The sequence below is a fragment of the Lissotriton vulgaris genome, chromosome 11 (genome assembly GCF_964263255.1).
Source record: "Lissotriton vulgaris chromosome 11, aLisVul1.2, whole genome shotgun sequence".
Classification (NCBI taxonomy): Eukaryota; Metazoa; Chordata; class Amphibia; order Caudata; family Salamandridae; genus Lissotriton; species Lissotriton vulgaris.
Window position 1 is genome coordinate 790387317 of NC_141699.1, and position 72089 is coordinate 790459405.

A 72089-nucleotide genomic window follows, 5' to 3' on the forward strand; every position below is an offset into this window, starting at 1 on the left:
TACATCTGTGAGTATTGTGGGAAGAGGTGAAGTTTTATTTAATTAGATGCGTTCACTTGGTAAAGATACATGGTATTTGCACTCCCCTTGACCACATAGAGTAGATTTTTGATATCTGGTTTGTGGTATAAGTCTGGTTGTATAGTTGTATATATGTATATATGTTTATAGACACTGTACATAGTTCCCCACTTTTTAGGCACCATATCCGGTGTGGGCAGACGGTACACAGCATACATTAAGGAGATTACTGATTATATAATATGTTATTTTACTATAGATTCATGGTGCAACGTTTGTCCTGATGATGGTCGAGGTTAATTGCGAAGTGTGAGACCGAAAAGTCAACGAATTGACACTGTTTTGCTAATAACATCATTAGACTATGTATTGTATAAATGTATATAGTTGTTAAATAATGTATATATGGCATAAATTGTATATATTGTCCATATAATTTGCAAAAGTGTCAATCATTACTGCTCATATGAAGAATTTAAGTAGCAGTTTAGTTTGTTTTTTCAGTTCCCACTCATGAATTGTCATACGGATGGTTACCTATGCTGAACAAATAGGATATATTTTTGTATATATCTTCTGTCATTATATAAAATTCACTGATCATACAAGTATAATCTCCTGTTGTTTATCAAATGATGTTCATTTTTATGACATATACACAAATTGCTAAATAATATGAAATAATTCCTTCAGGAACCTTTTGTCTAAGTTATTGATTATACCCAGTTCCGTGGGAATATTGGGTTGCCCTATTCTGTTATTGTAGTTACTTAAACAGACAAAATATGGACATTGCCTTGTTACAGGAAATGCATCTACCACAACTGTGTAGTAAGAGACTGCTTGGGAACAGTAATTCAGCAGGGTTTACTTCGCATGCTAGGGGAGTACTGACCTAGATTAACCCCAAAACACCCTTTAAAATCACACAGCTGCACGCAGATGTAGAAGGTCGTTACGTAATATCTAATTGTCAAGGTCGGGGTTTAGACCTAATCATCGTTAGCGTGTATGGCCCCAACTACGACAGCTCTGAGTTTTTTAAGTCATTAGCTAATGTAACCAAAAGCTATCGGAATGCACAGTTTCTGTGGGGAGGTGACCTAAATTTGGTATGCAACCCAGACCTCGATAGATCGGCTTTTCCTTCTAGAAAGCCGGTGGCAGCGGCGAGAATCTTTGACAGCATTATGGCCCGCATGGACCTTTACGATCTGTGGCGAGTCCGCAACAGAGACAGGGGTGGCTTTACACACTACTCTGCCTAAAACAACATACACACGCGTATAGACTATTGGCTGGCCTCCTCCTTGTTTATTATTCAGATCCGACACTGTGTGATACTGCCGTGCAAACTCTCTGACCATTCCCCACTTCTTCTGGTCCTGACCACACCGAAGAAGACCATGCCGCAGTTCACGTGGCGTTTTCCCCCTTACTCCCTGCAAGACCCGCAATTTAAGGAGGAACTGGCAGAGGCCATAGAAACGTTTTTCCCCACAAATATAGGTTCAGTAGACAGCTTCCAGACAGTATGGGAAACATTTAAGATGTATATACGAGGCATCGTGATGTCTAAGCACTCCGTCGTGCTGAGGGCCATCTGGAAGAGGTTGTCAGACCTGGAACAAAAACTGAAAGACCCGGAACAACAACAGGTTGCCGTGGCGGGTGTAGAAATAGAAAAAAGATCAAAACCCTGATAGATGAATACCATAACACTGCAGACAGCGAAGTGAAGCATATGGGCAAGTACGCAACAGCTCGCTCCTATGGAGAGGGAGAAAGGCGGGTACAGTATTGGACCGATGATGAATGCGAGGCGTAGTAAGACACAGATCTCGGAGATTAGAGCAGTGGATGGGGAACTATTAACAGATGAAGGGGCGATTGCGGAACGCTTTAAACAATTTTACTCAGACTTGTACACTTCACGTTTGGAGGGGGTTGACGAGCAAATTTTGGATTACTTGGAACACATTAGATTACCATTCCTCTCAGACACACACACAGAGTTCCTAATGCAACCTATGGAAAAGGACAAAATCTCGACGCCCTAGCGGGAATGAGAGCCAGTAGTGCCCCCGGGACGGATAGCCTAACGGTCACCTTCTATAAAGCCTTTATAGACCTGCTGCTCCCACACCTAGCTATTTTATTTGATGACATGTGTGTCACTGGCACCATGCCAGAGATGATGAGGGAGGCCCTCTTGGTTGCCATCCCCAAACCAGAGAAACCTCTGTAAGAGTGCGGCTCGTACCGCCCCCTCCCACTACTCAACGTGGATACCAAGATATTCGCTAAAATATTAGCTAACAGACTTGCCCTTGTGTCCAATATTCTGGTAGCCCCAGAGCAGGCTGGATTCATACCGAATTGGAACCTTACATATAATATACGCACGGTGTTCGATACCATGCATCATGTGAGACAGGATTACAAGGCAATAGCAGTTTTCCTGGATGTAGTAAAGCCTTCGACTCGGTGGAGTGGGTGTTTCTGAGGCAGGTGCTGATGAGAATGGGACTGGGGACGGTCTTTTTACAGTTGATAGGAATATTATGTTTTAGGCTCATGGCGCTTATTCGCTTGGGCGACATGACTACCGACCCATTCCCCATCTCTAGGGGGACAAGGCAGGGTTGCCCCCTGTCACCACGGTTATAAGCCCTGGTGGCTGAACCGTTGGCATGTGCACTGCGGAATACCATGGCAACGAGGGAGTTGGATTTCCGACATACAGAATTGTGGTGTTGACCTACATGGATGACATGCTGCTATACGTTCGGGACCCTAAAAATAACTTGTCCTCAGTCATCAGTGAAGTTGTAATCTTTAGAGAGCTGTCAGGGCTGAAGGTTAACTGGGCGAAGTCGATAGTGTTCCCTCTCACCCAGCTATGGTGGAATTTGATATGGAGTACCCATTGCAATGGTCCACTGACTCTATTAGATATTTAGGTATTAAGTTGCATTCCAATTCAGAGATAGTTTTTAGGGAAAACTACGGCACGGCCATAGATAAACTTGAGGATGATGTAAAGCTGTGGTCCAGTCTCCCTTTATCACTAATAGGACGAATCTCGATTATGAAGATGGTGGTCCTGCCCAGGCTGCTTTTTTATTCACGAATATCCCAATAGTCTTGCTGCGTTCCTTCTTCCATAGACTTCACCAGTCCATGATAAAATTAGCCTCGGCGGGTAAACAGGTGAGAGTACAGTGGAAAGTCCTTACACTACCTTACCAAATGGGAGGACTAGGGGCGCCGGATTTCGAATTACATTATAGGGCAGGGCAGGGAGCTCAACTGCATGCCTGGATGCACGGTGAGGCGGACATTCCATTTCTCCGCATGGAGAGACTGTTTGCTGAACCTATTGCCCTTCCTGCCATGATATTTGAACCTGTAGACCGCAGAACTGGCATCTTAGACTCCATTAACTCGACCCAACATGCCTGGAATAGTATATTACAGAAGCAAGCTGGGGCAATATTATATTCCCCAGATATGCGACTTGAATGGATGCAATGGCTGGGACCATGTAGAGACAAGGGTGTGGTGCAAACGCTACGCACACTGACAACAGAAGTGACTGGGGACCTCTTTCTAGATGGAGTGGTGAAGACCTGTGAACAAGATGAGGGAGCAGCAAGCGTAAGCAACATGTTAAGCAGATTCCAGTACTGCAGGGTGCGTAGGGCTTTGCGCGAAATGCTGGGTGATGTCTTAGCAGAACCCCCAGAAGTACAGGAGCTGTCCCATGTGATAAAGACTAAATCTCCTCGCAAGATGATAACAACCATATACAAAATAGCCATGGCTCACAGGGAAAACAGATACACTGCAGCTAGGCTTGCTTGGCAACGGGATCTACAGATAACGCTAGATGACTCTATGTGGGCCTACTCCTGTATGAACAATAAAAAGATCTTGCTTCATGGCAGGCATAGGCTCATCAACTTTAAGTACATTAATAGGACCTACTACAATCCAGAGAGGATTTGCACGTATGGCCTTTGGGAAGTGGCGACTTGCGAGAGATGTCACGCACCGACAGCGGATGTTTTGCATTTAGCATGGAAATGTCCTGGAATATATGCTTATTGGGTGGACATATTCAGAGAGCTTGGGGGAGTGGTTGTTGTGTTTCTATCTAGGACCCTAATTCGATATTCCTGATTTATGCACTTATGTGGTTATAACAAACTATATCCTTATAAAGGCATAAGAATCATATCCATATTTAGTAATAGCCCATGCGGTTCAAACACGGCAAGGCTACTCCCCTAGACTCCTAGAAAGTACATTGCGTTCTTTAAACAAACCAAGCCTCCAGCAGCCCGGGAAATCCCCCCCTGCTTTTGTTTTGATTTGAACGAGAACTCCTGGAGTCCAGAAAGAACTGTTAGTTCTTTGTGACGTCTTATGTCCAACTCAACGTCACACCCGGCACCTTTCAGGTATAAATATACCAACAGTTGCCTTAAGCAAACACACGGTGGTTTGGAGCGGAGCGGCTATCTACTTGCCCGAGAGCCCAGCTGATGCGAGAGCCCACGGGAGCCGCCCCTCCCGTTTGACGCACTGAAAGAGACGCTGTCTTTTTCTCCAGCCGAGAAAATCCAGCTCCGGTGTTTCCAGCCACCCTTGCGGGTTGCTGTGAGATAGAGTCCTGAAGAAAGAGATGCCAGACCTCCCACATTCTATTACCAAGGTACGGAACTGACTAAACCCTTAAGAGAATTCTTGATTCACATTCTTGGAAAAACCAACTTAACCAACTTAACAGTTTCAGTTTTTAACGTCTTTATTTCGAATTTTTTCTTCATAAAAGACAAGCATAATAAATACATACACAAAGCACACAACAAATATGTACAAATTTAAACAAACAAATAAAATTATCATGAAACTTGTTTTTTTAAAAAAAAAACAATTAAATGTACATAGAAAGACGTCCATATTAAGATTAGTACAAGTATAAAAAAGCATTTCAGGAATACTGCCCAAGAAGAATAGGTTCAGTCCAGCATATTTGACTTTCAACTTATGGCACTTCGAACACACCTTATTCTGATTAGCCAGGCCCACCCAAGGAATTTTGCCACCCCTATAGACAGCCATTCGGCTGTGTTGTATCTCAGGATTGACAATGCTTCACTGCTCACCCGGGTGTTTAGTCTTTTACATATTGACTTTAGCCACTTATGGCGCGGTTCACGATAAGCTGGGCATGCAAATAGAAAATGTCCTAAGGATTCTTTGCTCTCATGACAACAGGGGCAAGATATGGACTCTGGGTTCTGCCATCCACTAGTAAATTCCCTTAGTGGCAAAGTTCCTACACGAAACTGATGATAGAGTTTCCTATCGGAACTTTTAAGAATAGTGTTCCAATAGGTCTCAGTATGTGGGACTACTTTGTGGATCAAAAACATGCCTATCAGGTTAGATTTCTCAGAAAGCGTATCATATTCTTCTTTAACTATGGACCAGAAAAGAAGTTTAAAATCTTTCTTTGACGGGAAGATGTGATTTCCCGGCTCAGTCCAGAGCGAGTGGAGACCCATTCTAATAAGAGTATTCTTAATAGATTTAAACCAGGGTATGTCCTCTGCCCCTTGTTGTGCTCTTACATCCTGTATCTCATGGGCAAACATGATTAGTTCCGGGGTAGACCAGATGCGTCTCCATAACGCCACCATCCCATATTGGGCATGATGTTTAATAGAATGAAAGCCCATATCTAGCATGAGTGGTAATGATGGTGTCGAAGGAGGGAGACTAACTAAATTACGAAAGAATTTATTCTGGATCTTATCCAGAACAGCCAGATCCACACTTCCCCAAAGGTCAGCCCCATGAAGTATGGCAGTACTAATTTTGGCGCTATACATTTTAAGCGCCGGTAGAACTCTTTTGGTCAGGGAGCAACGTTGTTCTTTCACAAGGCACCCTGATAGTCGTGCAAATTTTAGACTAAGTGCCTCAATTTGTTCTTTCCAGCATAGCCTATAGTCAATTACAACTCCTAAGTATGCCATAACCTCTACTTGTTCTAGGCTAGACCCATTCATCGTTACATGGCCCCTCAGAGGTTTATTCTTTGTCAGGACCATAAACTTAGTCTTAGAAACATTAATTTCGAGGTCATTTTCGCTACAGAAGTCCACAAACTTATTTATAGCTAACTGAAGACCCATGTGTGTTTTAGCTAAAATTAGGGTGTCATCAGCAAAAATTAAAAGGGGAAATTTGGTCCCACCCAGTGTTGGTGCATCTGTCGGAGTTGCTGAGAGGAACTTGACCACCTGGTTGATAAAAAGTATGAATAGGGTGGGGGCCAGGACACAGCCCTGTCTCACACCGCGGGTCACAGGGAAAGAGTCGGTCACCTGTCCCTGGCGACCCCACCTTACTCTGGTGAAATTTTCCTCGCGCATCCTGATTGTAAGCTCGAGAAGGGCAGATGGTACACCCATTCTCCTTAAGGCTGCCCACATCTTTCCTCTGGGGACCAAATCAAACGCAGATTTGAGATCCACAAATGCTGCGTATATTGTACCTCCTCTCAGAAACACAGTCTTCCAGTAGATCATAACAAATCTGAGTACTTGGTCAACTGTGCTTATGTTGGCCCTGAAGCCAGCCTGCAATGGAGACAGGATGTTTACGTCTGTCATCCAAATGCTGGATTCTGCCTAGCAGCATTCTGGCGATTACCTTCTGCAGGGCATCGATAAGACTGAAGGGGCGATAATTTCCCGCATCAGTCCTATCCCCTTTTTTATACACAGGTAGGATCTCTGCCCCTTTCCACGAGTCCGGGATTCTGACCCCTCTAGCTATGACGTTCGCTAAATTGGTTATGTAGGGGACCCAAGTTCTTGTTCATACTTAAAAAGGTCAGCTGGGACACAGTCCATTCCGGGAGCTTTCCCATTCTGCACTAGTTTTAGAGCTTTGACAGCCTCCAGTTCTGTGAAGACAATCTGGTCATGTGAAGGAACTGCAGTCGGAGCACTGGTAGTCTCCCCTAGGTTTAGGGAGATCCGATCTGTGTTACTAAACTGCGCCGAGAAATGCTTAACCCATGTCTCGGCTGGGACATAATTAACAGGAGTTTGCTGGTCCCCAGTCCCTCCCCATTTCACTACTTCCCAGAATTTTTGCTGGTTGGTGGAAGTACTGGCCTTATACAAATCGAACCAACGTTGCTCATCCCAGTTTATTTTTGCCTGCTTGAGCACCTTCTTATAGTTTGCCCTTTCTCGCTTAATATCCATAGCAGATCTAATTTTAATAGCGGCTATCAAGGAGCTATGGGCAAGACGGCAAGTCTTATCATACCATTTCGCTCCTGTTTGAACCGAGCCAGTTTTCCTTCTTTTAACTGGTTCAATAAAAAAAGTTTTAATTTTATTAAAAAGGGACTCGTGAATCACCCCAATTTGTTCCAATGTGCTCCCTTCATCTAATATAGGCACCATCAATTTGGTTGCTGCTGTTACCTCCTTTGAAACCTTATCTATAATGGTAGGATCTTCCAGAAGCCTAGCCCAACGTACCCTTCTACTATCGTTCGTAAGAAGAGCCTCAGCAGTAATTAAGTCAGTTACGCTGGTTGTCTGTGAGTCACCATTTATTAATACGTTTATTACTAGGGGATTATGATCACTTTCTGACCTTGTGACTATTTCCATATCCTCTAGTAAACTCCAGAACTCCATCTTGATTAAGAAGTAATCTATACAACTTGAATAATGGGAATTGTCAAAAGTAGCATTTCCCATCCGGTCAGATTTTGTCCTCTCATTCGCTGCTCGTAGATCCCATTCTAGGCAAAGACCTAGCCACTGCATAACAGCCTCTGTTACTTTTTTGACAGGTGGAATGGTTAAGTGGGGAATGTTCCAAATTTGATCAGCTTCCCCATAACACCCATTATCCAGATTGGGGACGGGTTCAAAAGAACAATTGAGGTCCCCGGCCACCAGAACGCATTTATCTCTGCCAATGGTGTTCAGTAGGGAATCTAAATCATCAGCCGTTTTTGTAGACTTCCCACCCGGTCGCCCCCTTACATATATATTAATCAAGAAGAGATCTTGGTTACTTTTACTACTTAATTTCAAAGCTAAAATGTCATTACTCAGTGTAGGTAGGTCAGAGATTTTAAAGCCTAAAGATTGTCTGATCCAAATAACACGGCCCCCAGAAGGACGACCTTTTAAACCTATACAGGCTGGTTTATAATAATTCAAGTAGCCAACCTGATAAATAGCATCAATAGACCAGCTTTCCTGTAATATAATTACATCATGAAGATCCACAAAAGACCCCCAGTCAGCTTCTACCAATTTCCCCTTCAACCCCGCAATATTCCAGGATAAAATCTTAAGGGTAGGTACAGATATCTTTGGCGGTATATCAACGGAACCAACATTCCCCCCACTGGTCTCAAGTGTGAGAGTATGGCTTAAAGTTTCCCCCCTACCTTTCCTTCCCTGGGGGATTTTTCCAGGCTCTGTCTCGAACCTATCCATTATAATTGTAGTGTTGGTTAATGAACAATTCCCTGTAGCTCCAGTCAGGCCATTGTTAAGTCAATCCACACCATCCAGTCCCGATAAAGGGGCAAACCGGTTCAAGAGATGGGGCTGAAACAATGGGTAGATAGGTGTTTCAAGATGATATCTATCTCTGGGTCTATACCTTCGGAAGTGGGGGTGCGGTGTTTGGGCTCTGTTAGAGTTTAATGTGGGATAGAAATAATGCAGGGACAAAGTTTGAACATCCCCCAGTCTGCCATATCTAGGTTCCCTACTGATGTATTCAGCTACCCAGGGCTCCATGAAGCTGATTACCACACAATCCCCCTCAAGGTCTTTTTACTATATCCTACCCAGTCCACCCTCCTAACATTAAGGATCTCTATATTTGAATTTGGAGGGAGTGGTCGGTTTTTGTTTAACCAAAATATTACCTTATTATGTAGATCTTTGTGTGTTTCTCTCTTACCTTCCCCTAGGGGGCCACACCAGTTAAAATGATGGAATATGGAAGTGACTCAGGGGGGAGGTTCACACATTGTTTCCTGGGTACAGATTTGATCCTAGGCCGTGCGCTTTGGTCGAAATGGCTAGTAGGATTAAGAGGTTTTCTAGCTGGGGGTTGTGGAGTAGAGACTGCAGCAACCTTTTGCTGGGGTATACTCTCGGTTGTCTGTTTTTTCTTTATAACAGGGACGGGTTTTTGCTGAGGAGCTTTTGTGGTAAGTGGTCCTGTTTTCGCTCTATTACCCCCATCCTTGGTAATCACAGTGTTGTTCTTGGGGAGTGTCGAATCTGTACCCTTTGAGGCTAGAGTGGCGTGGATTCTATTTGATGCCGCTATGTTCTCTTTCACTAGCGTGTCCAAAGAGTCCATCTTGGTGTTTAGTAATCTTCAAATAACGGTAAGAGTAGGGATTTAATCAATAACTCTATTTTGGCCAGGAGTATACCTTCTACAATGTTTACTGTGGCATTATGTTCTTCAGGTGGAACCACTGCTGAGGAGGTGGGTATCTGTGTGGGGGATATATAGATAGCTCTCAATCCCTCGTTATGTCCCCCTATATTGCTCGAATCTACCCTTTTCCGTTTACCAGGATTTTGCGTGGGCGGGCACTGGGAGGTGGTAGATAAATTTACTCGCTCCGTGCTTTGGGTAAGATTGGGGGAGTCTGAAAGACCAGTATCATCACAAGATAAATCATGGTAGATAGTTCCACTATCCACTATGATGTCGTGGGCAGTAACAAGTACACTATCTGTACCAACCCCCTCTAGATCCAGAGTTTGGCTGGTGGATGCAGTTGCTACCACTAAATCCACATTAACATCGGAGCTGACATCATTCAATTGGGAAAGTGGAACGGGGGAAACAGCCTCATTGATTTTACCCAGTGAGGATCGCTTGCCCGTGATTAGGTCAAGTGATAAGCGTTTTTCAGCAAGAGCTATTTCCTTCTCCAATATACAGGTAGTGCGTTTAAAAAACTGATCAATTGTACCTGTAAGGTACCATTGGAGGTGGAAACCTGGACTTGCCTTTCCCTACCTGACCGTAGGGGCATTTTGATACCGAGCACCAACTATTCTGACACTATCCACAAAATACAAACAATCAATCAATGCAACAACGCAAAGAAGAGACGAAGTTCTACCAGCAATATGGCAACAACAATGACCTGGTAATACACTACATAAACACATACAAGTAGATACCAAGTAATGAAGCAAGACGATGTAAGGGGGGTGGCCCGACCCGACCCTTGCCGGCCCCGGACGGCCACAGACGGTCCCGCCCTTGTCCCGGGCTTCTCCCGGTCGCTCCCACGCGCTCCCGCGTAGCAGGGCTTAACCATTGAACTTATATGATCTAAAAGAGAGAGAGGGGCCTGCAGGGAGAGCTGCCCAGGTGTATGCAGTGAGGGCGGGCGGGCGCTCCTGGGACTCGTAGTCCTGCGCCTCCGCCTGCTCGCAGCCCTGCAAGATCCAATGTCAATCAACCCATCTAATTGCAAGTAAGTTTTAAGTGGCTGCCCTCTTCGCGGGTCCCGCGAGTTGCTGAACAAAACGGAGGGAAAAGGAGACAATTCTGCTGCCGCCGAGAAGCTGCTGACAGAAGAACAAGCCGCAAGGCATCCCACCAATTGTCCGTGTCTGCTGCCTTTTCTTAGGTCCAGTGGGGGAGGGGCCTGCAGGGAGAGCTGCCCAGGTGTATGCAGTGAGAGCGAGCGCTCCTGGGACTCGAAGTCCTGCGCCTCCTCCTGCTCGCAGCCCTGCAAGATCCAATGTCAATCAACCCCTCTAATTGCAAGTAAGTTTTAAGGGGCTGCCCTCACGACGCGGGACCCGTGAAGCGGGTACCGCGAGTTGCTGAACAAAACGGAGGGAAAAGGAGACAATTCTGCTGCCGCCGAGAAGCTGCTGCCAGAAGAACAAGCCGCAAGGTATCCCACCAATTGTCCGTGTCTGCTGCCTTATCTTAGGTCCAGTGGGGGAGGGGCCTGCAGGGAGAGCTGCCCAGGTGTATGCAGTGAGGGCGAGCGCTCCTGGGACTCGTAGTCCTGCGCCTCCTCCTGCTCGCAGCCCTGCAAGATCCAATGTCAATCAACCCCTCTAATTGCAAGTAAGTTTTAAGTGGTTGCCCTCACGACGTGGGACCCGCGAAGCGGGTACCGCGAGTTGCTGAACAAAACGGAGGGAAAAGGAGACAATTCTGCTGCCGCCGAGAAGCTGCTGCCAGAAGAACAAGCCGCAAGGTATCCCACCAATTGTCCGTGTGTGCTGCCTTTTCTTAGGTCCAGTGGGGGAGGGGCCTGCAGGGAGAGCTGCCCAGGTGTATGCAGTGAGGGCAGGCGGGCGCTCCTGGGACTCGTAGTCCTGCGCCTCCGCCTGCTCGCAGCCCTGCAAGATCCAATGTCAATCAACCCCTCTAATTGCAAGTAAGTTTTAAGTGGCTGCCCTTACGACGCGGGACCCGCGAAGCAGGTACCGCGAGTTGCTGAACAAAACGGAGGGAAAAGGAGACTATTCTGCTGCCGCCGAGAAGCTGCTGCCAAAAGAACAAGCCACAAGGTATCCCACCAATTGTCCATTTCTGCTGCCTTATCTTAGGTCCAGTGGGGGAGGGGCCTGCAAGGAGAGCTGCCCAGGTGTATGCAGTGAGGGTGGGCGGGCGCTCCTGGGACTCGTAGTCCTGCGCCTCTGCCTGCTCGCAGGCCCTGCAAGATCCAATGTCAATCAACCCATCTAATTGCAAGTAAGTTTTAAGTGGCTGCCCTCACGACGCTGGACCCGCGAAGCGGGTACCGCGAGTTGCTGAACAAAAAGGAGGGAAAAGGAGACAATTCTGCTGCCACCGAGAAGCTGCTGCCAGAAGAACAAGCCGCAAGGTATCCCCTTAACTTAAACTGCTACTTACTTACTCCTTCCCAAGTATTAGGCTTAGGTCAGGTACACCGGGGTAGGCGTAGTTAGAGGCACCAGTTGAGTACGTTAGTCAATGTCTTTATGTATGTATATATTTTATCTATTTTAAAGTATCATATGGCTAAGAAACCATATCAATACTTTTACAGTATTATTTCATAATACTACTTTTACTGTACGCACTTTTACTTTATGATAAGTATTGCAATTGTGGCAATTTATTTCTCTTGCATGAGAAAGAAGACTGCTCAATAAATACCACCTTTTATTGAAAACGCCAGTCTCTCTATTTCTCTGCACTCTGGTGAAAGTAAGTATGCACGGTTGACTGAGTGAAATAGCTGCCTATTGTTTTCACACGACTCTAGAGATACACTCTTTTCTGAGGGACCAAAGTTGTCATGTTTGTATGGTTGTCAGAAGCTAATCACTTCTTGTCTAAATCCGGAGAGTTAACTCTTTCCTGAACATTCGAGAAAGTTTCTAGTGACCTCTGAGCTAGCTGGCAAAACTTAATTAAGTCTAATATAGTCAGTAGAGACCTAGTCAACCTCAGTCCTACGACTACACTGCTGTTTATATTATTCCAATGCTCAGAGCCAAATGCCCGGTGCCTGGTAGCAGCTCCAATGTCATCTCTTCCACGTTCTTTGCCAGCCCGCTGATGCCGTCCCATCTCTTGTGGCAGTGGGTGCGTCATCGGTTAGATACCACCAGGGCTCGCACCTTTACTGCAATGGCCCTCCACACTGCCTTACGCTGGTGTACCTTGAGCTGCAGGCATGGGAGAAAAGAGGGTGAAATGATATGTGACACAGTGTCATGTACCAACACCTTTCAGTACAGTAGCAAGACACAGACTTATTACCAAATGTAATCTCTGTCCATCCCACCCTGGGGTACACCTCACTCGGGCACTCTGCAGGGGCCAATCAGATGTGATTGCATGCATTTATGAAGGCGTACAGGGTCCCTGATTTCCTCACACACATGCAGGATGACCTCACTGAACCCCCTCTGTGGCTTGCACACATCTCCAGTCGTATGCATGTCTGACCACTTCATTCATAACATATCCACCTGTGTCTGTGTGTAGACTCAGTGTGTGCCTGACATGTGTGTGGCATCGGGGTACATGGACTCACCAACAAAATATACATCAACACAAGTGTGGTTGTGTGCAATTATACAGGGCTGAGATGGTGCATATTTGGATTTCAGTGTGAATCAACAAGAGTAAGGACACAGTAAGTGCAGTGATGTAATCTCCTCTTGGTGGGAGGGCACTGTGCAGAGCATCTGGGTTCACACTGAGTCGGACAACAGGGGCACACAGAGACAATCAGCCAAGCAATTACTGTCCTGGCACCTGCATGTCTAACATCCTGTGGCTCTGTATAGGTGACAATGTAACACACTCCACTCAGACATACAGCTGCAGGCAGGGAAGACCGTGACATTGGGACACACACTCCTTCCCCCTGGAGACAGCATGTTTGTCAGTGTGTGATACAACTCCACACCCTCAGGCATATACTGCAGCAGTACTACTACATGTCTTCCCCACCTGCAGTACACCTCCCTTTACGATGAGTTACCACGACATTTGGGGCACCATACAGCCATGGGTACTGTGCGAGCACCTCGTCCACCAGGACCTCCAGCTCCTTGCTTGTGAATGGGCTGGCACAGATCTTCTCTGTCCTTGCCATCCCTGTGGACATGGAACACCTGAGGTGGAATTGGGTGGTGAGGGGTCACAGGCAGCAGTCCCTGGAGGCAGCAACAGATGAGGGGTCTCAGGCAGCAGTCCCTGGCCGCAGCAGCAGATGAGGGTCTCTGGCAGCAGGCTCTGGATGCAGCTCCAGGTGAGGGTCTCTGGCAGCAAGCTCTGGAGGCAGCAGCAGATGAGGGTCCCAGGCAGCAGGCTCTGGAGGCAGCAGCAGGTGAGGGTTCCAGGCAGAAAGCTCTGCAGCCGGCAGCAGATGAGGGTCACTGGCAGCAGGCTCTGGAGGCAGCAGCCAGTGAGGATCCCAGGCAGCAGGCTCTGGAGGCAGCAGCAGATGAGGGTCCCAGGCAGCAGGCTCTGGAGGCAGTAGCAGATGATGGTCTCTGGCAGTAGGCTCTGGAGGCAGCAGCAGGTTAGGGTCCCAGGCAGCAGCCTCTGTGAGCAGTGGAAATGTGAGGCTCACTCCTACACATTTATAGCCCCTGAGGTCGTTTCTAAGGTGCCAAGCTGCAACAATTGGTTGTCAAGGTCTGCCTCTTTCAAAAGCATCCAATGACCGCCTCCGTTGTGGTGGAGCATGCCTACCGCGATCGTCAAAATTGCAACATGCCACCGCAATCATCGCTCCCATTGGCTGTAGGCAATGCTCCATGGCGGTGATGCACTGCAGGGGCCCAGGGTGCGCTACAGCGATGGTGGATCTTTCAAAAGAATCCAATGACCACCTCCACGGTGGCGGTGCACGCCTCCTGCAATCTTCAAAATTGCATCATGCCACTGCAATCATCGCTCCCATTGGCTGTAGGCAATGCTCCATGCCGGTGATGCACCGCAGGGGCACGGGGTGTGCTATTGCGATGGTGCATCTTTCAAAAGCATCCAATATCTGCCGCCGCCAAGGCGGAGCACACCTACTGCGATCTTCAAAATTGTATCATGCCACCGCAATCATCGCTCCCATTGGCTGTAGGCAATGCCCCATGGCTGTGACACATCACAGGAGCCAGGCAGTAGCTACCGCAAGTAGCGTAGCCGAGCATGCCCACCACCATCTGGGCATGTCTCCATGCCAATGACAACCACACTCGTGTAAGGGGTGGTGCTGGTGACACATCACCGGGGCCAGGCGGTAGCTGCCACGAGTAGCGTAGCCGAGCATGCCCACCACCATCTGGGCATGTCTCCATGCCAATGACAACCACACTCATGTAAGGGGTGGTGCTGGTGATATACCGCCGGGGCCAGGCGGTAGCTACCGCGATTAGATTGGCGGAGCATGTCCAAAACCATTTGGGCATGTCTCCATGCCAATGACTACCGCACTCGTGTAAGGGGTGGTGCTGGTGACACACCGCCGGGGCCAGACGATAGCTACCACGAGTAGCGTGGTGGAGCATGCCCACCGCCATTTGGGCATGTCTCTATGGCTAGCACTACCGCACTCGTGTAAGGGGTGGTGCTGGTGACACACTGCCGGGGCCAGGCGGCAGCAACGCGAGTAGGGTGGCGGAGCATGCTCACCGCCATTTGGGCATGTCTCTATGGCTAGCACTACCGTATTCGTGTAAGGGGTGGTGCTGGTGACACACCGCTGGGGCTAGGTGGCAGCTACTGCGAGTAGGGTTGCGGAGCATGCCCACTGCCATTTAGGCATGTCTCCATGCCAATGACTACCGCACTCATGTAAGGGATGGTGCTGGTGACCCACCGCCGGGGCCAGGCCGTAGCTACCGCAAGTAGGGTGGCGGAGCATGCCCACCGCCATTTGGGCATGTGTCCATGCCAATGACTACTGCACTCATGTAAGGGGTGGTGCAGGTGACACACCACCGGGGCCAGGTGATAGCTACTACAAGTAGGGTGCCGGAGCATGCCCACCACCATTTGGGCATGTCTCCATGCCAATGACTACCGCACTTGTGTAAGGGGTGGTGCTGGTGACACACCGCCGGGGCCAGGTGGTAGCTACCGCGATTAGGGTGGCAGAGCATGCCCACCGCCATTTGGGCATGTCTCAATTCCAATGACTACTGCACTTGTGTAAGGGGTGGTGCTGGTGACACACCGCTGGGGCCAGGCGTTAGCGACCGCAATTTATGGCACATACAATGTCTATGTCCATCAGGAACACTTCAACAGTGCACAGTGGCCACATGGTGAAGTGCACATTATCTTGCACACAATGTCAATGTTCCATTGACTCCACAGGTGCCCACATGGGCCATGGTTGTGGATGTGTGACGTACATTGGTCTGTAGTCCCTAACATGTCACAAATGCATTAGATGGTTGGTGAGATAGGACAGTGTTGTAGAGGACTCTATAATATGTACACATATGAATGTGTTGTGGGGCAGTGATGACCTCGGAAAGGCTTGTCTGACTGTATGATGTTGTTATTTACTTCTGCTTATCTGTGTGCTCGTACACGCAATTGTCAATTCACCACCAACTGTGATCATTGTGTTGCAACTGTGTGCCAAGTTTTAATGATGCATTGAGGTGTGACAGGTACAGCAGATGAGTATGAGACAGTGTTGATTTGTTGCACAATGGCTGGATAACACGCTCCCAGGCGTGCACATGTGGAATGTGGCCTTGAAAATATGTGCATTCACATTGACCTATGTGATGTTTTATGGTGCGTCACACATCCCTCAAGTCAGTGTTTGTTCATTCTGTTTCATCCTGAATTTGTTATTCTGTGGCCATCTCAAGATGGATGTCATTGACTTGGGTCCAATTTCATCTCAACTAGGAGAAGGCCGAATCTGATACATCACTTCAGTTCAAGAAATTTCTATTGATAAATATAAGGGTGTCAATATAAAATACATACGAAGATCCTCATAACAAAACATCCATAATAAGCCTGCTTGCAAATAAACAAATCAGATTTATAATGAACATTATAAATAATATAAAATAATATATGTGCATTCAGAAAGTCAATAAGTTATAAAAGAAAGTCAGAACAATTAGGGGATCAAGGGGATTTAAGAACCTCCTGTTGTGAAGTTTGTGGTTGGGAGAATTTTTCAGCACTTGCATCCAGAAATGTTGTGACAGGTAACCATAAAACCAAACACTTTGTTGCCAAATTAATAGGGTGAACAAGAGCAGTATCTAACCTATGGTTTTGACAGATGGCTTACCACCAGGTTTTAAATTACATTTTTTTAGAGTCTTTCCAGTTAGCAGTGATTTGTTGAAAACCTACAGCCAATAATAGACCAAAATTTTAACGTTAAATGTCATGTTTTCCCAAACAGGTGAGAGACTTCCCATGAAAATATTGGAGAAGGAAAGAGAAAAATCTGTGTCAAATATTAAATTGATTTGAGTCCATACTTGTTTCCAAAATTTACATACATAGTCACAAGAGAACAACATATGAAATAGATTGGCGTTTGGAGATGAACATGACCAACAAGCATCTGATACAGTTGAGAAACTTTTGTGTAAAATTTGTGGCGATAATAAAAGTCCCTTATAAACAGAAAACAGTGTTTGGGTCATGTTTACCCCTCTTGAGTATTTGCGCAATTTGATCCACAATTTCTTCCATAAAGAGATAGGCCAGGAGGTCTGGAAATCATGTTCCCATGCTATTTCAACTTTAGATTTCTGTCTAATTACATCAGAACCCCTTAAAAAATCGTAAATGCTAGAAGCACTAGGTGTAGTTTTTAAAATAGTATGCAACGATAAGTTAGGGTCATAATTGATGGGAGTGCCAGGTGTGCAGGATACATGGGAATAAGTAGTCATAACTGCTTCTCTCAATAAATTATATTTGGAGGTGAATGAGGTGCGTATGTTGAACGTTTGGCTCAGTGAGGAAAAGGGTATAAACTGTGATTGGGAGAATAACTGATGAACCCAAATTATTCCTTTCTTCCTCCAGGATTTCCAATAAAAGGGTGTATTATTAATGAGAAAACTTTTGTTGTGCCAAATGGTTGAGGAGGTGGTCAATAGTATTCAGAATAGGAGGTGCTAGGGGTTGGAGGAGTCTAGAAATCAGTTTAATAATGGGGGTGGAAAGAGCCTGCAGTTTGCGTGAAAAGGAAAGATACTCCTGAAAAGAAAAGGGAGATAAAAACAGACTTTCAATTGAGGACCACAAAGGGAATTTGTCTATGGACTCAACTAACCAGAAGGATGCCTGACGCAAAAGGAATGCTTTTTGATACAATCGGAAATTTTGAAAATTTACTCCATCTTCTTCTTTGGAACATATTAATCTCTTCAGGAACATTCTGGGTTTTTTGTTGTTCCATAAAAATGAGGAAAGAACTGAATCAATCTTATTAAACAATTTGAAAGGAATTGGAACTGGTATATTAGATATAGTGTATAAAACTATGGGTGACAACATCATCTTAATCGTGTCTAAACGTCTCCACCAAGATAAATAAAGAGGATGCCATCTGGTGGTTAGGTCAGAGAGTTTTTGAATACATTTGTTCATGCATAATGTTAAGGTATCTGAAATACTAGGTGTTATATATAGTCCTAAATATTTATTGTGTTTGGTGCTCCATGTGAAATTAGAGGTCATGAAATCCGGTTTGAAAGTGTATTTGGTTAAGGGCAATATTTCAAATTTATCGTTGTTTAACTTATATCCCGAAATAAGGGAATATGATTGGACCTCAGCTAGGAATAAAGGAATTGATTTGCTTGGATTAGAAATAAATAGCAAAATATCGTCAGCATAAGCTGCAAGTTTAATATGGTGATCTGTCAATTTAAATCCCTGTATGTCTGGATGCTGACATAATTTGGAAAGGAAAGGTTCTAAATCTAAGTTAAACAAAAAGGGGAATAAGGGGCACCCCTCTACCTAAGTCAAAGAATGGAGAAATCAAACCATTAGCGCAAACTGCAGCACGAGGGTTCAAATAAAGGAGGGATACCAAAGAAATAAATTTAGGGCCAAAGCCGAACCATTTAAGAGTACAAAACAAATAATCCCACTCTACCCTATGAAACGCTTTTTCCGCGTCTAGCGCGATTGATGCCAGGGAATGTTTTAGTCGGGATGATTTGGACAAGATGTCAAAGAGAAGTTGGGTGTTATCTGTGATAAAACGTCCCTTAACAAATCCAGATTGTTCCTTTCCTAATAAATGTGACAGATAGGAGTCCAATCTTATAGCCAATGCTTTGGAGTATATTTTAAAGTCAATGTTAACCAAAGATATGGGCCTGTAATTGTTGCAAAATTTAGTATCCTTGGCCTTCTTAGGAATAAGGCAAATATGAGCCAGAAGATTTATTTTGACAGCAGAAAAAGTTGTTAAGGAATGTAATTTAGGTAAAAGAATTTTAGAAAAATTGAGGTAAAATTCAACGGTAACACGATCCGGGCCCGGTGCTTTGTCTTTTTTGAGGACCTGAAGTGCAGATAATAGTTCCTGTTGAATGATATCTGATTCTAATGAGGACATGTCAAGGTAAGAAAGGTGAGGTTTTGGTATGTTTGAAAAGAAATGTGATAAGGAATGGTTGATGAGTTGGGTTTCAGATGAATATAGGGATTTGTAAAAATGAGAGAATTCATTTAGAATATCAGCATCCTTACATCTTAAATTCGAATTGGCATCATATATTGATTCTATATTCAGCTTATTTTTAAGTAATTAGATAATATTTTGCCAGCTTTATTTTTGCCGCCGTAAACCTTAGAGCTGGATTTTAATAGGTATAGTGATGCATCGTCAGTTGACCTTTTGTTAAATTGTAATTTAGCATCAATAAGGGCTGTTAGACAGTCTTTTGAGTGTGAAGTGTACTATGAGTGTTCTAACTTCTTGATATCTTGAAGAAGATTACTTGTACGTATACAGGCATTTCTGCGCTGCTTTGCCACAAAACCAATAATAAAATCCTGTGCCGAAGCTTTATACGCATCCCAAATAGTGGAAAACAACAAGTGGTCAGAACAATTCAATTCAAAATATTCATGGGACAATTTAGTGAAGGTAGCAGTAAACTCAGGGATCAAAATAAGGGTGTTATTAAAACACCATCTTTTAGGAGCTGGGGATTTAGGCAAAACATCAATGTGAATCAAAACAGGAGCATGATCAGAGATTAAGAGATTAAAATAGGGCCAATTTCTGCATGTGTGAGTTTTAGAGATATATTGTGGGAAACAAAAATATAATTGAGTCTGGATTGAGTGTGATGAGTGGGTGAATAAAAAGTATATTCTTTCGATGTTGGATTACACAGACACCAAGCGTCCAGGAGTTTATGTTGAGTGATGGTGTGAACAAAAGATTTGTGTAGTTTATTAGGCACAAAGGGGGATTTAGAATTCCTATCAACAAAAGGATCACAAACATGGTTTGAGTCACCAGCCAATAAAAAAGTATCTTCCATGTATTGTGTAATTTGTTTGGCCAATTTAGACCAGAATGAGGGTTCACCACACGTAGGGGCATAAACAATAATAAGGGAGATTGGGACATCTTTTAACAGAAGTTTAATATTTAGCCATCTACCATCACTATCGGAATCTTGAGATATAAATGAAATTGGAAGTGTCTTACGACAGAGAATCATCACTCCACTCCGTTTTCCATCTCCTGGAGAGGAAAATATATCTCCCACCCATCTTGACTCAGAATCCGTTAGATGAGTTTCTTGCAAAAACACAAAGTCAGCATTTAATTTAGCTAAATAAGTAAGGACTCTCTGTCGTTTGATAGGAGAATATAAACCCCTAACGTTCCATAAAATGACTTTCAGAGACATAAATAATCAAAAACAAAGTGAATCAAAACTTTGAGGTATAAATTTGAATTGTTATAAAAAAGGTTCATATTGATAGGAGAAAGTTGAGAAAGATGAGACAAAAGTAAGGATTTATATAAAAAAGCATTGTAAGGTGAGGATAAAATGAGCCAGGGGTAGAAAGCAGGTTTGATAGAAGAATGAGGAATACATTGAATGCTAGGATGATGAGGAAACGAAAAGTAATAGGTGATAAATATTAGAATAAGAAATAGGTCCTTGTAAAAGAGGAGAGAAGGAAATGAAAGATTATAAAAGACACAGGAAATGAGAGAAGAGAATGAATGCAAGACAACATAGAAAACAAAGAACAAGACAAAAGACATACCTATGCTAAGGGAAAATGAGAATGGGGGAGGGTGGAGCCACATGGAGCAGACAAAACATCAAACAAGGACTGGACCGGGCCAAGGAAGAAACACGCAAAAACATAAAACGGAACTGTGGAAGCGAAAAGAGGTAAAATGACCAAGTTATTTCAAGGATATATACTAAATTCAAAACATATAGTAACGTGAACTTGCAAGATTAAGTGACAAAATCTCGGGTATAAGTAAAACATCAACTTGATAAAACTACATTATGACAAGAATTCTATAGTCAACAATATCATAACATCTGAAAAGAAAAAAGAAAACCCAAAAGGTTCAAGTTGCATGTGAAGAGGAAGGCCTCGAGGAATCCATGAGATCTGTCTTGCGTGCATTAATAAAGCTTTGCAGACATATTGGGTCGTCATATGAAGAAGTTTTGTTGTTATAGGTTACTTTAAACAAGCATGGATGGAACAGGCCATATCTGGCGCCTATGGAGTGAAGGGCTGGTCTCATGTCGAGGAAAGCTTTACGTTTTGATGCAGTAGCTCTGATGTAGACCTGTGCGAAAAATAATGTAGCTCCGGACCGAGAAACCTTTTGAAGAGCCTTTACCGCCACCAAAATGTTTTGTAAGTCTGTGTACTCTAAGAAGTATATAATGACTCCTCTCGGTTTCTGTGAAGAAGATGTGGTGGTAGCAGGACGACCTAACCTATGAGCTCATTGTATGTTGAGCTTAGTGTCCTCTGGTAAGTGAAGTATCCTAGGGAAGCAGGACTTGAACAAAACAATCGGATCTGTGCCTTCTGTCCCTTAGATTATAAATACGTACGTTATTTCTCCTGTTTTGATTTTCAAGGTCCTCAACTTGTTTTGAAGAGTTATACTGGAGATTGCAAGGAGGTGACATATTTTGCTGTGTCCTGAAAGGAAGAGATATTCTGTTCCACAGTAGGTAGTCTTGTATAAAGCTGCGACCAATTCTCAGACAAGATTTGTAATTTGGTGTTAGTTTTCTCCATGAATGAACTAAGGGCTCTTATTTCTTGTAATAGTAGTTCCATAGAAACCGAAGAGTCTGATTTAGGTGGCGAAGGAGGTTCCTTTTTTAAACGTTTTACATTTGATTTAACCGTTGGTAGCTGCGTAGGCTCCATGTCTGCATCATACTGGTCTGCTGCAAGAAGACCAGAGTTGTTCAATTTAGGTAGTTCTGAAAAGACTCTGGAATTGTTAATGGAGATGCGTTTAGGTTGTGAAGTAGCAGAAAGAGAGCCCTTTGTTCTTCCCATGGAATAGTCGCAATGCGTGATCACAAGGGAAACACCAATTGTATGTGTTGCAAGTATGAGAATCACTGCTCCTAGGAGAACTGCGGAGTTGTTGGAGAAATACTATAAGGCACAATACAGCTAAGTCATGAAGCAAAGGAGTACCTTTCGAAAATGAACTTCATAAACCCTCAAAAATGGGGTGATTAAGGTAATGTGGCACTCATTATTAATGCTGAAAAGAGGAACGAGATACCTGCTGTAACCGCATCACCCCAACTATTATGTATTGTAAGGGCAAAACTGGATCCCAGTGTTAGGGTTTGTGCACAGCAAAGAGCATGTCCCCTCTCATTGCACTAGTGTTCTCTGTAATAGCTCTCTTTAAACATACTACTGAAAGCCTTTCTTGTTATCTCAGCCCCTCCCTAAGACTTCTGTGTATGTTGCTCAATGTATTCACAAGTTTGAACATTGCTGTCTTGTTTGCACATTGGACCTTGCTTTTACCAAGGCTTATTTAGAAAACATTGGACCTTGCTTTAAACAAGGCTTATTTAGAACACTCCTCCCTAGGCCATGTATTACTTCAACTCATTAGCATAATAACTGAAGCTCTGCACACCTGCTTGTGAGAACCACACCCAGTTCTTCGAACCACACCCAGCTCTTCGAACCACACCCAGCCCTGTCTATAAAAGGCAGTCCCTGAGCCTCACCCAGTGCTTGTGCTTGTCTACCTCCCACTTACCTGAGAACAGATCCTTCTGCGCTGGCCGCACTCAATCTCTCTCCAGACCTTCATTGATTTCAACGGGCGCGGCTTCTGGCTTTTCCTTCTTCTGGTTTCCTGGTTACTTCTTGCCTCAGCCCCTCTTCTGTCCACCACAATCGACCTGCAAAAGAGAAAGAGGTCAAGGTTAGACTGATCAGTATCCCTTTTCAGCAACAAGTAAGTGCAAAACCTTTTATTACCTGAAAGAACTTTATCGGCGGTTTCTGGATTCATGTAAAGACAATTTGGAACAAGATATCTCCCACGAACTTTGTGGTTCAAACCCTTTGTTACAAGAATACTTTGTGGAGCTTTGTGAAATAAACATTGTTTTACACAGAACTTTTTTAAGAACGGAACAGAGGAAACCATTGACAGCAAGGCAAACAGTAAATCAAGGACTTGCACAAATTACCTGCTGTATTTTGATGTAAAAGTACAGTATTTGTTTTATAAAAGACTGGAAATGTGTGAAAAGTGAGTTTGCTATTAAGAATTTAGGCTTTAGTTATATTTAGGGCTCCCGGTTTTCCATTTTTACGGATATTTACTTATAAATACAGACGGAAAACAAGTTTTCCTTTATCTGTATTTATATGTAAAAATGGGAAAATACTAGTACATTTTGTTCTGCTGCAATCTGGTGTCTCCCCCTCCTTAGAGGGTTAAGAGGTGTCAGCCCGGGCTGAGACACCTTCCCGGGCAGGCACAGAGCTGCCAGCCGCACCCGAGCACTTCACAGGACTTTGAAAGACCATTTACAGAGACGCGGCAGGGTGCTGGGCCAGTTAAAAAAGCATCTGGCAAAAAGAACGGCTCACACAGAGAATGCAGAGAGCTCAATTGCAAAGATTTATGCTGATGGATTCAAGAGGGCCAAACCCGCTCTACTCCCCTCATTATCATTGGGGGTAGGGATGTGAGAATTCTATTTGTCTGGAGCTCAGTGACTCCTCTTAGAAGACGGTTCTGTTTAGGCGCTACACAGCAAGACCTCCTTTGCACACACACTAGTGTCACTGACAGTCTCTCGTGCAATTCTAGTAATGAAAGCTACTAGAACCCGAAGATTTTGGAGCGCTTTACCTGACGACAATCACACTACGCATGACAGTTATTCATTTTTTGTAGGCACGGGGAAAATAATTGACTTGCCGAGAATCTAAGGATGTTGAGCCGGTGCTGAGCCTCGAACCTCGTTCTAAAGTACCAAAGTAGGCAGTTTTGGCTGTTAAACCACATCCCCTCCCTGATATTCAGAGAGGATTATTGCACAAACTGCGAGACACTCGACTCTAAATATAATTTTACAAATTCTTGCAAAATCTGATTGCTCTCTCCCCAACATATCTCTTATTGTCTTTTATTCGGTCTTATCTTCCTTCCCCAAGAATTCTTGTATTTGTAGTGTTTAATGTCCTCCGTATTCTACGGGCCAAGTGGGCCCGCCAGATATAGCCATCAGAAAAGCTTCGAGCTAGTTAGCAATTATAATTTGAAATCATGTTCTGGAAGTTTTCATGTACACATTTAATGCTTTTTGGCAATCATCAGAGAGAAATATTGCTATATTTTTGGAGGGAGGATCCCAGTATGTTGTTTCCAGTGGTCGAAGTGGGGTCCAAAAAAGGAGGGAAACTGTGGGAGTTTGAATCAGAAGTTGGGAATTTCCAGAGGAATGGGTGAGTGAGTGGAGCCAGAGGTGTGGCCAGAAAGAGCAAAACATCCCAGTTTTTAGTATTTGTTTGGGATTTCAGTGACCATTTCCAGCTTATTACATAACTTAATTCAACCAATGGATACACATGTTTAAGGTTTAATATGAGTTATCGACATTAAAATACATTCACAAACTGGGATACGTTTCTAATCAAAGAATGTCCCAAATAAGCTTAAAAATGGAATCACAAGCCATATGTCTCTGAGCCATGCAGTTTCTATCATCAGCACTTCTCCAATTTTCCACAAAAGCAGTTCAAACATGAATGGCAAAATATCCTAGTTTGCAAATGTTTTCCACATAATTAGGCTCTGCCATATTTGCCACATAATACATAATCTGCTGCATTATCTGACGATTTTAACAAAAAAACGTGTTTGTAGCTCAAACAGATCAAAAGTTACAAAAAATTTGACTTGTGTTGCTGAAAAGGAGAGGGCCCTTTGCAAAGGTTGACTGGTCACCGTTCTCACTGCTGCATTTGTATGTTACACTGGTACAGATGAGGCAAAATCTTTGAAGAGACTGTTAATATATGTAAAGATGTCAAAATAATAAAGTATCAGAAAACGTACAGCATTACGATACAGTCTTTTTTTGCTGTATAATTTAGTTAACACTGCAACATAATTTTGTCCTCCATTGCTGCATAATTCCAGTGGCCACAAAGGAGGCAGCATGTGTTAAAAGTGCTTGTGCATGAAGCAGAGAGACCGTAACGTTTGCGAACTTAGTTTGGTGCACGTGCAAATCCCGCATTGCCGATCCGTGGTGAGTTGCACTACCACTGCTAAAACCAGGCCAATGGACGTACCAATGGGTGAAGAATACTGGCCTCAAGGGTCCTGAGACCTCATTCACAGAGTCGCTGTTGCTCTAGGGTATGCTGCTTCGTAGGCCTACCCGCAAGACTGGAGGTGAACGTCAGTATGGATTGTGGTGGACAGGCCTTCAAGGTTAACTCACACTTGCCACCGCTAGGGCCAACCTGCTGATGCTAAGACACCAGGGCTTCTAAGGTCTGGCGTGGCCTTCAAAGGTCTAGCATGGGAATGTGCTCCCTCAGGAGAGTGGTCTGGTGGACTAGGCATGACGGCTGAGCCTGGTTCCCCAGTTCCATATTCAGCAGCTCTGGCATTAGTGCCACATCCTCTCCCCACTGAACACCATACTAACCCACTGAGAGAAAATTGCAGTGCCTTCAGCTACAATCCAATTGTGCCCCGCTATAAACTCCTGGATGTGACTCAATTCAAATTATGCACTACACAAGAGTAATATGCTGTCTGAAAAAAAAAGTAACAACATCCTGGAAAAAGCAAACACTCATAAGGAGTGCAAGATTAAGTAAAGCATATGAAATGTGAGCAGGAACAACATGGTTACCTTAACGCTTTTACACTAATTATTCTAAAATCAATGAGTGTTTTTGCCTGAAAAGTTAATGACATGACTACAGGGCCCGGAAAGGACCCGTTACTATGTCCATTGGTTATATACTTACAAAATGGAAGCAGTATAGTGGAAAAATTATTTGTAATTATTTAATGCACATGCACTCTGTGTTGTTTAATGAAACATTTAATTTTGCTTCATGCAGCCTGCCTGTTGGAATGCAACAAACATTTTAAGATATTATGAAAGTGTTTTCGATTCAAGTAGTGTTACAAGAAGCTTGCTAGTCTACATGGAACATGCTATGGGCAGACAAAGGAGTAATAAACAAACATTTTCAATGCAATAAGTCTTGCATTTACCCGAGTTTAAGCTATTGGCATGGTAAATGACAATGATTTTATTTATATATTTTTTTAAAACAGATAAATAAAAGGCATTGTCATTTACAATGCCAATAGCTTAAACTAGCGTAAATGCGAGACCTATTGCATTGCAAATGATTGTTCTCCTCTGCACACACAAAACATCAATCCTCATAGTAATAGCCAGCACAGCTTTAGTGCTGGTGGGGCATAATTGGGTTGCAGGTGAAGGCTGTGTGAGTTTCTCTCAGTGGGGCAGTATGGTGTTCAGTGGGGGAAAGGATTTAGCATTCTGCCAATGACAGAAACTGCAAGGTTCTGAGACAAATGGCTTGTGATATCACATTTAAGCATATTTGGGACATTTTGCAAAAGGCAAAGTTTTCAAATGAATGTATAGTGTTGACCAATAACAACTGAGCGCATGTGTGCATTGTCAATTTAAATAAATGTGGAAAAATACTAGCTGTAGCGTCGTCTTTTGCTTGTGGCAAAAATAAATGTGGATAAATACAGAAAAAATGCCCGAAAAATCAATATGGATAAATACAGATGGAAATGGCAAAAAAATAAATACCATAAAACCGGGAGCCCTAGTTATATTAAGGTGAATGTTAGACGTTGGTAATTCTGATAATGATATTCGTTTGATTTTACAAATGTTTTACAGTTATAGAAAGCACATCCCAGAACAGTAACACATTTCAAACCTGGAAGCTTGAGACCAGGATCCAAGAGGTACTTTTAGAAGAGTATTTCTAATAGATTAAAGGTTTAGTCAGGAACACATTTAGGGATAGGTTGCACTTATCTGTTCTTTGTTTATGTTTCATTAGGCACCAGTTTCTACATAAGTCAGAGAGGGCTGCAGATTTTGGCAGCTCTTCTACAGTGGAAGCGCAAGAACGGTGTTGTCTCTTTTTTTATTTTATCCACTTCCCCCTTCCATTGAGCTTCTGGTTCTTAGTGCACTGTTTAAAACTAGTGTGCTGGAACAAGCAGTTTCAGGGTGGGATCGGACTGTCTTCAACCTCCACCAGAACTGAACAGAAACTCAGGTGAGCTTGGCTTTGACAGAAGCACAAGCCTTTAAAATATTCAGTTCTGTTGGAAGATGAATGCCAGGGAAGAAACAGAGGGCATTGACGCCACGGATATGGCGGTGGGCCCTAAACGAGGACTTGGCCCATAATGAATCAGTGTCTGGCATCTTGCAACATATGCAAGAGGAAACAGAGAAATTAAAGTTGTAAAACACCTTTTTAAAACAGGATTTAAGCAGGTATAAACCTAGGGAATCTCAGTGGAACACAGCTTTTACGCCTTTGTTTAAAACCTCCTCAGAGACAAGAGCGCGAGCAAAATATGCAATTCCCCCCCCCCCCCCCCAGTTGAGGTTACTGTTAATGTTCCTAATGCTGTGCCTTTAGCAGCACCTGAACGTTTTCATGGAGATAGTAATAAATTCCATGTTTTTATCAATCAATGTCAATTACACTTCGTTTGGAAACCACAACAGTTCCCTACTGATGCTACGAAAGTGGCATTCGTCTTGTCTTATTTGGGGGTACAGCAGCCAATTGGTCAATTCCTTTCATGGATAGAGATGATCTCATCCTCCATAATTGGAATCAATTTAAACGTACTATGACCAGCCTTTTTGCAAAACACACTTTTATGCAGGCAAGCGATAATGAGCTTTTAAATCTTAAACAAGGTAACAAGGATTTATTGACCTATCTCACTAGTTTTAATTGTTTACTCACCGAGACACGTTGGCCAGAAGAAAAGCGTGTCTCCCTTTTTTATAAAGGTTTGAGAGACGAGTTAAAAGACGCTCTGGCTCATATCGTTGATTTGCCAGAAGTCTATTCTGACTTTGTAGATTTAGTCGTGAAATTGGAACACAGACTAGGAGAAAGAAAGGGAGATAAATCCAAACTGGAATCGCGGTTAACTTTTATTAGACATGAGAAGAAAGACACAAATAATAAACTCCCTGAACCTGAGCCTATGCAAATAGGGACACTCAGAGGTCCACTCACGTCAGAGGAAAAAGAAAGACGGAGAAAACTTCAATTATGTTTATATTGTGGCAAGGCAGGACATTTTGCCAGAGAATGTCGAGTAAAACCTAAAATTTCACAAAAGTGTACTGTTTCCTCTATCTCCTCAACTGAGTCAGGACATGATTAAGCTCGACAAGGGAGGAGGTTACTTGTTCGAGAAAACATCTTAATCAAACCTCTAATTCTGCAGCCTTCATGGTACCGCACATACCTAGACATTTCATAATTCAGATCTTTTTAATTGGTACTACCCAAGTTAGACATTCTCTCCCTGTCCTACTGGACTCAGGAGCAACAGGACATTTTGTAGATAATAAGTTAGCTAACACATTAGGTCTTCCTATTTGCTTAAAGCCTTGTCCAGAAGCAGTATGTGCAGTGGATGGGTCAGAATTGACCTCTGGATTAATCACAAAACAAACAAGTCCCCTTGTCATGGTCTGTCAAAACAGGCACACAGAGATGATTAGCTTTGATCTGATAGATACCATTAATTTTGGCTTGATTCTCGGGGTACCCTGGATAACAACTCAAAACCCAAAAATTGATTGGGTGAACAGAACAGTTACTTTGGACTCTTCATTCTGTAGAACCAATTTCTATCAAGAAGCAGGTACAGAACAGAGCTCAGTAATACACTGTGCTAGTGTTACACAAGACGAACCAAGTCTCCCTCCTGAATATTCTGACTTTAAAGACGTTTTTGATCCAGTGAAGGCTAGTGTGTTACTTCCACATCGGTCATATGACTGCCGTATAGCCCTTTTCTGCACTAGCTCACTCACTAGCGCTGGGACGCTCACGGGCAGCCATGCGCTCTATAAATCTCGTAAATAAATAAATCCCAGGGACCCCTTTACCTAATAACAGAGTATATGCTTTGACTGGCGAAGAGACCAAATAATTAAGAACCTACCTAGACGACCTACTACAGTCTGGGTTCATCCGACATTCCACATCTCCGGTGTCATCTCTACTTTTTTTATCCCGAAGCCGGATAAATCTCTGCGCGCGTGTATCGACTATAGAGGACTAAACAAGGCTACAATAAAAAATTAAATTCCTCTTCCTCTAATACCGGTGTTGTTGGATCAATTAAGACATTCTACTGTATACACTAAACTAGATCTGCGGGGAGCTTACCTCCTGGTCCGAATAAAAGAGGGGGATGAGTGGAAGACAGCTTTCAAGACAAAGTTTGGTCTATTTGAGTACACAGTAATGCCCTTTGGGTTGTGTAATGCCCCTGCGGCCTTTCAATTCTTTATAAATGAGGTCCTACACGAATTCCTGGACGTTTGTGTCATAGTATACATAGACGACATCCTCATTTACTCTAAGAACCTGGAAGAACATACCCAACATGTTTGTGCAGAATTATCAAAGTTAAAAGAAAATCATCTCTTTGCTAAATTAGAAAAATGTACTTTTAATGTCAGCAAAGTGGACTTTTAAGGATACTGCCTGTCACCTCAAGGAATAATTATACATGAAAAGAAAATTAGTGCTATTACTGATTGGCCAGAACCATCATCTGTGAAGGATGTTCAGAAATTTCTGGGTTTCTCCAATTTTTAGAGGAGGTTTATTTCTCATTTTGCAGACATTGCGGCCCCAATAACCACCTTGTTGCGGAAAGGGCAACGATTTCTTTGGTCTGATGAGGCGGCTCATGCCTTTCAACTCCTGAAACAAAAGTTCACTTCAGCCCCAATTCTGAAACATCCTGATCCTGACTTGCCATTTTTTGTCGAAGCGGATGCTTCACAAGTAGCTTTAGGAGGAGTTCTCTCTCAACGAGATGCAATAGATGGCCAATTACATCCTATAGCCTTCTATTCCAAAAAGTTATCACCAGCTGAACAAAATACCACTGTGGCTGAAAGAGAACTATTAGCTATCAAAGTAGCCTTTTCTGAATGGAGGCACCATTTAATGGGAGCCAAGTACCCTGTTACCATCTTTTCTGACCATAAGAACCTAGAGTTCTTTGGATCACTAAAAGCATTACCTCCACGTCAGATGCGCTGGTTAATTTTTTCTAGTACAGATGACTTCGTTATAACCTATAGACCAGGTGCACAACAAATTCAATCTGATGTGTTATCTAGATACGGACATACCACAGACATGAAACAAGACAAAATAGGAGAACTCATTATTCCTCCCCAAAAACATTTGGCACCAGTACAACAGAAGGATTTCATCACAGATCTATATAATGCACACATGCAAATGGCACCTCAAGATTGATTAAAGGATTCCCATAACTCAATACAACAAGGTTTATTGTATCACGACAACATGCTGTTAGTGCCCACCACAGAATTACAAACACAGGTGATAATTTGGCATCACGTCTCACCGTTGGCAGGTCATCCTGGCTGGGTAAAAACCCTGGAAAATGTGTGAAAACACTTTTGGTGGGACAATATGAGTAAGGACATTAAGCAATTTGTCACTACCTGTCCAGTTTGTGCAAGACATAAATCTTCTCATAAGGTCCCTGATGGTTTGTTAATACCAATGCCATCACCCAAACAACCTTGGCACACTGTGAGTGTAGACTTTATTGTAGATTTACCACCAGTAAAATCCTTCACAACAGTATTAGTGATAGTGGATTTTTTGTCTAAAATGGCACATTTTGTACCATTACGGAAATTTTCAACTGCGGCAGAATTTGCTGATATTTTTATAAGAGAAATTGTGCATTTACATGGTTTGCCAAGTAAAGTGGTGGCATACCGAGGTAGCCAGTTCAACTCTAGATTTTGGAAAAAATTATGCGAAAAACTGAAAATAGATGTGGCATTATGCACTGCTTTCCATCCAGAAACAGATGGACAAACTGAACGACTGAACCAAACCTTACTTCAAACGCTACGTTGTTTATTGGCTGATTATTCTAGTGAATGGTTGGAAGCTCTCCCTCTAGCGGAGTTTGTTTATAATAATACTGAGAATGCAGCTCTACTTTGCTCACCATTCTATTTCATGCAGGGGTATCATCTGAGAGCTATACCCATTTTATTAGAAGATTCCCTGTTGCCCACAGTAACAGATAGACTAATGAGATTAGGTGACATACAAGACAAGGCCAGGAAACATTTATTAATGTACAAAGAAAGCATGAAAAGACAAGCAGACGAACACAGATCTATGGCCCCAATGTATGAAAGCGGTGACAAAGTATGGCTCTCCACAAAGAACCTAAATATAGAGGGATCCCGAAAGCTGCAACCACATTTCATTGGACCCTTTAGTATAACTGCCATAGTAAACCCGGTAACAGTAAAATTGGACTTACCAAAATAATACCCAGTACATGCTACATTCCATGTGTCCTTGCTTAAGCCGTACAACCCCAATACCCGACCCGAACCAACACCTCCACTCATACCAATTAAGGGAAAACTAGAATATGAAGTGAAAATCATAAAAGATGCAAAAAGAATTCATGGACGTCTGTTTTATTTAGTAGAATGGAAAGGATATGACGAAACTGAGAATTCATGGGAACCAGAGTCCTATGTACATGCCCCATGGTTGATTAGACAGTTTTATCCAAAAAATCCAGGGAAACCCTGCCCAGTAGGAGGGCCTTTGAGGGGGGTGACTGTTAGGGTTTGTGTACAGCAAAGAGCATGTCCCCTCTCATTGCACTAGTGGTCTCTGTAATAGCTCTCTTTAAACATACTACTGAAAGCCTTTCTTGTTATCTCAGCCCCTCCCTAAGACTTATGTGTATGTTGCTCAATGTATTCACAAGTTTGGACATTGCTGTCTTGTTTGCAAATTGGACCTTGCTTTTACCAAGGCTTATTTAGAAAACATTGGACCATGCTTTTACTAAGGCTTATTTAGAACACTTCTCCCTAGGCCATGTGTTACTTCAACTCATTAGCATAATAACTGAAGCTCTGCACACCTGCTCGTGAGAACCACACCCAGCTCTTCGAACAACACCCAGCCCTGTCTTTAAAAGGCAGCCCCTGAGCCTCACCCAGTGCTTGTGCTCGTCTACCTCCCACTTACCTGAGAACAGATCCTTCGGCGCTGGCACTCCTGCTCTCTCCAGACCTTCATTGATTTCAACGTGCGCGGCTTCTGGCTTTTCCTTCTTCTCGTTTCCGGCTACTTCTTGCCTCAGCCCCTCTTCTGTCCACTGCAATCGACCTGCAAAAGAGAAAGAGGTCAAGGTTAGACTGATCAGTATCCCTTTTCAGCAACAACTAAGTGCAAAACCTTTTATTACCTGAAAGAACTTTATCAGCGATTTCTGGATTCATGTAAAGACAATTTGGAACAAGATATCTCCCACGAACTTTGTGGTTCAAACCCTTTGTTACAAGAATACTTTGTGGAACTTTGTGAAATAAACATTGATTAACATGGAACTTTTTTAAGAATCGAACAGAGGAAACCATTGACAGCAAGGCAAACAGTAAATCAAGGACTTGCACAAATTACCTGCTGTATTTTGATGTAAAAGTACAGTATTTGTTTTTATAAAAGTCTGGAATTGTGTGAAAAGTGAGTTTGCTATTAAGAATTTAGGCTTTAGTTATATTAAGATGAATGTTAGACGTTGGTAATTCTGATAATGATATTCGTTTGATTTTACAGAAGTTTGACAGTAATAGAAAGCACATCCCAGAACAGTAACACAATCCAAACCTGGAAGCTTGAGACCAGGATCCAAGAGGTACTTTTAGAAGAGTATTTCTAATAGATTCAAGGTTTAGTCAGGAACACATTTAGGGATAGGTTGCACTTATCTGTTCTTTGTTTATGTTTCATTAGGCACCAGTTTCTACAGAAGTCAGAGAGGGCCGCAGATTTTAGCAGCTCTTCTACAGTGGAAAAGGCAAGAACGGTGTTGTCTCTTTTTTTTATTTTATCCACTTCCCCCCTTCCCTTGAGCTTCTGGTTCTTAGTGCACTGTTTAAAACTAGTGTGCTGGAACAAGCAGTTTCAGGGTGGGGTCGGACTGTCTTCAACCTCCATCAGAACTGAACAGAAACTCAGGTGAGCTCGGCTTTGACACCCAGCTCGGTCGAGAACCTCTCATGAGGTGCAATGAAGTATAGCACTAGTTAAGAATGTGCTATGTGCAGCAGTTAAGAAAGATTGATGAAAGTGAGTCCACCTAACACAAGTTCCCTCAAAAAACATTAATTGTGCCTTAATGTAGGTTCCATAGCGTGTTGTTAATATGCTATTCCACGAAATGGCAGCTGAACAAGTTCCACAAAACATGAGGAAAAAACGGGATATTGCAATAACATTCCTCCAGTGGTTTAAAAGGCCTTCTAAATGCGTTCCAAAATAAGGGCATAAAAACATATTCATGGCATAATTGAAGAGGAAAAATCCGTTCCGCCGATAAATTGGCTGGCGCGGATCACTCGCGGTAAAATACGGGCATGTAAAATGGCGGCCGCCGCTGCTGTACAAATCTGTGTGGACGCATTACCTTCAATGCCGGAACAAAGACGATATTCCCGGCAGCGAAGTCATTCCCCGCAGTGCGAGGGGCAGTTCTTGGAGCCCGTCTGCCAAGAAAATTTGCGCTGGGAAGATTAAGGACGCTTCTCCTCCGTGCCAGACCAGGAGCCTCACGGACGCACCGCCATGTCCGTTGGGCACCAAGTCACGCCCCATCTGATACGTCACTTAACACTGCTGGAGGACATAGTGATCATTCACAAGTTCCATCTCAACAGAGCCAGACAGAATACCCTTTGTGATCTGTTGGAGCCCCACCTGCAGTCTCGTCGCCGCTACACAACAGCTTTCACACCAACTTACAAGGTGATGGCAGCCCTCCATCTTTTTTGCCACTGCGTCCTTCCAGGAGACCGTGGCCAGCACTGCTGGGATGTCTCAACCCATGTTCAGCATGGTGCTGCGGGATGTTATTGCAGCCATGATGATCTATAAGGACAGATCCATACATTTGCCCAGGGAGCAGAATTGGCAGGTGTGAAGGGAAGACTTCTATCCCCTTGGGCAGATCCCCCATGTTGTTTGGGCCATTGATTGCACACATGTCGGTCTTGTGCCACCACAGGTGAGTGAGCACATTTTCGCATGTGTGTGCCAGATTCCCCGGCTCAGCCCATGACTCCTACATCCTGAGGAACAGCATTGTGCCCAGGCTGATTTCTAATCTGCTTCCCGAGCATGCTTGGATTGTGGGTGAGTATGCCTAGTCGTATGGCACGCTAGGTGTGTGACTTGCTTCCCTCTTCCTGTGCAACATTGCAATGTGTGCTTGTCATTCCTAGGTGACTCTGTCTATCCCAGCTGTCCATGGCTGCTCAGCCCACTGCGTAATCACAGGACCCCGGCTGATATCAGATACAATGAGGCCCATGGCAGGAAAACGTTGTGGTGTTGAGCGTACTTTTGGCCTGCTCAAGTCACGTTTCCGCTGCCTTGACAAAACTGGTGGTGCTCTGTCATACTCACCTGGGAAGATCGTAGTGGCATGCTGCATGCTCCACAACCTGGCCATTCGCAAGCAGATTACCCTGTTCCTGGATGATGATGAGGACTCAAGGTCCCTGCCTGCACAAGAACCTGAGTCCAGTGATGAGGACAGTGGAGAGGAGGAAGGCAGTGGCATGCGTCAACAGCTCATCACCCACTAATTCACTTGAAGGTGGGTGACAAAGTACAACATGTACATTGTCTGGGTGTGATTGCTGTTGTCGTGAAGGCCTATGTGCAAATGGTACAGACAGCCAGATGTAAAGTCGCCTGTGTGTGGATGTGTGGCAGTGACATGTATTCTGTGAACGTATACGGGACATGTTTGTTGACACGTGTTGCCCCTTGTGTCAACTGTATGTTAGGTTATGTAGATGGTTTATGTAGTGTAATGTCTGTGTTGCCACACTCACCCCAGTGAATGTTGTTCTGTTGTGTTTCCCTAGGTGCCTCAAATGTATCCACATTCCTACATACAAGAAATCTTTCTGATAAATTATGGACATCTTGATGACTGTACATCTTGCAATAAAGACAAAGATGACACAATGAAGGTGTGTAAGGTATGTAATTTACAAAGTTGACAGGTGAGGGGGCGGGCAGAAAAACATGAAGGTGGTGATGGAGCAGTGAGGTAACAGTCATGGTAAATGAGATGAATGAGTGGACACCACATCGATGTGGTGACCCAGTCCAACAGACAGGTGACATTCACAAGGCAGTGTGGGGAAGGACAGTCCAAACAGTCAATGCAGTGGGGAAGAGGGTTGTCATATGGGCTAACTCCGTGACTGGCATTTGGCTTGTGCTTTGCCACCAGAGACTCCCAGGCTCTAATTTGGACTGCACCTCGGACGTTTCGCTGGTGTGGGCTCTGCTGTAGTGCCAGCAGCGTCTGAGGACTCCCCCACTCTCAGTGGCCACAGGGGAGGATGGTGAACTGACATCCTGCAGTACACCAGAGGGGGATTGAGGTGTTGGTTGGGATGCAGGCCTGTCCCTCAGTAACGCCACTTGCTGGCCCATGAGGTCCACCATTTGACCGATGCAGGTGTCGATGGACCTCATCAGCAGGATGAGCTCGCGTAAGAGTTCGTCAGACCACCCACTTTGTCCTAGGACCTGTTCGTAGGCCCGATGACTCTGGTGAAGTGGTCCAGGGATGGGATCCAAACCTCCTGATGTCTGGGGATAACCCTGCCCCTGCTGCCACAGACCAGTTGCCTCGCCACTGTGGGTTCACGCACACTCTCCCTGCCGTCCACAGTTGTTGGTGTGGGCTGGTCATCCCCTGGGACAGGGAGGGTGTTGCAGGTGGCACTGGTGATGGTGGTGGTGGCGGTGGACGCACAGGCCGTAACAGCAGGGCTCTTCTGTGCTGTTGTTGTTGCATTAGACGTGGTGGTGGGCTGGATGGCGTCCTGGGACCTGGTGCTCCCTGGCACAGCAGATGGGATGGCCTGAGCTCATCGTTCTGAAAATCCTGGGAGTCTACATCCGAGAGTCCATGTACCGGGGGTGGAGACTGGCTCTGCTGGTCATTGATGTTTTCCTCAGCTATGAGTTCTTGGTCACCTGTGGATTAGATGGGGAATGGTCAGTGTTGTGCACTCAGGAAGAATTCTGTTAGCTGTTTGTCATCCAGTGTCTGTACAGTACACAATTGACTGATTTTCACATCTTCTGTTATGTACAATACTGTGCCTCATGACATGATGCAGAGGTATATACATTACTCGTACATGTAGTCAGATGTCGATGCATTGCATGCAAATCTTGCTGTGATCATGTTCACAGGGACCAGTTGCGATGTAGAGACCAGCACAAATTAGTTTAATGGTTCTCTCAATTTTGATTCGTATGCCCTGGCTGACGTCACATCTGGCCATGGAGTGGCCATTTTATTGTACATCATGACATTGACCTGTAATGTACATATTTGTATTTATGAGCCCACACATGCTTCCTGTGATTTGCTGATTGGGCCACATGGCAATGCACTCATCAGTGTGTGCTGTGTATGGTTATGCACAGTCTTCCTTGTGCATGTCCATTGGTGTGTGACTCTTTGTTATCTGTGACCATTCCCTTTGCTTACCTGTGTGCCCACTGTGTATGTCAAGCGGGGTTAGTATGCATATTTGTACATGGATAGGGCTGGTGTTGGCATATGGCACCATTTTATTGGTGACCGATGTGTGGCTGCAGGTACATGCTACCTACCTGATAGGTGAAGCAAAACAATGCAATGACTGCCACATGCTTGTGGGTGGGAGGGAGTGATCTATCCTGCTGAGGTGTGGGACAGGGGGCATGGTGGGATTAGCGGTACAGGCCTCCCACCCACAAACACCCTGCCTGTGAAGATGGCTACATACCTGTAAGTTTGTTTGGTGTACTGCAATGGCTTTCAAGTGCTTTTGGGTGAGGGAGTGATCCATCCTGCTCAGGTGTGGGACAGGGGGCATAGTGGGAGTAGTGGTACAGGCCTCCCTCCCTCACACAGACCGCCCAGGCAAGATGGCTACCTGCCTGTTAGGTGAAGGTGAACAATGCAATGGCTTCCTAGTGCTTCTGGTTGGTGTGGTGTGCTACATCCTGCTTAGGGGTGGAACAGGGAGCATGGTGGGAGTAGTGGTATAGGCCTCCCTCCCTCACACAAACCTCCCAGGCAAGATGGCTACCTACCTGTTAGGTGAAGGTGAACAATGCAATGACTTCCTAGTGCTTCTGGGTGAGGGAGTGTTCCATCCTTCTGGGGTATGGGACAGGGGGCATGGTGGGAGTAGTAGTGCAGGCCTCCCACCCACAAACACCCTGCCTGTAGATGGCTACATACCTGTAATTTTGTTTGGTGTACTGCAATGGCTTCCATGTGCTTCTGGGTGAGGCAGTGAGGTATGGTGGGAGTAGTGGTACAGGCCTCCCAACCCCACACAGCCTCCCTGGCAAGATGGCTACCTACCTGTTAGGTGAAGTTGAACAATGCAATGGTGTTTTGGTTGTGCAAGAAAGTCCATATCAGTGTGTTGGTTAACATTTGTTTGTACTTACCGGCCTCCACTCCCCCAGATACTCCTGTGAGACTCTCAGGATGCAGTATGGCAAACACCTTCTCCTCACATGGTGTGAATGTTTTTGGTGGAATGGGAGGGCCACCGCCACTCCTGTCAGCCAGCTCCCAGTTCTTGCTACTCCTCTCTTTGACAACCCCCTTGAGATCATGCCACAACTTCATGATCTCCTTCTTGGATCGCGGGGTGTTCCCCACTGCATTGACACTTTGGACTATCCTTTGCCACACTTCCTTGTGGCTAATGGTGTCTGTTGGACCAGGCTACCAAACAGTTGTGGTTCCAATCTGACTATCTCATTTACCATGACTGTCAACTCACTCTCTGTGAATTTGGGCATTTTCTGTGATGCCATGGTGTGTAGTGTGAAAAGTGTTTGTGAGTCCAAGGATTTGGGTAGTGAGTGTGGTGTTTGTGTGTGAGGTGTGTTATGTGCTGGGGGATTGTTGGTGCTGGTTTGATGGTGGTGTGTATGCTGTGTTCTCTTGCCTCTCCTGTAAGGTCTAGTGTATGCCCTTCTCTTCTGGCGTGTTGCAAAGGATTGTGGTCAGTGAAGGGGCTGGTTTTATACTCAGCTATGTGGGTGTGTCCCAATGGTGTTTTGCTGTCAGGTGTGTTGTGGGAGTTGTCCTGGAAATTGTATGTTCCTGTTTGGCATTTATTTGTTTCATTGGGATGTGTTTGGTGTATTGGGGGGCATGGCTAAATTTTTGTGTGTAATGTTTGCCTTTGTTGTGGTGTTTTTGCATCGTCCGCCATGTTTTGAGAGGATCGTCCGCTGCGGTAGCTCTGCTGCAGCTTTTCCACTGGCTCGCCCATTCACTCCAGTGTGCGACCACGGCTGTCCGAAACAGAGGATCGTACAGCGGGACCATCGGGGATTTCCCAATTTCCCGAGCGGTGTCTCCGCTATTCTTGCGGCACGTTGTTGCTTTTCTGCTGCGTTTCCGGCCGTCGCAGTCGGTTTTTGATCATCACCGCCCGGGTTGGGCGGTTTTTATTCACCCACTACCGCGGCAGTCTGTCTTTTTTGGCGGTTGATCCTAATTTGACCACCAGTTTATCCCCGGTTCCGGCGGACTGTTGCTTCCGGCGTCCATGGCGGTTGGGGTGGTTTTCCGCCCGCCATCCTAAAGGAGCCCTTTGTTTTAACATGTTAATGATTTTCGAATGGAAATAAGAACATCTACTGCGTACATGTATTTGCAGTAGGATTTCGAGGGTCCCCTTCAGGTCATGGAGGTCTCAGGAGGGCCAAGGTCCCAAGTTCCACTAGCAGTTCAGTTGTAGCTGCCCTGGTGTGTCTGGGTGCAGAGATGCTGGATGGGTTTGTAGCCTGTTGCACTACACCATTGGCAAAGAGGGGGACCACCTAGAAATAGTCTGCAAAAGGGGTGTTTGAGGACAAATCTTGGAGCTCCGAATGGGAGGCACAGTTTGTGAGTGACCTGGGAGCAAAGGAGAGCAGTCTGTGTTCACGGACCCAAACCTGGAATCTCAGTTGCAGAGGGTTTTGGTCGACTGGCCTTCATGTGTCGTAGACAGTCACAGTTCTTAGGACCTGCAAAGGGGGACAAAACGGGACAGACTGCCACTCACAATGCTAGCCTCTGCGGAGCAGACAACCCTCTCTGGTGGGTCGGTTTTTGGGTTTTTGGAGTCAGGATTGAAATCTAAAAATGCGTTGAGCGAGGCAAACGGTCCAGTACCTCAGGTATTAGTAGAGGGCCCTGATGTCTCCAAAATTGGTAAGGAGATGGATTTGGCCTCTTTGAGTAGGCTGGCCTACTCCTGGGTGGCTACACCGTTGGTGGACCCAGTGGCTAGCGGCTTCTTTGAACCAGACATCATGGTCGGTACCTGTAGGATACAGCGTAGTGGCTCCTCCACTCCAAGGAACATGCTGGCTGGTTTTTGAAGTACTGGAAACACTCTGAGGCTTTTGGAGGATGCACAGCTGCAGAATGAGTCAGGTCTTTGCAATTGTTGAGTCTGGAGCAGGCAGGCAGGTGTTGGCACCAAAAGTCCACAGCAGTATTCAGTTCTCGTGTTGATCGGCTCTTCAGTGTCCTCTTCTGCTTTAGACTGGTGAATCTAAAGTTGTGTGTCAGGGGGCCACCTAAATTACCTAAATACTCAATTTAGGGGCATTAGGGTATTGTAGAGTTGTAGCCAAGGGGCTAGTTACCCTTAGGGTCGCTATGCCACCTATATGACCACTTCCTGTGGTAAATTGGCATAACCCTGTCACAGTGTGCTTAATTCTGCCATTACCAAGATGATGGATTTTTCCTGGAGTGGGAAACATCAGGCAGTTCAACTTAGGGGTGTGTCTGACCTGGGTGTGCTCCACACCACTTCGCATAACTAACTTCCCACCTGTCCTGGTGCCAAATGGGCCTCAGGGCAGGGGATGGTATTCCCAGGTGTGGGGGTAGCTGGGATCTCATATCAAAGGCGGCAGAGGGTTTGAAGTTTCTGGCCTTGGTATGATGATTTACTACCCATCCTGTTGGAGGAGGTGTAAACACTTCATGTCAGAACAGGCATTGTTCTTGACCTCTGAGAGTGGGGTTCTCATCTCCGAGGGGGCCAGAAGCATGTCTGTGGTGGCAGGCTGATCTTTACCAGTCAGCCAGCACACTAAAGGACTAAGAGGGTTCAGGGGGTGCCCTCTGGGTGCATGTATTAATAAATCCATCACTGGAATTAGTGTGGGTTTATTAGTGCAAGGTGTATGATACCAAACACCTTTGGTTTGAGTAAAGCCATCATTTAGCTGGGGAACGTGTATTCACCAGCTCCCAGTTCATAGATTTAAGATTGCTTCCCTGTTCATTTGCAATGTCTGAGAATCGACTTAGATATCATGGGGCATATCTGCTCATGCCGATATGTCCACACATGTAATACAATGCACCCTGACTTAGGGCTGTAAAGCCTGTTGTAGGGGTGGCTTATATATGTTTTATGCAGTGTCTTCAGGTATGGCACAGACATGTGCCATGTTGTATTTTCACTTTTGTATGCACCATTATACGCAGCCTGCTATCGGAGTCTATATGAGTATAGTGAGGGGGACCCTTAGGGTGGCACAATATATAGTGTAGCCCTTAGGGACCCTCTTTAGTACCCATGCCCTATGTACAAGGGGTATCTTTTACTACAGATTTACAGGCATGCTAAAGGTCTTGCCAATTGGGGAACAATTGCATAGTTTTAGGGAACAAGATCTGGCAATGGGGATTTCTATATCAGGTACCCAGTCGACTTCTGTCAAAATTGCACCAGATACCAGGCAAAAAGTGGGGTTGACCATGTCAAAAAGTTGGCCTTTCCTACAAGAATCACCTGTCACTTTTCTTGGGTTGTTTAGCAGAGGATAGTGGAGAAGTTCTCTCAGATTATTATTGCTCCTTATGTGTTAGTATTAAGAGACACCTGATGAAACCAATCACACCAACTCCTAAATGCCCATGTTGGTTTGATGGTTTGTGTAAGGCAGCATGAGGAGGGTTCATGCTTAAAATCCCAGGGATCGTTAGGAGGTTTGAGAGGCTAGGCAATCCTACAAAGTCACTCTTAGGCATATGAGGAATTCCCTACTTAAAAAGGATTGGGGACAACTTGAGATGTCTGCCTCGGGTAACCGCAGTAAAGTACTCTAAGGAAACATCTGAATGAGAGATACCCAGCTCAACCCTGTGTTAACTTGTAACATAGCTAGTTTAGGTTGGGTAACCATTTTAGCTCCCTTTGCCAAATAGCTGAAGATATGACATTAGCAACTTTATTGAGAGACAGGTTGCCCGATGTACCACTCCTGCAAATCACACTTCCCGAAGTTGAGAATGCGATCCATCTAAGCCCTGGCATTAAAGCACCAGGGCCAGGGGGGGTCCCAATTGACCTCTTCAAATGTAAGACAAATGTAAGACTGTCCTCTGGGGCCCCTTGTTTGTAATTTATTGAACAACTCTTTGCTATAAGATACCAAAGTCATCTGCACCTTCGATCATTGCCCCTATTTTTAAAAAAGGAGATAGGAATCTGCCTAAATAAATTGTTCAATTTATCTCATCGACAGCGCAGTAAAAGTTATAAGTAGCGTAATTTTCCAGCCGATCAGAGACTGGACTTGCTAAAATATTATCCTATCTACTTTTCAGTATGGGTTCCGTTTTGGAAAGGGTACTGTGGAACAATAGAACAATGTATACATTTACAGTTGATCATGCGTAATTACACACCTGCCAAGCGCTGACCTCTGTACTTGACATTTATGGATTTGCCCACATCTTTGGATTTGATTAATAGGACTAAGCTTTGGCTTACACTGTTGAATATGGGTGTAGAGGACACCATTGTAAATTGCCTCAATGTTTTACATGAGAAGCAATCTGTCGCAGTACGGTATACTCGGTGGGTGAACTTCTGATACCTTTTAATTGGCTCAAAGAGTGTGACAAGGGTGTATTCTGGCGCCCCCTTCTCTTCATTTTATATATCAATAAAATATGACCCCATTTGGTTGTACCCACAGATGATGTGCCTAAAATTGCTAACACTCTGGTACTGGTGTTAATTTACCCTGATTATGCCGTTTTGTTGGCCAGGACTCCAACCGCCTTTCGGAAGGGGGTTGTGACAAAACCAAGATAGGGTGCGAGTGATAACGAGTTAACCAGTAAACAATGATCCCTCACTGCCGGTTTTATCAATTCGCCTTCTTCGCGGCATGCTTCCTTCCTTCCCATAAAGGACTTTTTCACAAAGTCAAGATCTTGAATCCTAATATTTTCAGGGGAGGTAAAAAGCTCCGGGCGGCCTAAGTCTGAAAATGCCCTAGCCAAATAGGCCAGCCAAGGAATCTTGTTGGATTTATCCAGAGACAGAACATCAGACATAATCTTATGATTTAATGGGAGTTCTTCATTCATCCACATTTTTAACCAAAAAATCAAGGGGGCCATACTCAGCTTGTCAGAAAGAAACTGTAGACCAACTTCTGTATGAATGGAATACGTTGGGGTCGACTGGGGTACAGAGAGTAGGGTCCTGATGAATCTGTTCTCCGCTCTCTGAATTGGTTCCACATTTACATATCCCCACAATGCGGAACCATATAGTGCAATAGCCACAGATTTACTATTATAGATTTTTAGTATAGCTTCCATAGGCCTAGCCCCTAGCCTACTAGCAAAGCCCAGGAGTGCTGATGATGATCTAATAACAGCCAGCCTCTTAGCTCTTATCTGCGGACCCCAGGACCCTTTCTGATCAAACAATATGCCTAAGTATGGGAATGTAGATACCCTAGAGACCGTGTCCCCCCTACATGTGAATGTTTTATTTCTCTTCTTGCGACACTCTAGACCCACCACCATCGTGTGTGACTTGGCTACATTTATTTTAAGATCTAATTGCTCCATAAAAGAACCAAAGGCATTCAATAGGCGCTACCCGTGACATAACGGGTGCGCCATGTAGGGTCATGTGACCCAAGTTAAAATAAATGGTGACACATGTGCGTAACGCCAGTCTAGGCTCACGACCTAGAGAGCCACGCAGCAGTACCTGAGCCTCCTGTCATTTGTCCTGGCCCTGAGGCATCATAATCAGTCCAGCTCACACGAGGTCATGACCTCACATGACGAGGTTGCGAGTCACTGCGAACCCGTCAACACAACACAGCCCAGGGAAGAGAAGTATTGCATCTATGACAGGGGTCAGTTCCTTAGTTGTGTGAATAACTTTTGTTATCTCTGGGTCGCTTATAGTCCGGGAGGGTTGTGGCAACCCCAGAATATTATTTCATGTATGAAACTTAGTAGGGTGGCTGGAGTCATACTGAACCTCTTACCGCCCAGCTTCAGGGACTCATTTTTTCCCTTTTCAAGAATCTATAAACAGTAGTGAATTCCAGCGGCTCTGCATGAAACGGGGATTTGGGGATATTAAAATTCTTCTGCACATGCTTATTTTGGCTCTGGCGACTCATCCCCCTAAGCCTACTTTAATTAAAGGTGGGTTCCCTGGTGCCCACTCAGGGACCCCACATGCACAACATTGGGGATTGCATGGGGACCCTGTGGACCCAGACACCTCCTTGCATGCTACAGGAGCCAGTATTGCTCCTGCCCACAAGAAGCAGCTATACATGTTGCTCCCTATGGGTGGGAAGAAAATCTTGATCTGTTTCCTTGCTTGTAGGCAGGGAAACAGATCTCATGTCTCCTCCCAGCTGGTGGGATCATTTGTAAAGCTCACCCCCACTCCCAGCAGACTTTGGGCCTGATTACGATCTTGGCGGATGGGATACTGTGTCACAAACATGTCGGATATCCTGTCCGCCGCATTAGAAATCCATTATATCCTATGGAACTTGTAATATGGCGAATGGGATATTTGACACATTTTTGACAGAGTATTCCACCCGCCAAGATCATAAACAAGCACTTGTGTTTACTCCCATTTGGTGGGAGTTTTAAAAATGTTCCCACCTGGTGGAAGTAAACAAAAGTTATCTGGCCCACGCTGGTGCTGGCAGGGAAACCACTGTGTCCCGGAGTGGGCTCTCACAGAGACAGTATGTGAGCCAGGCCCGGGGTTGGAGTTCCCAGGGCCTTTTAAACGCTAGAGTTAGGAGGCTACACAGTAACCCTCCCCATATCATGGTTCTCAAGACCAAATGCGGCTCAGGAAAGGGGCAGCGCGGCCTTCTCAAATTAATTAAAGAATGCTGCACCGGGACACCATTTTGTTTTGTTTTTTCAATCCCACTTGAGTCCCAAGGGATTGTGGAAAAAATCCTTGTTTATTTTGGCCCCTGGGGGTTCCCTCTTGGTCCTATCTATCTGTAGGAAGGTGGCTACCTGACTATGGTTACCCCAGATTTTTTGCCTTGTGTTTAGCTGGTTTTCGACTTAGTTGGCCTGGTTCCCTGCTAATCAGGGCCCCAGGCGATCTGCTCTCTCTGTAAAATGGATTCCATGTACCCTAGGTGCATAACTAAATTGGCTTGGGCCACCTTATCAGCCCCTGTACAGAGCACTATAGGTGCCCAGGGCATAGGTGCATCCAAGTCCTACCAGGGGCTGCAGCATATCTTTTGCCACCCCTCGCTGGCTGTCCAAAAATTGACACAACTGGCTGATCACTCAGGTGGGGCAAGGTGGTGTAATCACCCCTTGCTTAGATATAGTATGCCTATATCTAAACCTAACTGGACACATATATACCTATAAGTCACTCCTATGGCAGGCCTTAACAATCCTGGAGGCAGAGTGCTTGGTTTTATGTGAGATGGTGCTCTAGCATGAGCTGAGCCTGTCTGCAGCTGTCAAGACCAATTCCCTAAGCTGTTCTGGCATAATGCCATACCATATACTCTTAAGTGCATTATAATCCATCGCGGTTATATGCTAACTTTGGTTTGGCTTTATCAAAACATGTTGTGTAAGGTGTCATACGATTTGGAATACTATCCTCTCGACAGTCCTATCGACGGGGATAGCATTCCACCCCTCTAGAGGGAGAAGACATGTTACTTTACTGAAACGCGGTTGATTTTTAAAAGAGCCTCAGCATCACAAAATGGATGCTTCTGCCTCAGACACAAGTCTGACCTCCTTCTGCTGACCAAAACTCAGCTGAGGAGGCCTGGACAAAGGCTTTCCTGTCGCGGGGAGGTGTCACACCACCCTAGACAGGAGATAGTGGATTGAAGCAGGGAGGTTTGAAAGAAACCAGACAGTGCCTGGGGAGCACAAGGCTTCCCCTTGCATAATCCGGTCAAACCGGTTCTGGGGCTCACCAGCCTCAGTCCCAGCGTGACCCTGGACAAAGGGAAAGAGGTGTAACCACCCCCTTCCTGGGTCCCACCCATAGGAGGGACCTAGCAGGTAATCCAGCCCACCAGATTGGTATAAGAGTGGGAGCAATGCCCAAGCATTCAGATTATCCTGACTGAAACTTATGAAACAAAACTCTGGACCCTTCGACATCCTACTCGACGTAGAAGACTGAAGAATCTCCCTTGTAGTCAAGGAGTGACCACCCTGTGCAAGCAGGCACCATCCAGCACCTCAACATTTGCTTTGTTGCAGTTCCCGCCGGAACTCAAGCAACAGAGTTCAACAAGACCCAGCGTTCCTGCCTTCTAACAGCCCGATCCACAGTCCCTGCAGAGCTGAGACCCGTGGAGGTGACCTGAAAAGTGGGGTCGGCCATCTTGGAAAGACCATGAGGCGCTGACCGTGCAGCTCCCGAGGCACCCTCGAAGCTGTGCATTATGGTTTGAGAAGCCCCAGCCCTGAGCCACTCCTGCACCAAAGCTCACCCCTCTACACTCACCGAGTGCTGCGTGGGGCCCTTCTGCAACGTTTGGCTCAACTCGTTGGTCCGGTCACTTGCCCGTTGGCTTGTGGCCCCAGTACCAACGAACCTTCGAATTTACACCACCAGTCCGGTTGCTCTGGACTGGCCCTCGCTCCCCTGAAAAGGAGCACCCTCTCTGACTTTGCTAATCCGAGAAAGAAGCGATCTTCCAGTCCTGCGTGGATTGCTCTTGCCAAGGGTTGTTTGCTCCAATCCGGAAGCCGACACTGCCGACAGCGAGAACCTTTGTGGGACAGCTTGTGATCCACTTCTGGACATCCTCGGTGCCCCAGAGTCCACGTGGCAGCGGAGCCAAGCTTCTCAACAACCACCTGATTGCGCCCGACATTGCCTGATTCCATCCTGGGCACTGCGCGGTGTGACCCAGACTCTGTCCCCTCTGCTTTCAGGTACTCTACATCTTCGATCCACCCTTAAATCACACCGGACACTTCTCCTTCCCGACGCCTGTAATCCGACACTACTTCGCACCTGTGCACCCGCTTCCTGTGGGTGAGGTAACTCAGCAACGCCGGTGTTCCCACACTGGTAAACATCTCTAGTGTATGTGTCTAAAGTTTTGTCCTTCTAGGTCAGTCGGAAGGTTCCTAAAACAGTAACTTTGTAACCTTTACGCACCATTGACTTTGCATTGGTGCATACGTGTGCTTTAAGCGCTGCACCCGATTCCCGCGGGCTTTTCCCGACTTCAGCATTGCTAGTCCAGATTGGTCCCAGCGATTCCCTAGGCCCTAGGCCTAATTACTGTTCGATTGGTATCTCTTATACCACTTTTTTAATATGTGGTTTGCGTGGCCCCCCGGCCTCATCCATAATTGTGCAACTTTCATATGTTATACTGTGCTTTTGTTTAAACACTTGTGCCTCCAGACTCATAAAGGGTATAGAGGATTATTCTAGTAATAAATACATATATTTTTATAATATATAACTTGTGTGGTGTCCTTTCATTTGATATTACAGGATTGTGATTGGTAAAACAGCTCGCTTAACACGACCTCTTGAGTTAAGCCTTTAAGGCTGCTTAGTCCATGCTACCATTAGGATAGCTTGTCTAATAAGGTTGACTTACAACCAGACACCATAAGGGTTGTTTGGACTGATACAAGGTGCCCCCAGAACTGGAGACATCATATATCAGGTCAACTTCTCACACTATGGAGTTTAGGGGAGCAGGGTATCCCTACCCAGGACCCTTATATTATTTTTTTAAAATAAATTCAGGACAGTTGACTATGTTCTGTAATGGCTGCCAGCAACATTTTTCTCATATTGCTGGCAGCAATCAGAGCGCTCGCTTCTGCAGGAGTCTGACATCCGCAGGAGTGAGATCGCCGAAGGTAAGAAATGCTACCTGGGCTAATCAGAGTGCTCTATTTTTTGTAATTGGGTCTGAGGGACTCTCAGCTGTTTTAAAGTCCTGTGAACAATGTTCCACCAGGGCATCCCTAGCAGTCCTGGGTTATAGGCTACCTCTCATATGGCATCCAAATAAAGGCCCGCTAATTGATTTCTCTGAAGGGGAACCAATACATTATTGGAGTTAAGGTAATAATATCAGAAGTAGGTTTATTGTCTAGTTTCTAATGTGAGCCTGCTGAGGGCTTACCCAGACACAACATCAATATTGCTCACCGGAACCTGTTCTTAATTTTATGAAGTAGAGAAGAATCTGTAAAGCCCCAAATTTCTACTTTATAAGTTACTGCTTTAACTGCCTATGCTCTATAACATGTGGTAGTGAGCTCAATGGCTGCCCCATATTCTTTGTTTGCATCTAATAACTTTGGCTACTGCCTGCTTTCAATTTGCAACTGCGCTTTCCCTTTGCTGCTTCCATGTTAAATTAGATGCATACCGAATCCCAAGGTAGTCAAAATAGAGAACCTGTCCCAAATCTCATTATTCGCAGAAAAAGAGCACTTTTACTCGAATTTGAACTTGACAATATGTATTAGGTTGAATCAACAATATTTTTAAAACTTGTTAAAGTACAACCGTTATTAAAAAGTAGTGATGTTAGTAGTAAGCAATGGTTCTGGCTCTGGGTTGGATGCGGCCAGGCCCTGTTAGCAACCTCCTGCTGTGCATGGTTAATGACTGTGCGCATTCTAGTGTTGGCTGCCTGTAGGGGTTACCCTCAGGGCTTGGCCACCAGCCTGGCCCTGTTGTGCAAACCCTGCAGTGCACGGCCTTTGGGGTTTGGCTTTATGTATGATGATAAAATATTACTGTATGTTAAAAAAAACTAGAAATTCACTGAAAAAACAAAGGTTAAAGTAGCATTATAGTGAGGTGCGATAAAAATATATGTTTTCGTTGTAAAAAAAACATACAAATTCATTGAAACTACCAAAAGTTAAAGTAATATTATAGTTAGGTGAATATGTAATTGATTAATATTTGAAACAAAAAAAACTACTGAAATTCACTAGTTATAGTTGGCAAAGCAAACTATAACTAGTGCCCTTGCCATGCAATGCTTTGGCCTCACATATTGCACCACTCATGTCATGTTCTATGACATTATTTATGACATCACTGATGACATCTCAAATTACATCGCAAATGCGGTCAATGACATGTTCACCTAACTATAACATTACTTTAAACGTTGTGTGTTTTTACGTAAATATATATACTTATAATCATAAATATATATATATATATACTATATTATTTATAATATCTAAACTTATTTCAATTTTATTATATACTAGCTTACCTGTCGCGCATTGCTGCGATCTCAGAAGAAAGGAAATTTAAGGAAACTTGTTATGATAACATTTAATTTACATTGTGTCATTTTTATTGAAACTTATTCATTTTAATATTGAAAACATTTTAAAGTGTTGTTTTAATTCTGTTTATTTATTCGAGTGTTTGTGGTATTTTTTGTTTTTCCGTCTGATGCGTACACAAATAAATCAGAAGGTTTTCCGACGCGTGAGCTGGCGACATACAGTTGTCCATGTGAGAAGCACGGATTCTCCAAATCTAGTCCACACACTTGCAGCGATTGTCCTTGTGCTTTGTTGATGGTCATTGCAAAAGCAAGTAGCACGGAAACTGTAAACGTTCAGTATTGGAAAGATTATGAGGGCCCTGGGGGGGCGATATTTAACAATTTTTTTTTTGCCAGAATCCTTCGTGGGAGTGTACTCAACAACTTTTAACACATTTATTTTATTTTATTTTATTTTTATTTTTTTTGCCAGAAACCTTTGCGGGAGTGTACTCAACAACTTCTCAAAGTTTCATGCCGATCGGATGAATGGTGTAGTAATACATAAAGAACAAACAGACATACTTTCGTATATATATATATATATATATATATATGTGACCAAGGGCGGACACCCGAAACGCGTCAGATTTGATGAACTTGCCTTTCCATTAAATATTGCCAAATGAAGATTGGGACTCGCGTGGTTTTTCTGCTCAGCTGCCTTGCCGGTGGTTTGTGATGAAAAATTGCTTTTGTTTCATATATATATATATATATATATATATATATATATATATATATATATATATATATATATATATATATATATATATATATATATATATATTACCTACTGGCGATAGCCAGTAGGTATATACAGTTAGGATTTTTTCTCTATGGAACTTTTGAAAATTCTATGCCTAATAACTTTGGCGTTTGTGGACGGAATCGGCTGAAATTTTCAGGAAAATGGCACATTTTGTTTCTGAGCAGCCCCTGAAAATTTGGTGGGGTTTCGTCAAGGGGGGGCTGAGAAAAAAGGGGGGTCCCAAAACGTGTTTTTTGCATTGAGTTTTCCATAGGGCGGTTGGACTCACTTTTAGCTCGAACGGCTGAATGGATTTGCACGAAACTTGGCAAAATTGTAGGGACTGTTAGCCCGATGTGCCTTTGCTAGGTCTCAATATATGTGCTTCAGTGGATTTTGAGAAATTAACGTTTAAAACAAGATATATATCTGTAACAGCGCTCCGGGCAGCGCTCCGGTTCGCGAACTTTTCGCGTATCGGAACTTTGCGAAGCGAAGCTGATTGGCTCTCCGGTGTCTGTCAACATTCTAAACAGTCCGGAGCGGCCGCCATCTTGTCTCTCGGTAGGATCGAGAGACAAGAGGAGGCCAAAACAAAGGGGGAAATGAAGGAAAGGGGGCAAGGTAGACCCCTTCTGACCCCCTAGGATTGATGAGGGGGATATTATAGAGCCACGCCGGGCCCAAAAAAAAAAAAAAAAATCCGATTTTTTCGCCGTAGAGACGCGTCTTGGTTCGCGAACCGGGCAGCTAACCGGGCAGCTAACCGGGAAGCTAACCGTCAGTGTAACCCCCAAAAAAAAAAAAAAAAAATTCCGATTTTTTCGCCGTAGAGACGCGTCTTGGTTCGCGAACCGGGCAGCTAACCGGGCAGCTAACTGGGAAGCTAACCGTCAGTGTAACCCAAAAAAAAAAAAATAAATTCCGATTTTTTCGCCGTAGAGACGCGTCTTGGTTCGCGAACCGGGCAGCTAACCGGGCAGCTAACCGGGAAGCTAACCGGCAGTGTAACCCAAAAAAAAAAAAAAAAAAAATGATTTTTTCGCCGTAGAGACGCGTCTTGGTACGCGAACCGGGCAGCTAACCGGGCAGCTAACCGGGAAGCTAACCGGCAGTGTAACCCAAAAAAAAAATAAAAAATCAGATTTTTTCGCCGTAGAGACGCGTCTTGGTACGCGAACCGGGCAGCTAACCGGACAGCTAACCGGGAAGCTAACCGGCAGTGTAACGGGAGTCTGAGGAGTAGCTGATTGGCTGTCAATATTGTAAACAGTCCGGAGCGGCCGCCATCTTGTCTCTCGGTAGGATCGAGAGACAAGAGGAGGCCAAAACAAAGGGGGAAATGAAGGAAAGAGGGCAAGGTAGACCCCTTCTGACCCCCTAGGATTGATGAGGGGGATATTATAAAGCCACGTGGGGCCAAAAAAAAACACACAAAAAAATCCGATTTTTTCGCCGTAGAGACGCGTCTTGGTACGCGAACTGGGCAGCTAACCGGGCAGCTACCGGGAAGCTAATCGGCAGTGTAACGAGAGTCTGAGGAGAAGCTGATTGGCTGTTATCATTGTAAACAGTCTGGAGCGGCCGCCATCTTGTCTCTCTGTGGGATCGAGAGACAAGAGGTGGAAAAAAAAAGGTCTAAATGAATGAAAGGGGTAAGGCAGACCCCTCCTGAACCCCTAGGATTGATGAGGGGGCTATTAAAGTTCCCTGGGGGGTGAAAAAAAAAATTTGCGATTTTTCGCGGTAAAGGTGCTTCCTGGTACGTTAACCGGGCAGCTAACCGGCAGCGTAACGGGAGTCCGACATATTGTGTTTTTTGAACGTTTGTGATATGTGCACGTGTGGATTTTGTCTAATTAAGGTTAAAAAAATATATATATATCTTTAAGCGTGTTCTGGCGCGCTTACGTTTTGGGTTTGGTTTGCGCTGCAGAGACGATACGTCACGGTTATGCGATGCATCATGAGGCGTCTCACGGGCTACGTGATACGTCACTTAATAAAGAATATATTTTACAGCTATAGATATTAGCTTTTAAAAAACCAATGACATTCACAGAAAAAACCATAGGTTATAGACCATATATAGTTAGGAATTTGCATTTACAAAACCTTGAAAATTCACTGAAAAAACCATAGGTTATAGACCATATATAGTTAGGGATTAGCATTTAAAAAACCTTATTTTATTTGCACAAAACCATTGAAATTCCATATATAGTTAGTTGCACTAACTATATATCGCGGACCCGCAATCCACTGCTAATGATGTCACATATTACATCATTCATGACATGGTCAGTGACATCACTGATGACATCACTGATGACATCTCAAATGACATCACTGATGACATCACTGATGACAACACCCAGTGACTGTATGTTTCTGTAAAGTTAAAATATGTCTTACATATTGAAGAATGAGTGGATGTATAAGTGTCTGGATGAAGGATTTAGTAGGTGCATGACTGACTGTATGAGAGAATGATTAAATGTGTCTCACTGAGTGCATGGGTTAGTGATTAAAGTGTCTTAATTTGGCAATCAATATTTATGTTCTTCTGTAAACTGCTGCATGTTTAAATCAGTAGCTATATCAGTAACTATATGGGTTATTGAATGGTTGCCCAAGTATTTGTATGGGAGACTGAGTGTGTGTGTGGGTGGCTGGGAGGTGTATAACTCTGTGCATAGATGTGTGAGCGGTTGATTCCCTAGGTGTATGGGTTCAAAAGTGCATGTAGAAACAGCTGTATGGACAGTTGACTGTGTGCATGAGTATATTGGTGAGTGAATGGATATCTCAGTTCTACAGGTCAAAGTAAGTACATATGTAAAACACACTCCATGTGAGAGTTGACATATATAAATAACTGAACATAAGAGTCAGTGAATGTGAGAGTGGCTGTATGAATCATTGTGAACTTGTATCAAGGATTGTATAAGAGAGTAAATATGTGTTAGTATATGTTTGAATAAGTAAGGTGTGTATAACTGTATAGTTAAGGAAATGGAGATGTGATTGATTCTTTGCATGACTGAATAGGTGTGTGAGTAACTCCATGGATGTGTGACAGTCTGTGAGTGCCTGTTTACACTGAGTGTATCAAAGGTTATATTAGAGTCTGAAGATGTATTATCACATAAATGATATCATCAGTGATGTAATCAGTAATGTCAAATGAGATGTCAGTGATGTCATCAGTGATGTCATTTGAGATGTCATCAGTGATGTCATCAGTGATGTCATTTGAGATGTCATCAGTGATGTCATCAGTGATGTCACTGACCATGTCATGAATGATGTAATATGTGACATCATTAGCAGTGGATTGCGGGTCCGCGATATATAGTTAGTGCAACTAACTATATATGGAATTTCAATGGTTTTGTGCAAATAAAATAAGGTTTTTTAAATGCTAATCCCTAACTATATATGGTCTATAACCTATGGTTTTTTCAGTGAATATATATATATATATATATATATATATATATATATATATATATATATATATATATATATATATATATATATATATATATATATATATATATATATATCCACACAAACTTCTATCCCAAAAGGACAGAACCGACACATGCTCGGTGATTCAAGTTTTTCCTTTTATTAAAAGCAGCTCTGTTCATAAATGTCACGAAACGCTGGGGCAGACGCGTTTCAGCCTGACGGCTTTCTTCAGTGCCCGCTTCGCTTTTACAAACATTGGGCCAAGGGTCTCGTGATTTAAAGTCAGCATGATGGTCTCTGATTGGCCCTCTACCCTCGGCTTGCACCGCCGCCCATCCTAGGTGATCCATGTCGGAGTTTTCATGTCTCCCACTGAGACTGCAGGTACAGTGAACTGCTCCCTCCAACACCATGGTGGTGTCCCAAACTCGAGGTCTGGCGGTGGCAGGCATTTACCTCCGATGTGCATGGCGGAGAGGCAGCGATGTTTAAAAGTTGCAGCTTGAATCACTTCCACACCACGGCCCATTACAGACCGCCGTATGCTTTCTCCACGGCCCATTACAGACCGCCGTATGCTTTCTCCCTGCACAGCTTCGCACTCAGGTGAGTAATGCTCAGCCATCCAGGGGGGCGCCGCGTTGTCTCTTCTCGAAACCACACCACTCGTTGCAATTTAATCGCGGTGCTCCTGAACGAAAGGCGTGCCGGTAAACGGTACTTGCAAACCGTTTATATCTCCACACAAACTTCTATCCCAAAAGGACAGAACCGACACATGCTCGGTGATTCAAGTTTTTCCTTTTATTAAAAGCAGCTCTGTTCATAAATGTCACGAAACGCTGGGGCAGACGCGTTTCAGCCTGACGGCTTTCTTCAGTGCCCGCTTCGCTTTTACAAACATTGGGCCAAGGGTCTTGTGATTTAAAGTCAGCATGATGGTCTCTGATTGGCCCTCTACCCTCGGCTTGCACCGCCGCCCATCCTAGGTGATCCATGTCGGAGTTTTCATGTCTCCCACTGAGACTGCAGGTACAGTGAACTGCTCCCTCCAACACCATGGTGGTGTCCCAAACTCGAGGTCTGGCGGTGGCAGGCATTTACCTCCGATGTGCATGGCGGAGAGGCAGCGATGTTTGAAAGTTGCAGCTTGAATCACTTCCACACCACGGCCCATTACAGACCGCCGTATGCTTTCTCCCTGCTACTCAACAACTTTTAACACATTTATTTTATTTTATTTTATTTTTATTTTTTTTTGCCAGAAACCTTTGCGGGAGTGTACTCAACAACTTCTCAAAGTTTCATGCCGATCGGATGAATGGTGTAGTAATACATAAAGAACAAACAGACATACTTTCGTATATATATATATATATATATATATATGTGACCAAGGGCGGACACCCGAAACGCGTCAGATTTGATGAACTTGCCTTTCCATTAAATATTGCCAAATGAAGATTGGGACTCGCGTGGTTTTTCTGCTCAGCTGCCTTGCCGGTGGTTTGTGATGATATATTATATATATATATATATATATATATATATATATATATATATATATATATATATATATATATATATATATATATATATATATATATATATATATATATATATATATATATATATATATATATATATATATATATATATATATATATATATATATATATATATATATATATATATATATATATATATTCACTGAAAAAACCATAGGTTTCACACCAGTTATAGTTAGGAATTAGCATTTAAAAAACCTATTAAATTCACTGAAAAAACCATAGGTTTCACACCAGTTATAGTTAGCTGGAAATTTTACTGATATAAAACCATTGAAATTCCCACGTTATAGTTAGTCGGACTCACTATAACTTGCGCGTGCAATGCACTGCTGATGACATCACATATTACATCACTCATGACATGGTCAGTGACATCACTCATGACATCACTGATGACACCATCCAGTGAATATGTGTCTTTCTGAAAAATAAATATTAGTGAGTAATGTTTAAATATTTAAATATATATATTATTGTTTCACTTTGTTTATAAGTGGCTACATGTGTTGGTAAGTAGCTACATGCGTATGTATATGGGTTATTAGATGTTTCTCTTAGTATCAGTATGAGTGTCTGTATGGTTTGGTGGGGGTATTACTTAGCACATAGATGCATGAGTGACTGACTCTTTGTATGTGTTTTGAAGACAACATATGTACAGGACTGTATGGGTGGATGAGTGTCTATATGTGTTTCTTAGTGAGTGAATGACTGTCTCACTAGTGTCTTTATCAGTAACTACATATGTTTTAATCTAGTATATGTGAATATTGATGTATATAAGTGAGTATATGTGAGAGTAAGAGATTGTAAGAGTTCCTGTTTAAATAAGTATGTGTTTCTATAAGTGATTCTTTAAGAGAATAAATATGTGTAATTTTAAATAGAAGTAAGGTGGAAGTGTGTGTATAACTCTATATTCAAATAAATGGATGTCCAATAGTTTATTTGCACATGTGAATATGTGTGTGAGTAACTTTTGGATGAATGTCGGTGTGTAACAGGATGTATAGGTGTATCACTTCATATGATGAGTGAGTATATGTATGAGTGACTATATAGAACTGTTGGTGAATGAGTGGATGTGTATATAGATGGTGGAATTACTGAATTGCTTGTTGTAACTGGTATGGGTATCTCCATTTTTTGAAAATGTTTGTTTCTATTTTTGAATATGTGTCTCAAGGGTTACATTATAGTGAAAGGAGGTCTGTCACTATGTCACAAGGATGGTGTCATGAGTGATGTCACTGACCATGTCATGAGTGATGTAATATGTGATGTCATCAGCAGTGCATTGCACGCGCAAGTTATAGTGAGTCCGACTAACTATAACGTGGGAATTTCAATGGTTTTATATCAGTAAAATTTCCAGCTAACTATAACTGGTGTGAAACCTATGGTTTTTTCAGTGAATTTAATAGGTTTTTTAAATGCTAATTCCTAACTATAACTGGTGTGAAACCTATGGTTTTTTCAGTGAATTTCATAGGTTTTTTAAATGCTAATTCCTAACTATAACTGGTGTGAAACCTATGGTTTTTTCAGTGAATTTCATAGGTTTTTTTAATGCTAATTCCTAACTTTTTATTCATACTCATACCTATGTGTTTTTTAGTGAATTGCTAAAGTATGTTTTTGTAAAAATGAACACTATAATGTATATTGAGATAATATTTTTAATTTAAAATATTTTTTTTATATTTCGCTTTCGGTGCGCGCACCGGTGCGCGTACCGTCAGCGCACTAACAAAAAAAAAGAAAAAAAAAAATGAAGGAGGGACTGTGTAATAGATAGTAAGACAGATAAAAAGTGTAAAAGGAAGTAACTGAGAAAAGAAAAATGAATAAGGGAGCAAAAGAAAGAAGAAATAGGAAGAAGACTAAAGCAGAGGTTAAGGGAGATTGTAAATGGATGTTGAAAGTAAAAGGAAGGACAGTTAAGTATGGGAATGTCAGGTAGTGACGGAATCAGAGGAAAAGAATAGCAGTGATTGAGGGCAAGTAAATATCAGTGAATATAAGTAAAGAGGGGTGAAAGAGGGTACATGTAAGTGAATAAGGGTAACACATGGGGAGTAATAGAGACAAAGAAGAGAGAGAGTAAAAGAAGGACTGTCACAAAGGGACTAAGTGAACCAGTAAAAAAGGTAAGTGAAGGAGTGTGCATAGGCAGAAGTACTGAAAGAAATTGAATGTGGTCGGAAGTAAACATGGAACAAAAGAATAAGTGAGGGAAGCAAAGTAAGGAAATAGGGGTGCGGTAGGGTGACAGAAAAATAGTGAAAATAAAACAAAAGGTGATAACAAAAAAGATTTTGTACACACACTTACCATATAATCAATGCAAACTTGTATCTATGAAAGATAAAAGAAAAAACACGTTATAATTTCTTAAAAATATATAATAAAATAGAAGCAACAGTTCATGAGGTTTAAAAATCTACAAAAGTTTACTAAGAAATGATGCAATAGTGAAGGATACAAAAACAGAAAGAAAGTAATGTAGAAAGAGAAAAAAAAAGGAACAAGAAATAGAAAGAGAACAAATTCCTAAAGGTAAATAAGATACTAAAAGAATGTAAGATATCAAATCAAAATCAGTAAAGATAAGAAAATAAAAGAAAAATGAGTGAAAAGGAGAGAAGTCTGATTGAGAAACTATAAATAAAAAAGAGGAATAGAAGATGATTGAGAGTGAGTGAAGTAAAGTAACAGAGTGAAGGGATGAAAGGAATGAAGTTAGTATAGAACGATGGATAAAACAGGAGTGAGAGAGTAAGTACACAGAAAGACAAAAGGAAGAACTAAGTGAACTACAGTACAATGGATGCGAAAGAAAAAAAATGGAGAAAAAGAAAGAGAGGGTTAGGAAACTAAAGCAGTGGTACTGTGAGAATATGAAAAAGATAAAAAGTGGTGGAAGGAACAGAGGAAATGCAGACAGTTCCTATTAGATTGAGAAGTTGTGAATGAAGTGCACTAAAGAAACAGCGATGAAAAAAGAGTGTAAATTAGTAAAGAGAGGTAAATAAGGGTGAAAAAGAAAATGAGTGTAAGACAATGTGAACACAATATAAATTACACAATGCAAACTACACAATAACTTCTACAATATGTTACATTATTTATTTTTGCTGTTCTCAGAATATATTGAATTTCACTTAAATTAGTGAGATCAAAGTCTTCATCATATAACAGCGGGAAAAAAAAAACACAATCTAAAAGATTGTGTTTAAAAAAACCCATTCAAACATACATCTCATATAAGTACACTAATCTTTGATTCACTTACTTTTCCGTGAGACCAAATTGCAGATAGTGAAGGTCCTTTTGGTGGAAAAAAGTCTGCTGTGCTCTATAACTTCCATTTCATCGACTTCCTATGAAAAAAGATCTAACAACATCATATGTTACACTTTCCTCACGGCCAATTTGTGTCAGATATATCAGTATTTTTTACTTTGAGATCCACTTAAAGTATCTACATGAGATAAATAATTTAAAATATTAGATTAACTAACTAACTAACTAACTTTTATTAACTATTCCCGTCTTCAAAGGCCAATTCCCTTTACTAAAACTTTGGTTTTAAAAACACTAGATAAGAATTTGTAGAGTCATAAGGCAAACGTTGTTTATAAGTTAAATGAGAATCATTGCAGTAACTCCATCCATTTTCAGATTTTAAGTAGCATGTATAATGTCCTGAGGTGGTCGAAGGTCCATCATGATAAATAATAGCTTCAGTTGTAAAGGTCCTTCCAGAAATTGATAACTGAGAAGCCACAAAATTTTTGATAGAAGTTGTCAATTTAGTTCCATCAGGTCTACATCGTTGGAAAACTAAAATAATATACTGCCCATACCTTTGTATAAATAATGTGGACAGCATTGTACAGTTACATTGGGTACACACCATATTATGATCTGCTGCTTTAACTAGATTTTTAAAAGACACTGATTTACAGTCTGGTAAAGTCAAATATATAAATCTTTCAGTGTCTATTGTAGTAGTACTTGATAAACTACAATTGTGGCAGTCATGCTGCCATTGATAAGAAAGACTGAAAAGATTATCTACATCTACACCTTCATCTTCCAAAACACCAAACATATACATTAAAAATTCCTGACAATCCTGCTGAATGTTCTGTGAAAATTTATCTTGACCAGAACACAAATCTAAAATATTTCGAATTTCTGTTACACTTTCTATTTGTGCTGTAACACTGCTACATTTCTCAAACACAGAATTCAATAAACCACACAATCTTTGATCCCGATTTTCAACAATCTGTTCTTGTAAACTTTTAAGAAAAAAAACAACATTAACCACTACATTAGCATAGCAGTTGACACCAGAACTGTTTTCAAACTGAAATCCAACAACATTTTCTCCACAATTCTTTTTCTTCCTGTTTTCAATTACAGTTTTCTCTACTTTTTGTCTTTTTGCAACTACCTCACTACAATTATCCTCATTTCTTCTTTTTCGGCCTACCACACGTTTTTCAAACAGAGGATATTGAGGCAAATGTGGAGCATACTCTCTTCTTAACCTATTGTATTCTTTAACACAATCTAGATCGGCAGAAATCTTTGTCTCATCACACGCAATCAAGTACAATCCTGATAAAGTTCTGACTCGAGATAATGCCACATATGCCATACCCTCTTTAAACACAGATCTTCCAATGTTCACCAATGCACTATCTACACTTAAACCTTGAGATTTATGAATTGTCACCGCATACGCCAAACAAACAGGAAACTGTTTTCGGCGAACATATAAGTCTTTTACAAGTAAAAATCTAGCAGAACAACGACTTATTTGTTGTACTTGTTCAATGCCATCAAATTTTATTTTTAAAAATTCAATTCCATCTCTATTTCTGTAATTCACAAAATCAACAACATAACCCATTGCTCCATTTACCAGACCGCTTTCAACATTTAAATTCCTTCTCAAAATGATACGACAATTTAAACACACATTCAGAGTCTTCTCAAAACCAGCTGTTTTTGAAATACTTTTCTCCAATGAATGCAACTTAGTTTTCAAATTTTCTGACAAAACAATTGTTGCACCCATATGCTCTATTTTATCTATTGCTTCCAGTTTCACAATCTCTTCATTTTCTAAGTCTAACATTTTTTGGTTGAAGATGGAACATTCTTGCAGAGTTGGCATCAAACATATCCCAGATTTCTTCTCAGTCATTTTTTTAAAAATATTCTCTGGAAGAATGTTTTCATTTGGATACAAATTTGAAATTAATCGACTATGCAAAGCTTTTTTCCCTTTCTCAGTCATTTTTCCAATTCTTACATCTTGTAGAATATTTTTATAATCTTCATCCTTGGCCTGTCGCATATTTTGAAGCAGTTCAGCATATTTAAAATTTAGCCATATATTAACATTTCCAATGCTTCCAAGGGACTTCCTGGTATCTTCATGCGTGAGCATTTTAAACACTGGTTGTCCTTTTACTGGAGTCAACTGCAATAGATCTCCAAAAACAATAATGTGTTTTCCTCCAAATAACACATCATAGTCTGTTTTAAGAATTTCTTGCATTCTCAAATGCACAAAAGCAAGCATTAGATTTGAGACCATGCTTACTTCATCTATGATAAGAAGTTTCATTTTCTTCAAGACTCTTGAAACTTCAGAACACGCATCTCCAGATAGCTTGTTGTAATGCAATTTATTATCATGTTCAACTGGCAGCATCAATAAACGATGTAGAGTAATCCCTTTAATGTTATGTGCTGCCAGACCAGTTGGAGCAGTTACAACACAAGACAGTGGTGAATCAGTCCTTTTCTGCAGATAACTTGCAACGGCTTTAATTAGAAAACTTTTTCCTGTCCCCGCTTCTCCACTTACGTACAATCGGACAGGGTCAAATAATATACATGAGCACTCTTTTTTCTCATGTCTGAATCCATGTTCAATCTGCTCTGTGACTTCATCATATATCTTTTTCTGCTCAATGTTTAGTTGCGTTACCAAATCTTCTAAGTTAACTCCATCCTCTTGAGCTTGTTCCATAGCTCTTTCCACCTCATCCATGGCAGTGGCAGCTTCATTTTGGATAATTGGTCCTCCTAGTGGATCCTGGCTCAATGAAGTAGAACTCTGACTATCTTGAGAACTGTTTCTAGCTATCTCTTCAGCAATTGTGGTTTCTTGCTCCATTTCTTCATTCAACATTTGCAGATAAATTAGAAAAATAGGACATTCTATGGTATCCTTAGTTGCATTAAAAGAGTCTTCATAACAGAGAAAATCTCCAAGTAGTTCCTCTTCTGTACGCCATGGCTTAAAGAGTTGCAAAAGAGCTAAATAGTAAAATTCTCTTTTGTCTGGAACTTCACAACTCAATTTTCGATGATTAATCAAATGGCCTTTTTTCTGCTTCACTAGACATCCTTCATAGCCAATGAGTGCATATTTTCCATTATTGATATCTTCTGTGATGTTCCTCTTATAACTGTAGTTTTGAAGAACTTCATACAAACATGTGTTCTCAAGGTGAGTACTTCTATTTGGATAGTATGTATCCAACATATTTGTCTTCAAAATATCTGTACTGTTTGGTTCTTTTTCCGCCAAATATTCAATTTCTTGTACAGATTTCAAAACTCGGTTTCGTGTTGCAGCAAGACCAAGACTCACCCAAATGATTGTTCTTGATTTGGCATAGAGACTTGCTGATGATAACCGATCAGAACATTCATATGCTCCAATTTCTCGATGCGACAACATCTTCAGACTGAAACTGTATAATTTCTTGCTTAGACTCTTTTCATGTGAAATGTCCTCCCACATTTCCTTCAGTTCTGTCTTTTCTTTTTTGGTGATGTAAGATGTCACATATCGAGCCACTGCAATAGAGTTGTCAGCAACGAACTGAATATCCATGTTAGCATTCCACATGGACAAAATCACTGGGTTGTAATCGTTGATGTACTTAGATTCTTCATTTCTTTTCAAATTATATGTGTTTTTGGGAGATTTTCTCGTCACAGTATGTCGTAGAGATGACATCAAATTATTTACTCTTCCCTTAGAAATCACTGGTCGAGGAAATGCAAAACGACATTTCGTGTAGTACTTTTCCTTGTTTTTAAATTTTCGACGACAGTACTTTCCACAACGATGAGATTGAAAACGTAAAACTTGTTGCCTTAAATTGTTTTCTTCAGTAGATTTTGGAACAGCACATGTTGAATACTCTTCAATGAAACTCATCACTGTTTCATCTGAATCTGATCCAAATTTGGGTGCATCTTTAATCCACAACAACATATGTATATGAGGAGCACCTCTCGCTTGATATTCCTTCCTCCAAAAGAAATCCAAAACCTCTCCAAGGGGAGGATTTTTTTTGTTGGTAATAAAAGACATCATAGCTTCAAATCTATGATTAAAATATCTGCAAACATTCACTGGATCTAAAGAACACAGTTCTCCTGGTGTTTTCAATTCTATATTTGGTATGTTTTCATTTGCCTCTCGTAGAAATTGAAGTAAATCGTCCCATGCATACTCAGCACAGCTAAGAGTGAGGAACCATGTAGGAGTTCCTAAGTTTCTTAGCATACATTTCAATTCTCCATGACGACGAAACCAATACTCGTTGGTTCCACGTTGACATGCCATGAGATTGATTAGCTGAGATTCCAAAATACTGTCTTACAGATTAACTTTCTCCATAAAGTCCCTTGCACATACATTTTGCAAATGAGGTCCACTTTTTAATATATGATTAACTGCATAAGAAAGCCCAGACAAATCACTTTCAAACAGTAGATGAAATAAATATGGAATGCATTGACGAAACCTTGGATCTTCTGCATATAATCTTAGAGTCCGGTATTCAGCTGCAGGAATTTGAACTGGTCGATCATCATATCGTCCACCACAACCTGTTGGAAATAATTGTGGAAAACAACGAGCTTCCAAACTTTCTTCCCATACACTAATGGGACTTCCTTTTGCTGCCTTCATTTGAAACAAGTCAATTGCATTTCCCATTACTTCTTTGGAATGCAAAGGATGAACAGTATAATGTTCATATATTTCTTCAGTTCTAGACACATCAACTTTTTCAATTTGACCAACTGAAGAATCACTATCTTCTTCTGTAGCTGTTTCCTCTACTCCAACACTTACATGTTTGTAGTACTCATTGTTTTTAACTAAATACAACGTTGCCTTCTTGACTTTTTTAACATCCACTAAATCTTGCCAAATTTTCTTACTCTTTGTTGGAACCCCATTAACTAGAATAACTAAAGGATCTTCTTCTACTCTTTCTACACCAATTGTATTAATATTTTTCTTTACATCTAGAGGCAAATAAACAACTCTTCCCTTTAATCCTCTCAGTAAATCTGATGGAGGCAATTTCCCTGTCTTAGGCTCCATGCGTACAATAGCCTGAAAAGGATGGACACATTGAATCAAAATAGATTCATAAGTATTTAGATCCATCAATTCAGAAGGAATATCTATCAACTGAAGATTATTATAAACTGCTCTTGCAGGCATTCTATTTTCATTTAATTTTTTCAAACAATAAGTGCAAATACGCTGATCCAAACTCAAATCAAAAGAATTCTCCACCAACAAATAACTTACAAAATCCTCCCATTCACTATTATTTTCCAATTCACTTTTTGCATATAAATCAACTAACCTAGTCTGAATTTTATAATGAGTCCGTCGACAACACACACAAGTTACATTAGGCCTCTCACTTGATTTCACCTTAAACTTGATAATTTCCTCATCAAACTTTTCAATACTTGAAATTTGTCCATTATCTTCTGCATTACCATTCATTACTATATCTATTTCTACACTGTCCTCTTTGTTCCCAAAATAACAAAACTCAATTTCTTCACAAATAGTCTTCACATCCACTTCAGATCCATGCAAAAGAGCACTATTTAACTGTTTAAGCTTAAGTGCAGGACTTTTTGCATAATACAACTTCCTCACTAATTTCCTTACGTTATTATGATGCACTGCTAACATCCTAAAATGATGAAAAACACTCCGACAAACTTTTCTAGAAAGACATGCTAGTGAATGCCCTTGCAAACCTGTGCTTTCTCTCACTCTGCAAGGATCTAACTCTTGCAGGATCTTCATTTTTTGTTTGAGACTTTTTTTACTATATGTACGTAAGAAATTTCGAAGCAAATCGATTGATTCCTGTCGCACACTACAAATACTACTGCATTTCCATGTGTACACTGGACCCTTAGTACGTCTCCCTAAAACTTCATCAGCTAACACCTCTTCTGCATCTCTAGATACAAGTTTCTCTTTTTCCATCACACAACTATCTTTCACCTCATATGCACGACCACTGGTGTCAACTGCATGCACCAAATCATTTTCCTGAAAGTAACTCTCCTCATTAAAAAAAGGCTCAGAACTTGAACTATGCATCCATTCACCAGAAAATACTTCACAAAAATTACTCCGATTAATAATTCTTTTCCATCTACTGTTCGATTTGAAAACATCCATTGCCTTATTAAGTATCCTAATTCTATTGATTATTAAAATAAATAATTTTTTCTTAACTTCAAAAGCCTGATCAACAATCTTTTCAATACTTTTCTTTTTCTTGTAAAAAGCAGCTTTTAGTTTACTTTTCTTTTCATTTTTTAGCAAATTTAAAACTACCCTATTGCGAAACATTCGCCTACGAATGTCCCTAAAAACATTTACCCTTCTATTGCTAACAATTCTCTTCTCTCCTGGTCCAATGGAAACATTTTTTGTGGACTTCTCTTTCCTTTTTAGATTTGTTGACTTTTTCTGTATATTCACATTAGCAATTTCATTTTTTTTCCTACGACATATGTTGCGAAGAAAAGACTTAATTGGCTTACCAGAAGCTTTTCTGGTGTTTTTTGAAGTAGTTGTTGAAGAGGATTCCATAAACTCTGTTGTTGATGTTCTCCTTTTCCGTATGGTATTTTTGATATTTCTTTGCCTTGAAGGCATTTTTGCTTCCTTTTCAGAAGTTGATTTGAATCTGTTGTTCTGTTAAAAAAACACATGAAAGACCACTATTAGCAAACAACAAAGTAATGTTAAAAAGCAAACAATATAAACAATAAATTGCAAAATATTTAAGTTTATACAATAGCAACTCATGGCTTTATTTTTAAAGGCCTTGCGCCACCAGTGCGTCACTTATTACCCATGTTTAAAGTCAAGCATCAGCTGCACATGGCATTCATAAATAAGGGCCAAATGCAAATACCAATCAATTGCACCCAAAAATCGATTTTTCAATAACATGTAAGAAACACTGCGCAAAACCTAAGTACAACCACTCAATATCATCAAACAAAGTCAGGGTCTGATTTATAAACGCCTTGCGCCACCAGTGCGTCACTTATTACCCATGTTTAAAGTTTTGCATCGGCTGCACATGGCAATCATAAATAAGGGCCAAATACATATACCAATCAATTGCACCCAAAAATCGATTTTTGAATAACATGTAAGAAACACTGTGCAGAACCTATGTACAACCAATCAATATCATCAAACAAAGTCAGGGCCTTATTTATGAAAGCCTTGCGCCACCAGTGTGTCACTTATTACCCATGTTTAAAGTTTTGCATCAGCTGCACATGGCAATCATAAATAAGGGCCAAATACATATACCAATCAATTGCACCCAAAAATCGATTTTTAAATAACATGTAAGAAACACGGCGCAGAACCTATGTACAACCAATCAATATCATCAAACAAAGTCAGGGTCTCATTTATGAAAGCCTTGCCCCACCAGTGCGTCACTTATTACCCATGTTTAAAGTCATGCATCAGCTGCACATGGCATTCATAAATAAGGGCCAAATACATATACCAATCAATTGCACCCAAAAATCGATTTTTGAATAACATGTAAGGAACACTGCGCAAAACCTAAGTACAACCACTCAATATCATCAAACAAAGTCAGGGCCTTATTTATGAAAGCCTTGCGCCACCAGTGCGTCACGTATTACCCATGTTTAAAGTCATGCATCAGCTGCATATGGCAATCATAAATAAGGGCCAAATACATATACCAATCAATTGCACCCAAAAATCGATCTTTGAATAACATGTAAGAAACACTGTGCAGAACCTATGTACAACCAATCAATATCATCAAACAAAGTCAGGGCCTTATTTATGAAAGCCTTGCGCCACCAGTGCGTCACTTATTACCCATGTTTAAAGTCATGCATCAGCTGCACATGGCATTCATAAATAAGGGCCAAATACATATACCAATCAATTGCACCCAAAAATCGATTTTTGAATAACATGTAAGGAACACTGCGCAGAACCTAAGTACAACCACTCAATATCATCAAACAAAGTCAGGGCCTTATTTATGAAAGCCTTACGCCACCAGTGCGTCACTTATTACCCATGTTTAAAGTCATGCATCAGCTGCACATGGCAATCATAAATAAGGGCCAAATACATATACCAATCAATTGCACCCAAAAATCGATCTTTGAATAACATGTAAGAAACACTGTGCAGAACCTATGTACAACCACTCAATATCATCAAACAAACTCAGGGCCTTATTTATGAAAGCCTTGCGCCACCAGTGCGTCACTTATTACCCATGTTTAAAGTCATGCATCAGCTGCACATGGCAATCATAAATAAGGGCAAAATACATATACCAATCAATTGCACCCAAAAATCGATTTTTGAATAACATGTAAGGAACACTGCACAGAACCTATGTACAACCAATCAATATCATCAAACAAAGTCAGGGCCTTATTTATGAAAGCCTTGCGCCACCAGTGCGTCACTTATTACCCATGTTTAAAGTCATGCATCAGCTGCACATGGCATTCATAAATAAGGGCCAAATACATATACCAATCAATTGCACCCAAAAATCGATTTTTGAATAACATGTAAGGAACACTGCACAGAACCTAAGTACAACCACTCAATATCATCAAACAAACTCAGGGCCTTATTTATGAAAGCCTTGCGCCACCAGTGCGTCACTTATTACCCATGTTTAAACTCATGCATCAGCTGCACATGGCATTCATAAATAAGGGCCAAATACATATACCAATCAATTGCACCCAAAAATCGATTTTTGAATAACATGTAAAGAACACTGCGCAGAACCTAAGTACAACCACTCAATATCATCAAACAAAGTCAGGGCCTTATTTATGAAAGCCTTGCGCCACCAGTGCGTCACTTATTACCCATGTTTAAAGTCATGCATCAGCTGCACATGGCAATCATAAATAATGGCCAAATACATATACCAATCAATTGCACCCAAAAATCGATTTTTGAATAACATGTAAGGAACACTGCACAGAACCTAAGTACAACCACTCAATATCATCAAACAAAGTCAGGGCCTTATTTATGAAAGCCTTGCGCCACCAGTGCGTCACTTATTACCCATGTTTAAAGTCATGCATCAGCTGCACATGGCATTCATAAATAAGGGCCAAATACATATACCAATCAATTGCACCCAAAAATCGATTTTTGAATAACATGTAAAGAACACTGCGCAGAACCTAAGTACAACCACTCAATATCATCAAACAAAGTCAGGGCCTTATTTATGAAAGCCTTGCGCCACCAGTGCGTCACTTATTACCCATGTTTAAAGTCATGCATCAGCTGCACATGGCAATCATAAATAATGGCAAAATACATATACCAATCAATTGCACCCAAAAATCGATTTTTGAATAACATGTAAGGAACACTGCACAGAACCTAAGTACAACCACTCAATATCATCAAACAAACTCAGGGCCTTATTTATGAAAGCCTTGCGCCACCAGTGCGTCACTTATTACCCATGTTTAAAGTCATGCATCAGCTGCACATGGCATTCATAAATAAGGGCCAAATACATATACCAATCAATTGCACCCAAAAATCGATTTTTGAATAACATGTAAAGAACACTGCGCAGAACCTAAGTACAACCACTCAATATCATCAAACAAAGTCAGGGCCTTATTTATGAAAGCCTTGCGCCACCAGTGCGTCACTTATTACCCATGTTTAAAGTCATGCATCAGCTGCACATGGCAATCATAAATAATGGCCAAATACATATACCAATCAATTGCACCCAAAAATCGATTTTTGAATAACATGTAAGGAACACTGCACAGAACCTAAGTACAACCACTCAATATCATCAAACAAAGTCAGGGCCTTATTTATGAAAGCCTTGCGCCACCAGTGCGTCACTTATTACCCATGTTTAAAGTCATGCATCAGCTGCACATGGCATTCATAAATAAGGGCCAAATACATATACCAATCAATTGCACCCAAAAATCGATTTTTGAATAACATGTAAAGAACACTGCGCAGAACCTAAGTACAACCACTCAATATCATCAAACAAAGTCAGGGCCTTATTTATGAAAGCCTTGCGCCACCAGTGCGTCACTTATTACCCATGTTTAAAGTCATGCATCAGCTGCACATGGCAATCATAAATAATGGCAAAATACATATACCAATCAATTGCACCCAAAAATCGATTTTTGAATAACATGTAAGGAACACTGCACAGAACCTAAGTACAACCACTCAATATCATCAAACAAAGTCAGGGCCTTATTTATGAAAGCCTTGCGCCACCAGTGCGTCACTTATTACCCATGTTTAAAGTCATGCATCAGCTGCACATGGCATTCATAAATAAGGGCCAAATACATATACCAATCAATTGCACCCAAAAATCGATTTTTGAATAACATGTAAAGAACACTGCACAGAACCTAAGTACAACCACTCAATATCATCAAACAAAGTCAGGGCCTTATTTATGAAAGCCTTGCGCCACCAGTGCATCACTTATTACCCATGTTTAAAGTCATGCATCAGCTGCACATGGCATTCATAAATAAGGGCCAAATACATATACCAATCAATTGCACCCAAAAATCGATTTTTGAATAACATGTAAAGAACACTGCGCAGAACCTAAGTACAACCACTCAATATCATCAAACAAAGTCAGGGCCTTATTTATGAAAGCCTTGCGCCACCAGTGCGTCACTTATTACCCATGTTTAAAGTCATGCATCAGTTGCACATGGCAATCATAAATAAGGGCCAAATAAAAATACCATTCATTTGCACCCAAAATCGATTTTTAAATAACATGTAAAAAACACTGCGCAGGACTTATATACTAACATACAATTTCACTTCTAAAACAAAACTATCTGCTTCCAAATATTCTCCATAGAGCAAATAAATCTCTATCTAAATTAAATGAATCATTACTTACCTTTACAAATGCTTTTGGAGATTGAAAACAGTGTCAGACACACACACCAATTTTTCTTTAACAGAGGAAAAGGTGTGCTCTCAATACACTGAAACCAAGACTGGCATAGAAAATTTCTATCTTTGTACACATATGCCTTAATTCAACCAATGAAAACTCTTCCCTCACTATTTTCAAACCAACACCCATCCCCCTCTCAAACCTTTCTATCTGTTACCATAGCAACTCCCTCCTAACTGAACTGTAAGGTTCAAAAGTTTATCTTACAATGTTGCAAATTAACTCAGCAAGGATGTTTGACCTGTCAATACAGCAGCCTATACAGGGTATTTTTGCTTTTGGTGACTTTTTTTAAACCATTCAAATTGCTTCTTTCACACAACATAACCATACACCCTAACTTTCAGTTTTCAACTATCTGAATCCACCAATCATTGCTTGTGATTCAAGAGCACAGAAACTCCACAATTATTTTTTTGTGAACTCCTACTGTTCCAACTGCCATTTCATTCCCACACTTCATCTGACTGGACCAGATCCTTCTCACATCATGTACTCTGTTTGGGTTATTGGACATAGCTACATCCACTGGGCTCAAAGGTATGCAGCTAGCAGAAATTTTCATAACCTTGATTTATCAAATGTGGAAATCAAGTGGATTGGCCACAGAGGATTAAAATGTCACCAATTGATACCATTGGTGAAAACCTTTTTGCATCTGCCAGAACCTGACCTTATAATTGTGCACTGTGGTGGAAACGATCTAGGCACATTAACTGGGGTAGGTCTGGAAATGCTATTAAAGGACACCTTTCATCAATTGATGATACTTTTTCCCCACACTGCCTTGGTATATTCCAATATATGCCAAAGACAGAAATGGAACTGGTCCAACCAATTTGGTCCACAATTTGAGAAAGCACGGAAACATGTAAATAAATCTGTTTCTGCTTACATGAGAGACTATGGAATGGGTTCATTATACAATAATAACTTGCGTTACAACATGCAAGACATCTACAGAGGAGATGGAGTGCACTTCTCAGATGAGGGGAATAGAATATTCCTCCTGAATTTAAGAATGTGTATTGGAACCTACTTGTAGGTACCTAAATCAACCACAGAACCCAAAAGCTCTTTTCAGAGCTACCCTAACTCTGATCATTCAAAGCGTTTATTTTTTTCTAACTTTTTTCACTATTTTTCACCAAAGTACGCTTTCGGGTACGCTTAAAGGTGCGCGCACCAGGCGCTACCCCCGCGAAAAATTAAAGAATTTTTTTTTTTTTTTTACGTTTATGAGCCTCCTAAGCCCCCCTCAGAAAACCTAGAGGGTCAAGAAGTCTCTACAGTTCCCCCTTCTATCCATTCCGAACATTGTTTACCCTCCATCTTGTGTCTCGATTGTTCCGAAACACAAAATGGAGGACTCCCGTAACGCTGCCAGTGCGCGTAAAGGAGCGCGCACCCCTAAGCGCTCGTTAAAAAAAGGTGGGAAAGCAATTTACAAAAAAACCACTGGAGACACTTTCATCAAATATAGAATAGGCCCTACTACATAGCAGTCCCTACCATTTGCCCAAATTTGGTGAAATTCCATTGAGACATTTAGGCTACAGGCCTGTCTAAATATCCTGAGGTAAATTACATGACAAAAACACACTTGTAATGTTAGAATTTACAACCAATTAAAAAGTATCTCTCATTTTCTACGATTATTTCCTGACGTTTGATTGGTTAAGTACAACAATATATATAAAAGAAGAGAGGGAAACACAGCCATTTTGACTACTGCTTCCTGAAGTACACTTGAAAACAAATTTCACTGACAACTTCAACTAATTTCTCTAAGGTAACTTCTAATTATGGAAGTATATTGTACACGTTAAGTTTATTTCTTAAAAAATATTCTGTTAGTGATATGCTATCCCTCTTTAATAGTTAGAGATAGAGATAGACTTCTCTGTAATAGTTATGGATTGAGTTAGGCTTCTCTGGTATACTAGCTCTACTAATATAGTTAATTTATATGCAATTTTCAGAAAGAAAATGGAAGGAGAAAATAAGGCAAATGATACTTCTATCAAAGTAAAGGTGGAAAAACCAGAAGATGAAAAAAAAGAAGTTGATTTCATGGATGACTCTTTGGATGAACAGTTTATAGAATGTTTGGAAGAAATTGAATCATGTACATATAATTATGAGGAAATTCCGGACAATATTATGTTAGAAATTTTATTAAATTACGAAAAAGAATCAGAGGAATAAATTTATCTTTAATAATTTCAATTGTTTCAGACAATATTCTTTTTTATATGTAATTCATGAAGTATTACCAAAAATGTTTAAAATATAAAGTGAGACTTATAGTATACTGTTCAACTATTTTTCTGTTACATAGTAAGTTTACTCATAGTTACTACCTTTCTCCCACTATATTATCTCATATGAATATTTTTCACCTCATTTTCATAAGTGAACAGGATAGACTACTCATGATCCCCTAGAAATTCTCAGGGAGTGCTTAAAAGATCTGTTTCTCCTTTCCAGACAGACTATATTATGAATTCCATATACCACAAAAAATACAATAACAACATGCAAGATGTCTACAAAGAAGATGGTGAACATTAAATTTAAGTCTCTTCATTAGTACCTACATGTAGGTACTTACATAAAATAAAAAAATTTAAAAAAAACAATTAATAAACATACAATTTT